The sequence below is a fragment of the Microplitis demolitor genome, chromosome 2 (assembly GCF_026212275.2).
Source record: "Microplitis demolitor isolate Queensland-Clemson2020A chromosome 2, iyMicDemo2.1a, whole genome shotgun sequence".
In the NCBI taxonomy this organism is placed as follows: domain Eukaryota; kingdom Metazoa; phylum Arthropoda; class Insecta; order Hymenoptera; family Braconidae; genus Microplitis; species Microplitis demolitor.
The window spans coordinates 16,037,517-16,109,605 of NC_068546.1; the positions used below are offsets into that span (position 1 = coordinate 16,037,517).

At 29.4% G+C, this 72,089-nt stretch overlaps 2 protein-coding genes and 1 long non-coding RNA gene across 4 annotated transcripts; 1 reads left to right on the forward strand and 2 right to left on the reverse strand.

The window, feature by feature from the left end:
- The first annotated feature begins 27,249 nt into the window (after nucleotides 1-27,249).
- On the forward strand, nucleotides 27,250-31,082 carry LOC103574245 (ATP-dependent DNA helicase PIF1-like). The gene has a single exon (XM_053742817.1). It carries the CDS (start codon nucleotides 27,802-27,804, stop codon nucleotides 29,131-29,133), a length of 1,332 nt encoding a protein of 443 aa, XP_053598792.1. The 5' UTR covers nucleotides 27,250-27,801; the 3' UTR covers nucleotides 29,134-31,082.
- A 1,068-nt stretch (nucleotides 31,083-32,150) lies between these two features.
- LOC103576026 (39S ribosomal protein L33, mitochondrial) lies at nucleotides 32,151-47,642 on the reverse strand. Its single transcript, XM_053742818.1, has 3 exons — nucleotides 47,385-47,642; nucleotides 32,481-32,584; nucleotides 32,151-32,405 (listed from the first exon to the last, which is right to left on the reverse strand). Exons 1-3 carry the CDS (start codon nucleotides 47,426-47,428, stop codon nucleotides 32,296-32,298), a joined length of 258 nt encoding a protein of 85 aa, XP_053598793.1. The 5' UTR covers nucleotides 47,429-47,642; the 3' UTR covers nucleotides 32,151-32,295.
- Nucleotides 47,643-57,736: 10,094 nt separating this feature from the next.
- LOC106693124 (uncharacterized) lies at nucleotides 57,737-63,362 on the reverse strand. Of its 2 annotated transcripts, none has more exons than XR_008404535.1 (4): nucleotides 63,223-63,362; nucleotides 63,077-63,123; nucleotides 62,698-62,943; nucleotides 57,737-58,434 (listed from the first exon to the last, which is right to left on the reverse strand). It is a non-coding gene; the product is annotated as an uncharacterized LOC106693124 (long non-coding RNA). The 2 variants fall into 2 exon arrangements; XR_008404534.1 differs by having other exon boundaries at nucleotides 62,698-62,951.
- Between the last annotated feature and the right edge of the window lie 8,727 nt (nucleotides 63,363-72,089).

Consider the following 72,089-nt stretch of genomic DNA (forward strand, 5'->3'; position numbering starts at 1 on the left):
ATTTTTTTATCTATTCAAATATTTTATTTAATCATAACTTAGCAGTTTATGGTTATATCCACGGATATATACTCAGAAATACGCGTAATCTTTTCAAATCTACGGGTCCCTGTGTAAGAAATTCCATAAAACTCAATAGATTCTCACTAATCCCCATAGAGATTTGATAAGAATGAATGAGTTCTATCAGAATCGCAATAGTCAAATATAGAGCTTCATATATACAGCTACAAGAATATATTGGATTTTCTAAGTAGGGTTCGTAACAACAATTAAATAGATATCATTAATGTTTCATTTCTGAATTAATAAATGGATTGATTAGTCACTATTATTTACAAATACGCCTATTTGTCAGCTGTTTATAATTAATTTTATTTTATTCCAGCTATTGCAATACTTATATATTCAATGTACCTTACATATTCTTTTGGATTTAAGTATACATATATATATAGTCTCTATCAATTTTTAATTTAATTTCTTCTTCCGTTTTTAAGTCACCCTGTTTAGAAAATTTCATAGAATCCAATAGATTCTCATAAATTCCTACAGAGATTTTATAAGAATGAATGAGTTCTATGAGAAGTGCTATAGTTAAGTATAGGGCCTTATACATACAGCTATAAGAACCTATCGGATTTTGTAATCAGGGCAAAGAATCTCAAGCTAAAATACGATTGTACATTATACCTATTGACCTGACATCTATAGATCAGTTACTGTAGCAGTTTTTATTCCGTACGTAGTGTCAATTTAACTTGCTATCTTCTTTCACCACTGTGAGGGCACATATTCGCCGACCCAACTTGTTAGTAACTTGGCGGCAACTTCATACTGTGAAACTGTTGGCTACAAGCTGCTCAGCAACTTGTCGACAATCTACTGCCGCAACCAGTCGCTAAGTTTCTGAGCAACTTGTAGGCAACAGTTACACGAGCTGAAAGTTGTCGATAAGTTTCTCGGAAAGTTGCCGTCAACGTATGAAATGCCAACTGTTGCAGCTTTGCGGCCAACTTGGCTATCAGGGTGACTAACCGTTTTTTTTTCGTATAAAGTTACCTTTAAATTGAAAAAACATTAACCGCAATTTTTTATTTTCAACTTTTGCTGTCAAATTGTCGGCACATCCAAGCAGCAAATTTCAAGTAATTTTAACATCAAATTACCGTCAATTTCAATCTAAAGTGGCGATTAGGGCTTTTTTTTGTTAGAACTACCCTACTAGCACAGTTTGTTTTAGCATAAGTTATCTTACCAAAGTTTTGTTGAATTTTTCGTCAAATTTCTGTCAACCTCGGATTTTTCCATTTTTTACAACAATTTGTATGCAACTTGCTATTGAATTTAACGTAAATTTACTGCTCAAATTAGAATGCAAATTCACTTCAAAAGATGACTAGAAAAAAAGTTGATTAGGGCCTAATAACCAGTTTAGCTTCAAATTAACGGTTACTTGATGTTGAAATTGTCTGAAATTTGCCGTCAATTTTACAGCAAAAGTTGAAAATAAAAATTTGCAGTTGATATTTGCTTAATTTAAAGGTAATTTTGTACGAAAAAAAAAAAAAATACGGTAATGTTCATTCTTGTTATTTCAGAAGGCAAGCAAATTTATGCCTAAAATTGTCTACAATTTGACGGTAAAAAAATACTTTAAAATTTCTTAAGTCAAATTAACAATAAATTGACATAAAATAAGCTTAAAAATTGACACCTTTTTTCTAGTCAACTTTTGAAATGAATTTGCATTTTAATTCGGACACTAAATTTACGTCAAATTCAGTAGTAAGTTGCATACAAATTGTCGTAAAAAATAGAAAAGTCTGAATATTTTTACAAGTCGCCCAATCATTTTCAACTTTAAGAGATAATCCTATTTTCCCACAGTTTATTCTTTATTAGCCAATAAGAGTACATCATAAATTAAAGATGCGGAATAACCGTCATTTTTATTTTCGGTCAGGATACAGTCATAAAACCGTCTTGAGACCATCACATAATTTTAAGAAAATTCTGTAATGCTGGGATGACCGTCACGTTTCAAACGGTCACAAATTTCGACATTTGCATCTATATAGACATTTTTAACAGAATTTTTTAATAAAGTATTTTTGGAAAATTGATACAGAATTTACGGTCACATTAAAAACCGTCATGAATTTGGCCATTTGCACGCATTTGTGATGAAAATTTTTAATTATAATTTATTGTCAAATAAAAACTATAAAAGAAATTGATTATTGTATTACTAAAATATACCGAGATATTTCAGTTTTAGCTAGTACAGGTAATCATTTTAAAGTCATTAAAAATAATTTTTTTATGTAGTATTTTAAAATTGTCTTTTAAAATAACTTTCTACCATTAAATGATGCAATAAATATGAAATAATGTGACATAAATCATATTATTATCATGAAAATCTCTTTATTTAACAGTTATTATTCCATCTTTATCTTTATGCTTTCATACAGCTTCATATTTAAGGTTAATAACGATATCTTTTTCCTAAATAAATAATATTTCGTATCTTTTAGAAAATATTTGTATTAATTTCAATTATTTAAACCATTGCATAAAATATATTTTAATTTAGCGTTTAAGCATAGACATTAGTATTTATATATTCACTAGATGGCAGCATTTTAGGTTGCATGGTCCATCATGTGACAAACAGTCATGTGACCGTCCGATGACCAAAAAAAATGTCAATGACCGGACCGCTCGCATCTCTTGTTGGTTCTATCATACACTCGGTGTTATTAATGCCTGGTCCCCGAGACTATGAATTCTTTACCAAGCAGGGTGCCAGGCATTAATGACAATGAGTGTACGTCAAGAAATTAAAACTCTTTCTTTACCGAAGGGTGAAAAAGTAACGTTCAACTCTTCAGAGGGATAAACAAGTCGTACAAAAGAGTTGAAAAATTTTTTTAACCAAGAAAAATTAGTTCTCGAAAAACCAAGAAAAAAAATACTTGGGCTGTGAATCAAATCACTTTAAACTAAGAAAAAAAAATATTGAAATCTAAAATCAAATTTTTTTAAACCAAGACAAAAAAGACATGAGTCGAAAACTAAATTATTTTAAGCCAAGAAGAAAAATACTTGAGTCAAAAATTAAATGATTTTAAGCCAAGAAAAAAATACTGAAATCAAAAATCTAAATACTTTAAACCAAGAAAAAAAATCGGTCTGTAGGTTGATACTGTGGGCCAGCCCCAAATCTTCCAGCCCATTTCGAGCTCCTTGAGCTCGAAAGATTGTTGAAGATACATTTTCGGCAGTGTGACAACTGTACTCCGAATTTCTCTGTTCTATGCCAACTTTACTCGAGATGGATATTTAGGTACACCAGTAGTTTTCCGAAACTCTACTCTATTCTTTCTCTATTCAAGGAGAACTCTACTCCATGTAAACTCTACTCCATTAAAATTGTACTCAATGACAACATTACTCAATGATACAACTGGTAACATACTGAACGTCGATAAGACAGAAGTACGTAGCCGTTAAGTTACCATATGGCGCTGAATGAATAAACCTAAAGTATTTAAAGATGAGATGAAAATTTGAAAATGTTATTTGAAATATATATTATATGTTAATTACAAATTTATGGTGTTAATTAATCTATTAGTAAAAAACAAAAAAAAATCTTTTATTTTAATGTGTTTAAAGTAAAGTTATGTCATTAAAATATATTTACGTTTTAAATAAAAAATAACTACCAAGTATGTTTATTTTTATGGTATAATTCATGTTTAATTATAAAAAATAAAGAAAATTAAAATAATTTATGAAAATAATAAAATGAAAATACTAATGAATATTGTATTAATAAAACAATTATAATTTTTTGTGTGATAGTTGAAAATTTTTTTATTAAAATATAAATTACATAAATATTTTATGTTAAATAATGGTATTAGGAAATATTAATAAATTAGTTCAATTGTTATATGAAATTATTGTTAAGTGAACTGTCAGAAAGTGCCTCCTACTTTATTTACTGTAAATATTAGTAATATCAATATTTTCTGTTAAACAATAGTCTTAATTAATACTAATCAACAAGTTACATTTATATATTTTATAGTATATGTAATTGTTGTTAAGGGTGTCGTCAGACAGTGCCTCCTATTTTATTTAAACATTCCATGATTTTCAACTGATAAGTAATGTACGATATTTTTTCTAAAATCTTTAACTTAATGAAATTGCAATGATGTTATTTTGTTTTTTTTTTGTTTTATTAATTAATAAAAATTAAATAACCTTATGACAGTTGAGTCATTGAATATTTTTGAAATGTAGAGGATACTGTCGAGAATGCCCTTAAATCTAAATTAAATTTTTTTTTTTTATAAAAATTATTTTAATCAGATTACTTATATATAAATATTATATATAATGATATATATAATGATTTTTTAATACACAGTAAAAATTATTGTGTTAAAATTAATACAATCCGTGTATTAGAAATGGTTCACACAATATTTGTGTTAAATCTCAACACGCAATTCGAGTATTACGAGAAGTCAATTCAATACTTTTTAAATGTCAGCATAGCGACCCAAAAATAATGTCAACTTTTACATTTTATTTTTGTACCATGGATATTCAGTAAATATTATCAGCATATTATTTTGAGATTATTAACAGTGACGACAATTATTATTGAAAAATCAACTATTTTTTGAATGTAAATAACTTTTTTTTATTAGAGTCAAATTTTAAACAAACCACGTATTATTTAATACTGGTAATAAATAGTAAATCAATTAATTTCTTTTAAAAAAAACAAAAACACATTTTCATTTGATGAAAAAATAATTTAAACATTAAATGAAATAATATGAAATTGTAAGAAAATATTCTTCATTATTCATTGGTATGATAAAAATTTCTGCTTTTAGTAAATGGTAAATTTAATATATTAATAATTACAATTTTTAAGTTTAATTGATATTTGTAAAATGTCGATTTCACTTTCATTTTTCTAATAATTTTCCGAGACTATCGATTGGATTTTTAACATAAACTTTGTGGTAATTTTAAAGAAACACTTAATAAATTTTGATGATTACAATTTTTGTATCTCGTAACACTTTTTAAGTGTTAAATAGTAGATAGATTTAAAATCTTTAGGTACACGGAGAGAAAATTATGGTAACTGTTCCTAGTACGTTTATGAAATCTCATCCCATACCGTTATGGCAATGATTACTTGGGATTATGGGATATAGACCCATACTCATAGGAATAGTTCCCACAAGTAAATAGTAACCGATCCTATAACCTTATTGTAATAGTTCGTAATAAGTGTGTATGGGAATAAGCCCTATATATTATGGTAAACATAACCATCATATTATGGTAATGGTTACCATACTATTATGGTAATCATTCCCATAATGTATGGAAATTATTACCATAATATTATGGTAACGATTACCATAATATTATGGGAATAGTTACCTTAATAGTATGGGAATGGTTACCATAATATCATGGAAATGGTTATCATAATAGTATGGGAATGGTTACCATAATATCATGGGAATGGTTACCATAATATCACGGTAATAATTCCCATAATATTTAGAAATTATAATAATTTTTTTTTTGTAAGAAGCGTTTTTTTTGTATATTACAAAATTTTAAGTATATAAAAAAAACGCTTATATAAACGCTTATATAAACGCTTTTATTGTAATATATATTACAAAAAAAAAAAATTTTTAATAATTCATAAATATTATGAGACTTATTACCATGATATTATGGTAATCGTTAATCTAATATTATAGTAATGATTACCTTAATATTATGGTAATGATTACCATAATGTATGAGAATTATTAACATAATATTATGGTAACCATTATCATAGTTACATGGTAACGATTACCATGATTCCATAGGAACTATTTCGATAACATATGGGAATTATACCCATAATTATAGGAATGATTACTATAATATACACGGGTGCCGTTCCTATAATCAACATTTGAAAAAAAACCGGTTACCATGCAGTATGGGAACCATTCCCATAATATATTGTAACTGTTACCATAATTTTCTCTCCGTGTAGGCAATGAAGGTGCTCATTCAACTCATTTAACACAGAACACTCTACACGGAAAAAAAATTATAGTAACTGTTCCTAGTACGTTTATGAAATATCATCCCATATCGTTATGGTAATGATTACTTGGGATTATGGGATATAGACCCATACTTTCTGGGAAGGTTTCCATAAATATGGTAACAATTTCTATCATTATGGTAACAGTTCCCATATCGCATGTGAAAGAATCATGGTAATGATTACCATACTCATAGGAATAGTTCCCATAAGCAAATAGGAACTAATCCTATAACCACATTGTAACGGTTCCTAAGCGTATATGGTAATGGTTACCATAATATTTAGAAATTATAATAATTTTTTTTTTTTGTAATAAGCGTTTTTTCTGTATATTTAATCTGTTTGTGAGACTATTTTACAATAAAATATTATTTTTGGGCAGATAAAAATTAATTTGTAAATAATAATAATAATAAATAACTTCATAATAATTTACACTGCAAAATTCTATAGAAAAAAAAATTATTATAATTTCTAAATATTATGGTAACCATTACCATAATATTATGGTAACCATTCCCATAATATTATGGTAACCATTCCCATAATATTATAGTAACCATTACCATAATATTATGGTAACCATTCCCATAATATTATGGTAACCATTCCCATAATATTATGGTAACGATTACCATAATATTATAGTAACCATTACTATAGGTACAAAGTAATGATTACCATGATTCCATAGGAACTATTCCGATACCATATGGGAATTATACCCATAATTATAGGAATGGTTACCATAATATATATGGGTGCTGTTCCTATAATCAACATTTCAAAAAAACCGGTTACCATGCAGTATGGGAACCATTTCCATAATATATTATAACTGTTACTATAATTTTCTCTTCGTGTAAGATAATGAAATGTGTTGATTTAACACAAAGTAACCAACACGAAAAATTTAACACGGACCGTTCTTAACACAAAAGACACAATTTTTTCTGTTCACCGTGTACATACATCTGCAATAATGTTTACTTTAAAGTTATAGTATCTATAAAAAGTTGATATACTTTAAAATTTTCACCAGCACAACTACAAAATATAATTACTGATATGGAAGTTCAGTTGGCACGTTTAGATGCTGGGATTGACCGACATCGCAATCGCCGTACAATCCAGCGCAATCAGGACATCTGTATTCATCATCTTCAATCTTCTTTAAGATCTGGAAGGTACAATATCCTTAAATTATAAAAACGCCCATAAACAAAAAAAAAGTTCTGAAAACCGCCTGACCCTGCGTGCCAGCCCCAAAACTTCCCACTGTTTTCGAGCTCAAGGAGCTCGACCAATTTTAATGAAATCAAAAAATTTTGCTTGTTACAGATATACATTGCGAGAATTTATATCTGCTGTCGTAAACCGCGAGCTACACGATTCATTATTGCTAATAATGGATAGTGACCAACGTAAAGTATAAATTTATTATTTTTGAACTTAAATTGAATAAGATAAAAGACCCAGTACCCGATCAGGGAACTAGTGCCCGATTTACTAAACATAGATATACAAATTCATGAAGTGATCGAGTACTAGTTCCCTGATTAGATCTAGACCCTGATTGGGTCTTTTACCTTATAAGTAAACTTATTTTTAATACTTACAATTTTTGTTCTCATAAGAACACGTGCTCTAAGATGTGGGTGATATACAAAATTTACACTTGGAGGATCCACTTCAGGTATCTCTGCGTTGATTTAAATGGCTCTTCTTCATTTCCTCATGCAAATGAAGAAAAAATGTCTATAAAAAAAAAAAAAAAAAAAAAAAAAATTAATTGCAATTTCATAGAGTTAAAGGTTTTAGAAAAAGTATCTTAAGGGTTGATATCAGCTGAAAGTCATTGAATGTTTAAAAAAAAGTAAGGGACACTGTCTGACAAAAACCTTAACAATAATTACATGCTTTAAAATACGTAATTTTACTTGGTAGCAGTATTTATTAAGACTATTGTTGAACAGAAAAAAAGCTTAAGAGATAACAACTGAAATCAAGAATGGGCTAAATAACAGCACCCACGTTAATAGGATTTGCCGTTATTGTTACTCTGATCAAGCACAGCAGCGTTCAATGAATGTGGACACAAGTGTGCATGTGTGAGAATTCCTACATCACACAGTTTGCGCATTAAAAAAAAAATATATGTTTTACCCTATCTAACAATTCCCATAAAATCCACTCAAATGCGACAAAAACCGCATAAAATCCTCTAGACTGTATTGGTTTCTATGCGGTTTTTGTCGCATTTGAGAGGGTTCTATGGGAATTTTTGGATAGGGTAACTCATATAATTATTTTTAACTCATCCTTGATTTCACAGAAAACAAAAAAATTATAAAAAAAAAAGTAAATTTTTTTTAAAAAAAACTTTCAAATTTTTTTAAAATAAACTGTAAGAGCATTGTCGACAGTATTCCGTACTTTTAAAAAATATTCAATCGTTACCATAATATTATGGTAATAATTTCCATACATTATGGGAATGATTACCATAATAGTATGGTAACCATTACCATAATATGATGGTTATGTTTACCATAATATATAGGGCTTATTCCCATACACACTTATTAGGAACTATTACAATAAGGTTATAGGATCGGTTACTATTTACTTGTGGGAACTATTCCTATGAGTATGGGTCTATATCCCATAATCCCAAGTAATCATTGCCATAACGGTATGGGATGAGATTTCATAAACGTACTAGGAACAGTTACCATAATTTTCTCTCCGTGTACTTAAAGATTTTAAATCTATCTACTATTTAACACTTAAAAAGTGTTACGAGATACAAAAATTGTAATCATCAAAATTTATTAAGTGTTTCTTTAAAATTACCACAAAGTTTATGTTAAAAATCCAATCGATAGTCTCGGAAAATTATTAGAAAAATGAAAGTGAAATCGACATTTTACAAATATCAATTAAACTTAAAAATTGTAATTATTAATATATTAAATTTACCATTTACTAAAAGCAGAAATTTTTATCATACCAATGAATAATGAAGAATATTTTCTTACAATTTCATATTATTTCATTTAATGTTTAAATTATTTTTTCATCAAATGAAAATGTGTTTTTGTTTTTTTTAAAAGAAATTAATTGATTTACTATTTATTACCAGTATTAAATAATACGTGGTTTGTTTAAAATTTGACTCTAATAAAAAAAAGTTATTTACATTCAAAAAATAGTTGATTTTTCAATAATAATTGTCGTCACTGTTAATAATCTCAAAATAATATGCTGATAATATTTACTGAATATCCATGGTACAAAAATAAAATGTAAAAGTTGACATTATTTTTGGGTCGCTATGCTGACATTTAAAAAGTATTGAATTGACTTCTCGTAATACTCGAATTGCGTGTTGAGATTTAACACAAATATTGTGTGAACCATTTCTAATACACGGATTGTATTAATTTTAACACAATAATTTTTACTGTGTATTAAAAAATCATTATATATATCATTATATATAATATTTATATATAAGTAATCTGATTAAAATAATTTTTATAAAAAAAAAAAATTTAATTTAGATTTAAGGGCATTCTCGACAGTATCCTCTACATTTCAAAAATATTCAATGACTCAACTGTCATAAGGTTATTTAATTTTTATTAATTAATAAAACAAAAAAAAAACAAAATAACATCATTGCAATTTCATTAAGTTAAAGATTTTAGAAAAAATATCGTACATTACTTATCAGTTGAAAATCATGGAATGTTTAAATAAAATAGGAGGCACTGTCTGACGACACCCTTAACAACAATTACATATACTATAAAATATATAAATGTAACTTGTTGATTAGTATTAATTAAGACTATTGTTTAACAGAAAATATTGATATTACTAATATTTATAGTAAATAAAGTAGGAGGCACTTTCTGACAGTTCACTTAACAATAATTTCATATAACAATTGAACTAATTTATTAATATTTCCTAATACCATTATTTAACATAAAATATTTATGTAATTTATATTTTAATAAAAAAATTTTCAACTATCACACAAAAAATTATAATTGTTTTATTAATACAATATTCATTAGTATTTTCATTTTATTATTTTCATAAATTATTTTAATTTTCTTTATTTTTTATAATTAAACATGAATTATACCATAAAAATAAACATACTTGGTAGTTATTTTTTATTTAAAACGTAAATATATTTTAATGACATAACTTTACTTTAAACACATTAAAATAAAAGATTTTTTTTTGTTTTTTACTAATAGATTAATTAACACCATAAACTTGTAATTAACATATAATATATATTTCAAATAACATTTTCAAATTTTCATCTCATCTTTAAATACTTTAGGTTTATTCATTCAGCGCCATATGGTAACTTAACGGCTACGTACTTCTGTCTTATCGACGTTCAGTATGTTACCAGTTGTATCATTGAGTAATGTTGTCATTGAGTACAGTTTTAATGGAGTAGAGTTTACATGGAGTAGAGTTCTCCTTGAATAGAGAAAGAATAGAGTAGAGTTTCGGAAAACTACTGGTGTACCTAAATATCCATCTCGAGTAAAGTTGGCATAGAACAGAGAAATTCGGAGTACAGTTGTCATACTGCGACATTTTCGAGATCTTCGAGCCCGAAAATACTTTTGTATGCCTTTGTTTTCGAAAGATAACGTTTTTTACCATTTGTTCTACAACAATATCTCTCGAACGAATAAACCGATTGAGACGTTTAAGGTGGCAATCGACGCGTTTTATTGAGTTCTACAACTGATCAGATTTTTAAATTTATTTATCGAGTCGTTTTTGAGAAATTTCCAAAATACTAAAAAAAATTTTTTTTTTCAATTCTTTCGTTAACGGTTTCTCTTGAACGAATGAACCGATTTCGATGGTTGAGGTGGCATTCGACGCGACTTACAAAGTGTTAGAGCTAATTAGATTTTGGAATCAATCCATCAAGCGAATTAAAAGTTATTCAAAACAAACATTTTTGAAAAAATTTTATTTTTGAAATATCTCCGAACGTACTCTACCGATTGAGCTAAAATTTTCAGTGTTTATAGTCAATAATAAGCCGCGTCGAATGACACCTCGATGATTAGAATCGGTTCATCCGTTTAAACGTTACAGAATATTTACATACGTACGTACGTACATACATACATACACACACTCGGACATCATCTTGAATTTAGTCAGAATAGCTTCCTAGAACCTCAAAACGTCGACATCTGTGGGAATTTCGATTTTCACAAATCGGGGTGAAATCAATAACTCCCCGAATTTTTTAAAATTTGCAATTTTCTTAGCGGGAAGTTAAAAATCTGGGCATCGGTTAGCCCTGCGGACCAGCTAGAACTTCCCGCTGTTTTCGAGCTCTCAGAGCTCGAAAATACCTTTGTTTCTCTTTTTTTATGAGCCTTTTATCTCAAAAGGGTTACGTTTTATGTTAAAGTTTGAAAATTTGGCATTTAAAATAATTAATGAATAAGCGTTTTTTATATATTCATTCACAAGTATGTTCAATAATTAACTCAAAAATAAGTATTTACGTGATAGGTTGTATCTGTATCGTATAAGTATATCCTGATACGAGCGAACATGGCGATTTTTAAGCAGTCACTTTCCATGGTTTACATAAAGAAGAACATATTAGTATTGAGTAATTTTTTCAATAAATTATAATGATATTCAATGAAACAGGCAGATTAAATTTTACATTTATTATTCCGTCGACGATATCTCTTGAACGGATTGTCTGATTGGGACATTCTTAGCAGCAATTGAATGCTTTTGACGAGTTTTAGAGCTGAGTGGATTTTGGAATTGATCGATTCGATAGTTTCCGAAATATTTACGAAAAACAAAAAAACGATTTTTTTTTCATTCTTTTATCGATATCTCTCGAACTAGTTACCGAATGAGGCGTTTAAGGTGGCAATCAGCGCGTTTTATTGAGGTCTAGAGCTGATAAAATTTTGTAAATGATTGGTTCAGTCATTATGACGATATTTGCAAAAAACCGTTTTCTACTATTTCTTTCGTCGACGATATCTTTCGAACGGATTATCTGATTAAGACGTTCTTGGCGAAAATCGAAAGATTTCATCGAGTTCTAAAGCTGATTAGATTTTGGAAGTGATCGATCCGACAGTTTTCAAAATATCAAAGAAAAAAACGAAAAAAGAAAAATTGTTTCTTTTCGTATTTCTTAAATATCTCAGAGTTTATTTGACTAAATGATCTAAAATTTTCTGAAAATCTAAGTTCAGGAGGAATCTTTCGAATGCCGCAAGAACTATTTAAATCGGTTTATTCATTAAAAAGATATGAGAGGTTTACATACACACGCATACACACACACACACACACACACACACACACACACACACACACACACACACACCGCTCTGAAAATGCTTGAATAACATCCTCGCACCTTCAAACGTCAACATATGATGAAAAACCGATTTTTGAAAATCGGGGTGAAACCAATAACTTCCCGAATTTTTTGAAAATCGTCGATTTTCTTAGCGGGAAGTTAAAAATACTGAAGATAAGTCTGAAATGCTTTTGAACAAATACAAAAGTTTCTCAAGCTGAATAATTTTATTCTTGAATCAAGAAAGTTATTTATTCAATAAAAAAAATTAGCTTCTAAATCCAAATTTTGTTGTTGTTTTAATTAAAAACAAAATGTGAGCTTGATTCAAGAAAAAAGTTGTGGAGAACGTCAATTCCTTAATTCAAGTTATCCTTTTTTTCTGTGTGCGCTTTAGCAATATAAGTGCCATGAGCAATTTTGTAGAGGGCAAAATTTTTTAAAAGATTGGTCCTATGCACATTTTTGTAAGATGAGCCGTTTCTTTACTGTTAACAAAAATAAAGTGAAAAATTGACTTTCAGAGCTGATACAATCGACATGGATCGAGTTAGATCAAAACTGTTTTATAAACTTTTAAAAAGCAACAATTACTCTACAAATAAAAACTGGTTTCAAAACGATAGTTCAAAACCGAGCTAAATTATAGTCATTTAAAAGAAAAGTTATTCGATTTACATGCTCTTTAACTGGGAAAACTTTGATACTCGAGAGGAAGTACTTAAAATCAAAATTAAGAGCTATAATTTTCAGGGAATTTTTTTTCTTGTGTCCGCTAAAAAAAATGTTCGTTTCAAAGGAAGCAACCTAATATATGTGCACAAACCCGACCCGAAGAACTGATGTCGCCAAAGCATATTTTAATTATTTTTACACAGAAAAAAAGGATATCTTGGCGTAAGAAATTTTTTCTTGCCGCAAGAATATTTTTTGCAATTTTGAATGAAAACGAAAAATTTCTTGGTTCAAGAACAAAATTTTCTTAAATTTAGTCATCTTGGCATAAGATTTTTTTTTATTCAACCGATATAATGTATGCTTTTTGAAGTAAGAAATATTTTCTTAAAGTGAGAAAAATAAATGTTTTGCCTCGATATATAATCAATTGTCCGAAAAGTAGAATATTCTTTCTTAAAGAATGATTTATTTTGAATCGAGATGATTTGTGACTCGAGTTAAGAATTAAAAGTACTCGACTCAATGGTAAGCAATATCTTGGCTTAAGGACCCCTGATTAAACAAAACGATTTGTGACGATTAAAAATGATTAAAAATCAAATCATCATTAATAGTCTCTAATCGTCATAATCGTCGTGGATTTTCAGATTTAATCGTCCCAAATCATCAAAAGACGATTTATTATTTTACGATTAAAAACGATTAATGACGATTAAAATTTCAAATCGTCATGAATCGTCTTTAATTTTCATTCGAAAAATTTAATCGTTTTTAATAATCAATTGACGATTTATGACGATTTAAAACGATTAAAACAGTTATAATCGTCACAAATCGTTTTGTTTAATCAGGGACGTTCATTCGCTACGCTAGAGTCAAATGAGTACTAAATTTGTATGAACTTTATTTAGCACTTGAAAAAATTTTCAATATGTATTAAAAATATCACAATGATTTATCAATTTTATTAATGTATATCAAATATTTTCCAAGTATTTATTTGCAAATATCAGTATTTGTTGTGTTGCGGCAAGTAAACGTAGACGTTTGAACCAACAGCAACTGCGTTCACGGCTCAACGCAAAAATTCTCTTGGGAAAGCTAACTGTACTATACTAAAGTAGCGGTAGTGTAGACTCTACATTGTACAGTGTGCTTACTGGACATGGATAAAGTGAACGATCGTTTAGGAAATGGTCGGGTAGAATATCTGGTAAAGCTCTCGCGTGATGTCGAATCGGTCTGGGTTCGTTTCCTACCATGAGCAAACAATTTATTTTTCTCAATTTGTTCATAAGCCATTTAATCGAGAGAGTTTATTCCTTATCTCTCTACTGCTCTATTATGATTTTCTGAATATACGCATACACTTTCCTGCTTGACAAAATTTAATATTTATATTAGGTTAGATTCACTGGAAAATATAGATCGATATATTTTTTTAAGTAGAGTCATTTATTTTCTTGAATCGAGACTACGTTTTTTCTAAGACTTTTATGTCTTCCGTTAAGTAAATATTTGCATGATTCAAGAAAAGTTATTTTATTAAGTTAAAATTATAATTTATTTAAATCAAAATTAGAATTTTCTCATTTCAATAGACCGCTGTCTCGAGTCGATAATGTACTTTTTCTCAAACTGAGAGTAAATGTTCTTGCGCCACGCAAAAAAAGTTCTTGATTTGAGATGTTGATATATATTGTGACAATTTACTATACTTACCAACCAAAACAGAAAGGTATGTTGTTTTGATAGTTTTTTTTTACTTGATTAAAAACAAAATAAATATGACTTAAAATAAATATTCTTTAACCAAGATTATTTAACTTGAATTAAAATTTAATTATTCTTGATACAATATTTTTATAATATTAGTCGAAGAAAATGTTCTCGGATTAAAAAAATCCAATTACTCAGCCCAAGAATGAAAAAATGAAGGCAAAAATTATCTTGGACCAAGTCAACCTTTTTTTCTGTGTAGAGGATTCTATTTATATAGGTGACCGAAGAACAGAAAGAAAGATTAATGTACGTCTCTTTCGTGAAGTGATTGTTTTAACTTTTGTTATACTATCATAAAAATAAATTAAAAAATACTTGGAATTTCCGTGCCATTATTCACAATCGATGTATCGATAGTTTTATCTTAAACAAATTGGACTATCGATTATTATCTAAAATTAATATCTATCGTAGAATATCAACATTTTTAATATTATCACCGATGTCCCTAAATATAGATATTGCTTATTGACTCGATATTTTCAAGTGGTAAATTTCAAAACAATTTTTATAAACACAGAAAAAAAAAATCTTCACTCGAGAAAATTTTTCTTCAACCAAGAAATTTTTTAGCGGGTGGAATGAAAACCGGAAATTTCTTGAACGAAGTGAAATAATTTCTTGAATTTTAAATCTCGAATTAAGAAAAAAAATCGGTCTGTCGGTTGACCCTTCGGGCCAGCCCCAAAACTTCCCGCTGTCTTCGACCTCAAAGAGCTCGAAAACATTAGTGTAGATATATTTTCAAGCTCTTCAAGCTCGAAAATGCTATCACATGCAATTGTTTTTTTATGATCTTTTCAAGCTCTAACAAGTTACCTGTTATGCTGAAGTTTGAAAATTTAAGAATCGAAAATCATCAATGAAGCGGTTTTTAAAATTTAGTTCCAGATTATGTTCAGTAAAATAAGTGTATTGAGGCAGAAATCAATGTCGGGGATCAAAATCAAGATTTAAGTAAGTTTTGACTCATGTAAGAAACAATAAAATATGAAATATCCGATAAAAATATTTAAAATTACGTTTTATCGATTTTTTTGTTGATAATATGATTTAAACTAAAAACCAAGTTCGATGACATTATATGATCAAAAGAAACCATAAAAAATATGAGTTGGTATGATATCAGGCACATTTTAGTACGTTATATTATGATTTATCCGGAAAAAATAACATAAAATATTATTTTTTTAATATTTCAACGCCGATATCTTTTGAACTAATCAATCGATTTTGATAGTTGACGTGGCAATCAGCGCGTTTTATTGAATTCTAGAGCTGATTAAAATTTGAAATCGATCGCGTCAGTCGTTTCGAAAATATTAAAAAAAAACCGTTTTTCACCATTTCTTTCTCCCGCGATAACTCTCGAACGAATTATCCGATTTTGATGTTTGAGGTGGCAATCGACGCGTTTTATTGAGTACTAGAGCTGATTAGATTTTAAAGTCGATAGTATGAGTCGTTTTTGAGAAATCAATAAAAAACTAAAAAAAAATTTTTTTTTTTTTTCGTAATTCGCAAATATTTTCGAGTCTATTCGATCAAATAATCTGAAATTTTCAGGAAAGTTGATGGCCAACAAGCTCTTTCGATTGCCACCTCAACCATCCAAATCGATTCATTAGTTCAAAAGTTACAAAGAGTTTACACACACACACACACACACACACACACACACACACACACACATACACACACTCGGACATCATTCTGAAAATAGTCAGAATAGCTTCCTAGGACCTCAAAACGTCGACATCTGATGAAAACTCGATTTTCGAAAATCGGGGTGAAAACAATAACTTCCCGAAATTTTCGAAAATCGTCAATTTTCTTAGCGGGAAGTTAAAAATCTTAAACCAATACATTTTTCATACTTGGTCCAGTAATAGAATTACTTGATTTAAAAACTTCCTTTTCTTATTATAATGAAAATTTTTCTTAACCTAAGTATGTTACTTACTTAAACCAAAAAATAAAAATATTTAGTTCAAGAAAGTTATACACTGAATTAAAGAACTATGATGTCTTGAAACAATAAACGGTACGAACTCGAACTATAAATAAACCGAGTTGGTTTAAAAAATTTTAACTCTTGGTTTGAGTATAGTGTACTTTCTCTAACCAATCACACGAAAACTCTCAAACCAAGATTACTAGAGTTCCAAGCCAAGAAAGTTTTCTCTTGGATTCACTCGTAGGTGCTCTCTCCTTTGCACCCCAAGGAATGAATACTCCCCACTCTCTCTCTTTCTCACACTAGCACAGCAAATGGATTTTGAGTCCTCATTTTTATTTTAAATAAAGTAAAAATTAAATAGCTAAATTATATTATTATAATAAATTAATTAATTAATGTAATTAAACAATATCGAATAATTTCTCAATTTTTTTTGTAACTAAATTTTTTTTTTTTAACTTTTTCATTTTAACATTGAAATTCATTTATGGACGGTTCATACGCTCTATTCAGTATTTCAGTAAAATGTCGGAACTAACATTTTTCTAAATTATTGGCGATAATATTTGTGATATTAATTCTGTATTTAGGAATTAAAAATGTGACTGACCATAAGGCCAGTGTGGTTCAGTATATGTGGGCAAAGTAAACGTAACTTGTCAAAGGCTGAGATGGCTTAGTTGATAAAGCTTTCGCGTGACGCCGAATTGATCTGGGCTCGATTCCTTCGTTAAGCGATGATTGTTTTTTCTCAATTTGTTTTAAGTGTTTAACTTATTGCGAAACTTGCCTATCCCTTATAAATGCTTCTGATAAAGTATTTATTTGCTCAATTAAAGAAATTAATTTCTTGGCTGAAAAAGGTTTTTCTGTTTGCGACAAAAAAAAATTTGTTGGCCCAAGAAAGTTTGTTCTTGGTTTAAAATTTATTTTTTTTTGTAGGTATAAAAACTTTTTCGTTTTAGCTCAAGACATTTTTTTTTTTGACTCAAAAACGTAACAATCTTTAGCCAAGAAAAAAATTTCTTGAATTGAAAAAAAAATCTTCTCGAAGTAAAAAAAAAAATTTTTTGGACCAAGAAAGTTTTTTCTTGGTTTAAAGAATTTATGTTTCAGACTAAGAAAATTATGTCTTCCGTGAAGGAAATTATTTCTTGATCCAAATAATTTTTTACTTCAGTAAAGTAAGAAATTATGGTTTGGTTCAAGAAAAATATTTCGAAGACATTATAACGGTGACCTTTGCTACTCCGTGTCCAGTAGCCACGAACCACAGTTACAAAATTTCCCGATTAAATAATTAATTATTAATAATAAATATAAATTTTAATTATGATGTTGCTGGTTCTGAACGCGGAAAATAGATCTCAGAGAGTAGGTCGACTCGTTTTGACCGGACACGCGGCTGAAATTAAACTTATTCTCTAAGACACTGGTGATGAAAGTAATTTTTAGGCTTAATTCAATTATTATATATATTCAATTTTATTTAACCAAATTCCCAAATATGTACAAAATTCCCCTTTATATAAGATTAAATTCTTTTCAAATTAATTGAGTGTCCAGCGATAATAAATTTATTTCGCGCGTAAATTTCACTGGACACACCAAGACTAAATTAACTATTAAATATTGTGATAATGTCGCGTTGAAGAGAGAGATATATAATTAATAAAATTTTATTATAATCTTATCTGGATTTTATTGAGTACGACGTACTGATGGTATCGGGCGTCGCTGCATGGTGGATCTTCAGCGTAGATTCTGGTCAGGTTCCTGGGCTGCTGACGGGCTGGACACTTGGCGAATCACTCAGACGAAAACTTCACAAAATTTGGTTTTGTGAACCAGTTTATAGAAATAATTATTCACAAGAATTAATTTAATTTTAAACAATGAACACTCTTAGACGTGGCGGTAGGTTCCAGCGCTTGAACTTGAATCAATGTTCAGTCGATCCTTGAACTTGAGTGTCGCTTGAATTTATCGCCTGCACTTGAATCGATTGCCTGCACTTGAATGTCGGACTAAATGACTAGATATCGTTAGGCCGACTCAAATAAATTGTTATGAGTCCTGGTGCTAGAGTGGGACCTCGCTAAGCGTCCTCAGTCCACTCTAGCTGATGGCCAGGGCCTAAGTCTTCGAGCAGGTGTTTGCTGGCCCTTTTATATCTTAATTTTGGAGGGGTGGAACTACCCCACTGTCGTCTAAGTTCGAATTCGATCTAGGTGGCCTCTAACATGGCCCTCAAGTGACTAAGGAAGTGTTAATTAATCTACAAATTATTCTAATAGATGGCCGTAGAATCAGTTAGACTTTGCGCTCGATTTTCAAATCGTAAAATCAAAACACACGTTTACAACATTTCATTTCTTGGTTCAAGATTTCCTTTATTCTGTGAAGCAAAATGATTTTTATCTGGCTCTCCAAAGATTGCAAATTATTAAAAACACATTATTATTTAATAATCTTACAAAATTTACGATTATCTAAATATGGATTTTTTCAGATTTTCGAAATTTCTGTTGAAATTTCGGGCAACGAATATCCGTCTTCGAAATCGCTTTAAAGAAAAAAAAAAAGAAATTTTAAGTTATCAAAAATTTATAGGTGAACTATTTAATTTTTGCACGACTCATGATGCGAAGCATCAGAGAGTGCTTTACGATCGAAAAATTTTTTTCGCCAATTTTCGGCAACTATTTCAATTATTATACCTTTGTTGATTCACGGAATTAAGATATGTTGCACACCATTTTGAAGATAATTTAATGGAGATTAATTCCATATTTTTCAAAAAATTATCTAGTTCAATAAAAACCGAAAAAACATCAAAATAGTTAAAAAAAATTTCCTGTCTGTTAAGTATGAATCCCCTATACACGATAACTTGCGAAAAAATCCTGTAATTGAATCAAATTTTTTTTTTTTTAATTCTTTGAAAGATTGGTAGATCCCCTATTGAAAATGGCTAGGTAACTCAGTGTCGTTTAATTACAATTAATAAAAGAATAAAAAGGCTGTATATCTATGAAAAGCTCATAATCTTTAACAAAATGAAAAAAAAAAATTTTCCGAGCTTCGTCCACATTTTCATTCCAAACAGTGCTCAAATCTTCAAAAAATAAAAAAATTGAAAAAAAAAAAAAAAAAAAATTTTTTTTTGAAAAATTTTTTTTTAAACAATTTTAAGAAATTCAAGAGACCAATGCCCAACCATTTTTAACACGTTTCCTTCGCTGTATTCCGTGGTTTCTTATATTTCTCAAAGTTGTTTAAAAAAAAAAATTTTCAAAAAAAATTTTTTAATTTTTTGAAAATTTGAGCACTGTTTGGAATGAAAATATGGACGAAGCTCGGAAAATTTTTTTTTTTCATTTTATTAAAGATTATGAGCTTTTCAGAGCAAAAAACGTGATCTTTTAATTTTTTCAAAAATTCGATCGAGTGAAACAAAAAAACGGCTGGTTGGATTAATCTGGCTCTTTGTAGGGTTTTCGTGGGCATATTGAACTGTCAAATGCACACTCAACATTATTGATTTCCACAATATTTTCGATTCAGCGCTTGATTTTCCAAAAAATCACCAAAAGCCCTTTTTTGCGTTTTCAAATTCATGTGACGAAAGGAAAAAATTTTTTTTTCGAGAAAACAATGGCTAATCATTCAAGAGAAGTTACTTAAGTTTTTGAAACCCACCATTCACTTTTTTTGCGATCATTGATTGCTGAGATATCGATAATCAAAGACAAAAGGATCCTTTTCCATTTGAAGACCGATATCTTGGCGACATGTGGACGTATCAAGGTCCATAGAAAATGAAATTAAAGCTGAATAATGAAGGTATCTGTTTCTTATAGTGGTTAAGCAAAGAAAAATTCTCCATGCCCGTAGACCAAAAGAAAAAAGTAAAAAAAATTTGAAAATTTTTTTGTCGCTGATTTTCCTACGATTACGCAAAACCGCTGACGCAAAAAATTTTTGAAGTTCTAATCCAAAAAATAGACACTCGGAGCTACAATTTTCTTTTTTTTTCTTCCTTGTACGACCATTTCTCTCGAAGTTACGGCCTGTTGAAAATCACCCAAAAATTCGGAATTTTTTTTTGATCCTTTAATTTTTTCCAGTAGTGCATTTCGAAAGTATAGTATTTCAAAAATATTCTGTTAAAATATGGTGATGATGTTCCCAGTATTTTATGTTCTAAAAGCTATTTAGAAGGCCGGCCGAATGAGTAATTTTTATTCTATTGTTCGGCGGAAAACATCTGCTTCGGTTTCTATACCTAAATTATAATGATGACAAACAAGTCAACATGTAACGAAAAACAAGAAAAACCGACCCGGGAAAAAATGATCAGACATGAACAGACATGAGTCTTCAGGCCTGATCAGACATGAAAAATGGCCATGCTTGACCAGGCCTGATCAGACATGTTCAGGTCTGATCAGGTATGTTCATGTCTGTTCATGCCCATCCGGGAAAAAAAATTATATATAAAAAATAGCCCTACATAATTATATATAATTATGTATAACTATATTATATTATATATAATTATTGCTATAAAAATAAAAAAAAAAAACAAAAAATTCGGGCGTGTGTAGGATTTGAGCCGTGGACTTTGCGCTCGAAAGTTTAACACGCTATCCACTGACCTAAGAGATTTGGTTGACAAGTAAGTTTCGTATGAACTTTAAGTAATAAAAATCTTATATGTGATAGATTCTTGGTCAACAAAATTTTATATCTATGAGCAGACATGAACAGCCATAAACAGACGTGAACAGGCATGATCAAGCCTGAGCGTATTTAACGCTTCAGATCTGAACAGGCATGAACATACATAAACAGCCATGAACAGACAAGAACCGGTATGATCAGGCCTGAGTGTATTTAACGCTTCAGACATGAACAGGTATGACCAGACATGACCAGGCATGAATAGGTATGATCAGGCCTGATCATGTCTGATTACAGGCCTGATCATACATGAACAGGCAAAATCAGGTCTAATTTCAGGCCTGATCATACATGAACTGGCATGATCAGGTCTGATCATTTTTTCCTGGGGAAGAAATGCACAAGAAAAAATATGATGCTGGAATAGCTGATTAATCGTAAGTATATTTTTTTGACTAAAACTTTGAACGCGTTTATCTCGAAACTACTTTTTTCTACCTGGCGTAGGGAAAAAAAACTATTCGGTCGAATGGTTTCAAATTTAAATATGTTATTTAATACACTAGCAGCTATCGCCGGAACGAGAGTAAAATTTTTGCGATGAATATTTCTATTTTTTAACATGCAAAATGTTAAGAAAAAAAAATGCAATTTTTGGACTACAAATTTCAACAAAGCGCTACTTCTTCAAAAAATTTTTTTTAACTTCCCGCTAAGAAAATCGACAATTATCAAAAATTTCAAGATTTTCGAAAATCGAGTTTTCATCAGATGTCGACGTTTTGAGGTTCTAGGAAGCTATTCTGACTATTTTCAGAATGATGTCCGAGTGTGTGTATGTGTGTGTGTGTGTGTGTGTGTGTGTGTGTGTGTGTGTGTGTGTGTGTGTGTGTGTGTGTGTGTGTGTGTGTGTAAACTCTTTGTAACTTTTGAACTAATGAATCGATTTGGATGGTTGAGGTGGCAATCGAAAGAGCTTGTTGGCCATCAACTTTCCTGAAAATTTCAGATTATTTGATCGAATAGACTCGAAAATATTTGCGAATTACGAAAAAAAAAAAAAATTTTTTTTTAGTTTTTTATTGATTTCTCAAAAACGACTCATACTATCGACTTCAAAATCTAATCAGCTCTAGTACTCAATAAAACGCGTCGATTGCCACCTCAAACATCAAAATCGGATAATTCGTTCGAGAGTTATCGCGGGAGAAAGAAATGGTGAAAAACGGTTTTTTTTTAATATTTTCGAAACGACTGACGCGATCGATTTCAAATTTTAATCAGCTCTAGAATTCAATAAAACGCGCTGATTGCCACGTCAACTATCAAAATCGATTGATTAGTTCAAAAGATATCGGCGTTGAAATATTAAAAAAATAACATTTTATGTTATTTTTTCCGGATAAATCATAATATAACGTACTAAAATGTGCCTGATATCATACCAACTCATATTTTTTATGGTTTCTTTTGATCATATAATGTCATCGAACTTGGTTTTTAGTTTAAATCATATTATCAACAAAAAAATCGATAAAACGTAATTTTAAATATTTTTATCGGATATTTCATATTTTATTGTTTCTTACATGAGTCAAAACTTACTTAAATCTTGATTTTGATCCCCGACATTGATTTCTGCCTCAATACACTTATTTTACTGAACATAATCTGGAACTAAATTTTAAAAACCGCTTCATTGATGATTTTCGATTCTTAAATTTTCAAACTTCAGCATAACAGGTAACTTGTTAGAGCTTGAAAAGATCATAAAAAAACAATTGCATGTGATAGCATTTTCGAGCTTGAAGAGCTTGAAAATATATCTACACTAATGTTTTCGAGCTCTTTGAGGTCGAAAACAGCGGGAAGTTTTGGGGCTGGCCCGCAGGGTCAACCGACGCCCAGATTTTTTTATTATTCTAGTTCCTGTGATAGATATATTTATACTGATTAAAAGTCCACTAAATTTATTTGTTTCAGACCCATAGAAGAGCTAAATTGTCCTGCGCCGCCCGGGTCCTTTTTTTTAAAGGAGCTAACTTCAACGCCATCTTTAAAATGTTAAAAATTATTTTTTTTTTGAGTTGCAACAATAAAATAATCCTTTGAAATTCCAAAAGGTTTGGTTCTTATTAAGATATAAAAAAAATGTTTTTAAAATTATGAAATTTTCAGCCTCTAGACCCCTGTTTAGAAAATCTCATAGAATCTAATAGATTCTCATAAATTCCCATAGAAATTTTATGAAAATGAATGAGTTCTATGAGAAGTGGTATAATTAAGTATAGGATCTTATACATACAGCTGTACGAATCTATCGGATTTTTTAAGCAGGGACCACCGGGTCCCCTTAAGGAGGTTCCAGTTTTAAGATATGAAACAGTATACATGTAAAGAACTACTTTATCTATGTATTCTCAAAATTTGAGTATGGTCCGCCGTCTAGTTTTTTAGAGAAAAAGATTTAAAAATGACTTTTTGAAGTTCTTATACACAAGCTCTTATAAGGCGGACAAGCTTCTGTCATTCGATTTTCATCATTATTAACCTCCAAAGTTCAAGAAATAAAAAACCACATGCCATAATCTTGAATATTTTTAGAATATGATAAGATTTTAATAATATAGTGTTACCGATGTAGTTATTTAAATAATTGAAGTTAAACTTTATTTTAACATATTATTGAGAGTTTTAAAAACGGCAGAGGCAGCCAGTCGGTTCTCGTGTGGCTCGGGCGAGCACCCAAGTTAAGCAGCATCGAGCAGGATTGCTACTTGACTGGGTGACCGTTTAGCCATGTGTCACGATTGCAGATCGTGATGGGCGTAGGTACGATATTCGTATAAAATATAGTGAATAAAAGGGTACTTACATTGATCAAGGACCGATTCTATGACCTGGGCTCACGTGACCAAATGCTCAGTTTATTCTATTTTATAATTAATTCGCACCCACACAATATTGTTGAAGACAATATTGATAAAACCCAAAACGATTTCCAATTTAATATGTGACTGATCTAATTTCACAATCAAACGTCGAGCGGTAAACGAAAGATTGTGTACCCCCTACTGTGAACTATCGGTCTGAGCGGCTAGACAGGTAGATAAACAAGGGATAAAGGAAGGTGGGTTGCCGAAAAGCCTCGTGAATCTAGTATCTCGTTGTTAAAGTAAAATTGTCTGATAAATAATGTTTTTCAAATGTTTTATGTTAACGAGTATTTATTTATTAAATGACTCAATATTCTCAAAATACAAAAGGGTTACAAATGGCAATATTTAGAATAGTAAATATAAAAGTAAATGTTTCATGCATATGGGTTACAAATATTTCGGAATATATAAAAATAAAAATACCAAACAATGGTTACAATATTTAAAAATTTGCCCTAAACAGGTTTTGGTGAGGTGTCAGGACTGTCAGCAGTTACACAGGACACTTATTCATAATGCGTTCTCGCGGTCAATTAATGTGATTCTAATTTATCGAATTATTTATTTATTTATATCAATTTCAATGTTTATGCGTTTTAAATCTCTGTAGGATAAATTAAAATGAAGGTATTCGCGCTTCTCGCGGTAAAATAATTTCAATGTATTCAAATTCTTCGTGTCTTCATGGTTATATAAAATATAAATTTATAAAATCTTCGCGTATTTTTGCGGCAAAAATATTCCAAAATGTTATTCAAATTCTTCGCTTTTTCGCGGCAAAATGTTAATCAAAATCTTCGCATTTATCGCGGTAAAATAATCTTTGATTTTTCACGTTCTTGTGGTATATTTCAATATAAAAATAGTAAAAATGAATGAAATTAAATGGGTTAAAATAAGATGAAGATAATCAACGCTACCGGTGCTTCCGATTGATATTAGTTCACGACACAACGATCAAGGTCCGGTTCGTATGCCCAGCTACCGTTGACCGAATGGTGAAATTAATATCACGTCAATTATTCTCCTGCGACTAGTAGCAAATGATATACCGATCATTCGAGTGCTTACGACGATCAAGGTCCGGTTCGTACGCCCAGCTACCGTTAACCGAATGCTCAATCGAGATATCAATCCTCTAGCCACGAACACCGTCAAGTGTCCGGAGTTCAGTAAGGTTCAGAGTTTGATTCCCAAAAGAACTGATGAGCTAAAGTCCATGGTCTTTTTATATGATCCTCACATATGAAAAGTGGTGGTAACCAGTTTCCCATAAGAGGACGCGGACTCGCTCGAAAGTTCTAGGCCCATGCACACGTGTGATCCCCGGGAAACAGATTTTGAATATTAAGTAGGCTGGCGCTACTCTGTCGCTGAGCATGCCCGTGTAGGAAACCATAAATTTGGAGGTTTCCATTAGCTTTCTCTAATTTCCAGGAATCACATGCAGGTGCGCATGAGTTGGGTGGTCTATAATTTTAAGATGAAAAATCAAAGACTACCGCTTCTATGCTTAGATTAGTTAAATGGGAACGGATACATAAATTTTAAAAGTACGTTAAGTAAAAATGATGAAATTTCCAGAAAGAGAAATATCTAATACGCGTGGTCCATTAGTACAATACGACTTAATTGTAAAGCGTTGACAACGCTCAAGTAGGTATATTTGTCCGGTACGACTTCTGGCGTCAGTAAGTCGGCGTCATAAAAAAAAAAAAGGTCTAAGTGCATGAGGTTTTTGGGTTCTCACGTATTGGGTGGACCGTTATGCGATCTACACTACTGATGTTCACTCTGTTAATTATTATATATATATAAAAAAAAACAGGACTGAAGGTCTATTCGGAACGCATCGTTTTGTGTTGCCGCCTGTGTCTCACTGTTTCTGACTATGTCACCATAGTTCTTGAGAAAAATAGTTTTCTCATGTACTTTTTCTTCTCAAGAGAGAAAAATATATATATACAAAAAAAAAATTCTTTTATATTTTTACGACTTGTAAGGATACGAGTTGAACGTATCAGCCGTGACACATGTGTTGAGCTCAAACGGAGGTCTCTGACCGTTAGGCGCGGGATGAAGATCAAGTGGTCGGTAAAATGGGAATTTTATCGATCACTAGAGCCTCATCCAAACCGAACTGTACTGGCAATGGTTTTCTCTGTGATTTCCCTTGCCCCAATACTCCCACAGCCAAGGTGGGGGGTAGGGTATCACCGTAATGGTACAGTACAGTATAAGCACAAGTCGGGCCACAGCCGCACAATGAAAGCAGAAAAGAGGAAGCAGTTGTGATATTAAGGCAAAAAGTGTAAAAGGCCGTACATGCGGCTATACACTGGAACAATAAAAAAAAAAAATATTATTGGGAGTTTGGAAACGGCGCGGAAGCAGCTGAGAGGAAAAACAAAGATAGAAATACATTAATAAGAGACGAGACTAGAAATAAATTTTTCCCGCTTTAATTTGAATATCGATGTTTAAGAAGTGAGAACGCGCTGTTGCCAAATCTTTTTATTAAATCATATGAGTCAAAAATAGCCAAGTCATTTCATTACTTTCTTAAATTAAATAAGTAATAACTATTCATTTATGAATTCGTTAAGTTATTATAAATTAAAATAATGAATTTTTATAACTATTAGGAGAATTTAGCAAACAAAAAAATTCAAACACTACTTTGACTCACTAGTTTCGGTCGAACCTCCTTAAATGTATGTGTGGATTTTATTTCTTTGTTTTTAACATATATATTTAATATTCTTATTTCAAACTTTTTTCTCATGTAATTAAAAAAAGTTGTTAATATTTTATGAATTTTGTATGAAGCAATATTTTCATTTATTTTTATTAACTTCAACATAACAACATCTAATATATAAAATTCTCGTGTCACAGTTTTCGTTCCCATACTCCTCCGAAACGGCTTGACCGATTCTCATGAAATTTTGTGAGCGTATTGAATAGGTCTGAGAATCGGCCAACATCTATTTTTCATCCCCCTAAATGTTAGGGGTAGTCCACCCCTGATTTTTTTTTTTTTTATTTTTTAGACAAAATTTTTAGTTTCTATTTTTTTATGATACAACATACAAAAATACATACAATCCTTAATTTTTACCCTTCAACTATCAACCCTCATTTTTTATTAGCCATTTTAGTAATTTAATCATTTTTTATCTCCGGTCGCATTATGCTCGCAGTTTCAGCTGGACAAGGTGGGTTCTTCTTTTTGGATGCACCGGGTGGAACTGGCAAAACATTCGTTATTTCGCTAATTCTTGCTGAAATACGATCAAATAATGGCATCGCATTGGTCGTTGCATCATCGGGCATTGCAGCAACTTTATTGGATGGAGGTAGAACAGCTCATTCAGTATTTAAGCTGCCACTAAATATTCAGAATAACCCTGACGCAGTATGCAACATTAAGAAACAATCGTCCATGGCCACTGTGCTGAAACGGTGTAAAATTATTATTTGGGATGAATGTACTATGGCACACAAATATTCACTTGAGGCGTTGAACAGGACATTGAAAGATATTAAAAACAGTGACAAACTATTTGGCGGAACTCTGTTGGTCCTTTCAGGTGATTTCAGACAAACACTTCCAGTCATTCCACGTTCAACATACGCTGATGAGATCAACGCTTGCTTAAAATCATCTCCATTGTGGCGTAATGTTGAAAAATTACAGCTAAAAATAAATATGCGCGTTCAAATGCTTCAAGATCCATCCGCTGAAACATTTTCAAAACAACTCTTAGATATCGGTGATGGAAAAGTTGCTATAGATGAAACTGGATACGTAAAATTACCGACCGATTTCTGCACAATCGCTGATTCGCAAGATACTCTCATTGAACAAATATTTCCCGATGTACACACACGGTACATAAATCATGAGTGGCTTGCAGAAAGAGTGATTTTAGCGGCAAAAAATGTAGACGTTGACAATTTAAATCTGAAGATACAAATGTTGTTGCCAGGGAACTTGGTATCATATAAATCTATTGATACAGTTTGCGACGACAGCGAAGCAGTAAATTTTCCCACAGAGTTTTTGAACTCACTGGATTTGCCAGGCATGCCACCGCATAATTTACAATTAAAGGTTGGATCTCCAATTATCTTGCTTCGTAATTTGAACCCGCCTCGGCTGTGCAACGGTACGCGATTAGTCATTCAAAAATTAATGAAAAATGTGATCGAAGCCAGAATTTTAAATGGCAAGTTCAGAGGTGAAAATGTACTCATACCACGGATTCCTATTATACCTACAGATGTGCCAATTCAATTCAAACGTATTCAGTTTCCGATTAGATTGGCATTTGCAATGACTATCAACAAATCCCAAGGTCAAACGATGTCTGTTTGTGGATTAGATTTGAGAACACCATGTTTTTCACACGGACAATTATACGTGGCATGCTCTCGAGTGGGTAAACCATCCAGTTTGTTTGTGTTAGCTAGAGATGGACTAACAAAAAATATTGTTCACGCTATAGCATTAAGAGATTGATATTGTTTAATAGTGTTACTGTCGTAATTGTTTAATTAATGGTATATAATTTTAAGGAATCAATTATAATAACTTAAAAATAATGTTTGCCTTTTGTTATTTTTATATTACCTCATCGTTCACAGCGCTCCATGCTTATTTCACGCATATACCACATTCTTACATATATACAATATACATATTCTAACATACATACATACATACTTACAATAAGTAAGCTATTTTTTGTCTACACAAGAAATGACTAGGAAATTATTTATTTGGCAAAACAACGTTTGCCGGGTCAGCTAGTATATTTATAAAAATATATTTTTAATAGTTAATTATTATATAATTTTCGTCGTTTCTCTGCCGCCTTCCAACGCTCTTAAATTGACCTTCTCAGATAGAGATTGCATGAAGTACATTTATTGAGAAAAAACTTTTTTTTTTCAACTAAAACAATCTTTTTTTCTTTACATTGAGAAAAATTATCAATGGAAACATTGATATTATATTATGGAGGGTAGAGATACCTCTACCCTCCATATATCATATATTGATGCCACAGGGTTGCAAATTTTTCAATTAAAAAAATTACAATTATTACTACTAAAAAAATGAATAATTGAAATTATTTTGCCCTCGCGGTTTTAGAAATACCGAAATAATACCGGAATTGTACGGTATAAATATGGTATTACTCGAGTTATTTTGGCCAGTTTTTTTGCCGTATTATTGCCAAAAATTTACGAAATAAATTCAGAATATTTACGGCAATAAATCAGAAAAAATACGGTATTTTCACAGCATTAAAACCGTAATTATACAACATATTTATAGTATATTATCGGCATTTCTGCAGCATCTAACCGTTCTACCCAGAAAAAAATTTATATATAATCGTATAAAATTTTATGTAGTTATATCTAATTTTATATAATTATATATAACCTTATAAAATTATATGCAATAACTGTCATGAAAAAAAAAAAAAAAAGAAAAAAACCGTCTACTCGTGGACTCGATCCCGAGACCTAATAATTCAAATTCTGATCTGGTAGCCATTATGCCAAATCACTTACTTGAAAGATGTTACTAATTGTATTCAGATGGATACAAACAAACTTTAAAGAATTGAAAACATCAATTTTCACAGATAGTTATTTTCACTTACATTTTTTTGTTTGAGTAAGAATTGTGTGAACCAATAAAATAAAATAAAAAATATTACATTTTGCACATTTGCGATGATGTTAAATGCAGAAGCGAACAAAAAATAAAATCATATTTTTTACAATTTTCTATTTCATCAGCATAAATCTGGCAAAATTGCAGGATACTGACAGTATTATTATCACAAAAACAACGATTTCATTATTGTAACATTATCGTATAATAGTTTTTATACAGCATTTTATTGGTAAAAGTTCGGCATTTTTAGTTTTTTTACAGCATTTTTTTGGTAAAAGTTCGGTATTGTTATAGTTTTTTTACAGCATTTTTTCGGTAAAAGTTCGGCATTTTTATAGTAATATTACTGTAGTAATCTGGTAACTCTACATCATAAGTACAGAAAGTATATGGCATAACTACAGGAAAAAAACTGGCCAATATAACCATATTAATACCAAATTATTGCGGTAAATTTACGGCATGTGCATAAATGCCGAAAATATACGGCATTTTTACGGCATTCTCAAAACCGCGAGGGTGGTTATTAATTTTTTTTTTAATTGGGAAATAAAAGTCATTTTTATTTTGATTTAAAAATAGTTGATGTGATTGCATTTATTATCTAAAATTGTTAATTGAAACGATTTAGATAATTATCAAGAAAATAAATAATTCGAATGATTTGAATTATTCGTTGTTTATTAAATAGATAATTATTAGTATTTTGATATTTAAAAAAAAATAAATGGATTAATGATACTTTTTCCATTTTTCATTTTCCAAAAAATGAAAAATAGTAAAAATATAATTAATTTATTTTTAAAAAAATGGATAGAGAAAAAAAATTTAATTAATCCATTACTCAAAAAATGGGTAATGGAAAAAATTGAATTAATTCATTTTTGAAAAAATGGAAAATTTAAGTTATTTCAATTTGTAATTAAACAAAAATGACTAATATATCTTATTGTAATTATTGAATTTAAACAAAAATGGATAATTACTACTTTGTAAAACACTTAATTGTGAAAAAATTAATAATCAAATTAATTTTAAGTTAACCTATTACTTTAATTAATCAATTACATCGAAAATGCATTTCTTGCAAACCTGTGATGCCACAATAAAATATGTATATAGGATTTACTATAGTACCATCAAAATAGGTACTTGTCAAATGACAGAGGATTTTTTATGTCTTAATTGGTTTTTAGTTCAGAATAAAAGTTCTGGAAAAAAAATAAAAAACAAAAAACAAATCATATTGCTTACTAGTAACACTACAAACGACTGGGCAATATCTCGTGGCTTTCCCCCAAGGAATTATCCTCTTTATCTAGGCTACTTTATTTCTTGGTTGAAACATACAAATGTTTTTGCGTTAAGTGACTGTTACTTCAAAATTTGATTTTTTGTAAAGAAGAAAATGTAATATTGCTACAAAAAAGTAACAAATGTTGCTTCAAAAAAATATTTCCCGTATTAAGAAATAAAAACTCTTGGAACAAGTAACTCTTTTCTGATTCAAGTGTAAAGATACGTTGATTTGAAAAAACAAAATTTCGATTCAAGATTTAAATTTCATGATAATCATTAACTGGGTGCAAGAAAATTTTTATTTTTCTAGCTGATCAAAAAATTTGTTTGAACCAAAAATATTTTTCTTGATTCTAGTTTACTGTTTTTTCTGTACAGTATTGTGAGCCATGCATAGAATAGTTTTAACACAGATAGATTCCTTATGACATTATTATCCTTTATATTATACTGGTACAGAAATCTACTACATGGAGTTATCTCAGCATAGACTAGTGATTTGGGGCGCTTATAAGCAAGTATAAAATGAATACATGGCTAGATACTTAATTTTAATACTTATTAATAATCCAAATATTTATTGTTTGAAACTTATTTGTTATAAATTATGGTTTGAATCATTTTAAAAATAATTAAGTATGTTATTAATTATAATAAAGCGTTCAAAATATGAGTACTATGAAATTAAAATTAAGATTCCCAATAATGCTTCTTACGGACAGGATATGGTTTTGATTTGTCTTTCAATCTATATATATTGCAAAGTTTTTTTTTTTCTCTGTACATCACTTCTTGCTGAACTAAAATTAAAATAAATATGAGTTTTTCACACAAATTATTACAGAAATAAATTTTAATTAATAAATAAAAGTTACCATAGGGATCGAAGAACATGAATTCCAATTTATCGGCAAGTCTTTCACGAATTCTATTGATCTTATGTCCACTTACTAAACTTTCCACCGTCATTAAAACATGTCTAAACAATCATAATATATTTGTTAATGAAACTTTCTATCTATCAACAACATTTTTCTTATCCTAATAGATTAAGAAAATATTATCAATTATAATAAAATGTTAATGAGTATGAAAGTATACCCGGGAAAAAATGATCAGACATATCCGGGAAAAAAAATTATATATAAAAAATAGCCCTACATAATTATATATAATTATGTATAACTATATTATATTATATATAATTATTGCTATAAAAATAAAAAAAAAAAAAAAAAAAAAAATTCGGGCGTGTGTAGGATTTGAGCCGTGGACTTTGCGCTCGAAAGTTTAACACGCTATCCACTGACCTAAGAGATTTGGTTGACAAGTAAGTTTCGTATGAACTTTAAGCAATAAAAATCTTATATGTGATAGATTCTTGGTCAACAAAATTTTATATCTATGAGCAGACATGAACAGCCATAAACAGACGTGAACAGGCATGATCAAGCCTGAGCGTATTTAACGCTTCAGATCTGAACAGGCATGAACATACATGAACAGCCATGAACAGACAAGAACCGGTATGATCAGGCCTGAGTGTATTTAACGCTTCAGACATGAACAGGTATGACCAGGCATGAACAGGTATGATCAGGCCTGAGTGTATTTAACGCTTCAGACATAAACAGGTATGACCAGGCATGAACAGGTATGATCAGGCCTGATCATGTCTGATTACAGGCCTGATCATACATGAACAGGCAAAATCAGGTCTAATTTTAGGCCTAATCATACATGAACAGGCATGATCAGGTCTGATCATTTCTTCCTGATATCAGATGAAATAATTCATAAATTTTAAACAAATAAATTAACTAATTAACTTACAAAAAATGCGCATGCTGATTTTTCATTTATCTAAATAAGTATATTTTAATTTTTAGTCTGCTTCAATTTTATTTATTAATTCCAAAATTTTAAAAACTGCCTATTGCCAGTTACCCTGACTAAAGAAAATCATTGACTCAATAATTAATTTATATCTAGTTAGTATTAGAACTGAATTCATTTCAATCATTTCGAATTGTTTTAAACCATTTTTTTTTTTTTTTAATCATACTCGTACAAAATCCTATAATTAAAAAACAAGGCCATTTGGCAGTCGAAATGGAAGGAAGATTTCTTATTCAATCAATCAAATCAGTTAGTTTCGTACATGAATATCTCGTGATACATGTTAGTGTGTATCATGGTGTGAAATAAGGCTCGTTTTCAATGAGTGAGGGTAAAAAAGAATAACGGCTCACTTTTTCGGAGAATTTCCAATAGTTAATGTGACAAAACATGGTATAGATTAGGCTGTTTAAAAAAAAAACAACTATTTTTTTTTTCTTCATTATATCGAAAATATTGTTGAAAATGACGAAAAAAAAATATTGTGAAAGTTTGAGCTCTTAATATTAATATTAACAACTGCCGCATCGCAATTTTCTATTTCCCGTTTAAATAACATGGGAAAATTTATTTTTTAAGCTTTGGGATTTTGTAGCTCATGGTGGGACCAATAGTTTGAAATGTTCAAAACATGTCCTTATGGGAAATTTGACGCTCTACAAATAATTTTTCGATATTTTTATTTTTTCCAAAGTTATTCAAAGTTAAAGTTAGATTGATGATAAATTTTTACATTTTTTAAATTTTTTGACGCAACTATCAAATTTATGGAAAAATTTATTTGGACATTTTTTGTAGAGCATTTTATTTCCTATAACTTATCTAAGAGAAAATTTTCGATATTTCTCACAAGTCGTAAGTTATTTGCAATTAACTGAAAATTTTCTTAAATAATCTAAATTTTGTTGCTTAAAATCAATTATATTATTCGAATTATTAGAATTTAAGTCAAAAATTGGTTTTCATTATAATTTAATGAATTTCAATTGTTAAATTAAAAGATTTTTCATGATACCAGTATCAAAACTTAAAGTTTCACTGTCTTTACCGCCCGTCGAATCAAGTTAATTTCAAGCCGATGCTGCAAACAACTGCTAGCGAATTCATAATTCAAAAATACCTCTATACAGCGGGCAGAAACATGCGTGTTTCATCCCTTGGGAAAAAACACAATAGTTTCTGCCCGGTGTCAGTTATTTATAATGTTCATTTGCAGCCTTATTACTCTCATTTGTTTACTTGTCACTTCAGTTTATTCATTTCGTTTTGTAACTGCCAGTTTTAATCAACCAAATAAAATTACTAAAAAATGAGTGAAAATAATATTTTTGTCTTATTTACTATTTAATAAGTGACTGTAAAACACATTTCTCATTCTCTATCAGTTCTCCACATCATCGGTTTGAAATTAACTTGTTTCTTACTGGCTGCAAACACTGAATCTTGAAGTTTCGACGAAGGTAATCATGAAAAATATAGTGTGTAACTCAGAATAAAATACGATTTCAGACTAGGGTGAGGTTGGCTGCCCGAGCCGCAGGCAAGGGCTGACATCACCCGCAGTCTGAAATCGTCTTGTTTCATCCCTTGTCACACAATATACTATTTATTACAGTTGGAAAATTTTTTTTCTATATTTACTTATAACTAGCAATTAAGTTGAGAATAATTCCTTACAATTATACGCTATTCACAGTAACTAAATGCTTAACAGTGCGAAGATATTACACGCCGAGAATTTTACAGTATTTTTTACATCAAAAATTTATAGAAAAATTACTATAGCAAATTAACATGAGGACAGTATGGAATTACTGAACAAATTACGATCACGTAGAAAATTTTAAAATACATCGAACAGAATTTACAAGGTACATTGTAATTTTGACAAAGCAACAGATTAATTATAAGACAGATTAATATTAAGAGCTCAAACTTTTACAGTATTTTTTTTTTTGTCATTTCCAACATTATTTTCGATATAATGAAGAAAAAAAATAATTGTTTTTTTTTAAATAGTCTAATATATATATATATATATATATATATATATATATATATATATATATATATATATATATATATATATATATATATATGTCGGAGATGAAAGAATAAAATGGGGTTTTCCAATGAGACGGGAAATTCCCAACAGTCGAGACTAGTTTTTATAGTAACAATTAAATAATAAAATTTAAGTTCTAGTTGTTTACAACTTAAGCAGATTATGTTTATTGCGGAAGGCTTAGGCTCGCTGTGACATCTGTTCACCAAACGCAGCCACGGTCACAGGATGGGTATAGTAAGTCACAGAGGACAAGATAGTAAATTAATATAAGACGGTTGTCCTCCTTTAAGTAAGGGAGCCCACGAGGCTAAATGGGGATTTACTCGAGCGTCGTAGAGACCTATTGAGATGCAAAGCTTAGATGATAAGAAGAAAAAAATGTTATATGATATATACCTTTAAATCGGTGGGGGAAGCGGCTATAGATTTTTAAATATGTAAAAAAAAACTGTTGCATGGACATCCTCGAGCGCATCAGATATTGATAGCATCAATGCCCTACGTATTTTCAATAATGTACGTATGTTAATCTGATCGTTTGCATGATGCGGGTGGTTGTATTTACGGGTTGAAAATGAAAAAAAAAAATTTAATCGAGCGCGTCAGATTTTCGAAGGGAGTGTTAAGTACACCAAAAAAAAGCTCTCATTCACTAATCTGACGATTTCGATGGGACGCAAACTCGCGGCCATTTTCATAATGTGCAAAAAAAAAAATCGCCATTTTGAAATACTCAAGCGCGTCAGATTAAGATATATATGGTTCATCTTTATGTTCTAAACGTATTGTCTCATAATCTGACGATTATCTAGAGGGATTCGCCTGATCTGACAAAAAAAATTAGAAAAACGGTTCACTTTAAAGGCCATCCCTGCAACTTCCCGCTAATTCCATTCCTGGGCGCTTACATTGTACTTATGACATTTTTGAGCTCAAAATATAATTTATGTGATATTTTGAGCTCGCTAAGTTCAAAGAAATAATATTTCTGTGCATTTGAGCTCTCCCAGCTCGAAGGACTGATAGAAGTTTCATAGAACACTATTTTTGGAATTTTCAAACCGCAATAACTTTTGAATGGATCAACCAATTTTCACGCGGTTGGCACCATTCAACACAGTTTTATCACCCTCATTAGTAATTTTGCAATTTTAATTGATCGAATTAAAAATTTCGGAGTAATCCCGAAAAAACACTTTTTCGGGTTTCTTTCGTTCCCGATATCTCTCGAACGAATCAACCGATTTTGACCAGCTTGGTGGCGATCGACGTGGTTTTTCAAGCTCAAAGGCGGATTAGTTTTTGAATTTAATCGATAAAGCCGGTTAAAAGTTATTCCAAAAAAACCACTTTCAAAAAAATTTTTGAAACACGTTGTAAACAGTATGCCACGAACGAGTCTTTATGATCAGCTGTGATGGCGTCATGGCAACAGAAACCAGAGTGGGGACGGAGTGAGAGAGTAATAGATAGAGAAAGAGTGAGGGAGGAATAGAAATCCGTAGAAGGAAATGTAGGCATCACGCAGCTGCACGCATTTAACTTTATCGACGAATTTTTGTTATTTCGGCTTGCGGAAATCGTCAGATTATATATTTTTCATTATTCTTGAATTATTTCCTTCAAAATAAAAAAAAATTTAGCTACGCTCGAGAATGTCGAGATGACGTTTTTTTTTTACAACTTAGTTGCCCTCCCCTTTTTTTTACGTCACTCTCAAATTGTCAGATTAGTGGAATATACACTTTTTAGGATGTAATTAACTCACCCGACCTTAATCTGACGCGCTCGAGAATTTCTGATGGTCAATTTTTTTTTACTAATCTGATCCTGTATCCTTCACGGGCGGCCTTATATATGGGCCTCATGTTTTGTGGAGGTACTTAACCGGGTACAAGGTATCCCCCTGTATATTAATCTTGGGCTCCCCTACTATTTAAATATTTTGAGAAAAAGGTTTTTAACGAAGAGTACAAAGTTTTAGGACTAGTTGAGTTAGTTCTGATCGAGCATTCGTTGTGCGAGTAGAAGTTATCCTGCTGACCGTGGATTCGTTCTCGAGCCTAGTTTACCGTAGTACTCGTATATTGTCAAATCAGAGTTTATTAATGATATTATCGGGCGATTGTATATTACGGCTAATATCATTTATTATTGTTATTTTAGTTTAATCAATTTTACGTGTAACAACTATTGAGCTAGTTACTATTCTGTGTGTATCAACATTTGTGAGATATTATCTTTATTATACTGATTGTCTAGTTATTATTATGTGTGAACAATACTACTTTAATATTAAATCGTTGTTTCATGTAATCAGGAGACACGGTCGTGTCTTGCGCCAAGTACACGTTCAAACACATATGTATATTTGAGTTATCATTTTTAAATTTCTAAATTTTTGCTTGCGCCGTTTTTGATAATTTCAATAAATTTAAAAATGTCTAATTTTTGATGAATTGTGTATATTTTCATCAATATATATTTTAGTATGTATGTATATTTTCGTGTCTTAGCACAAGAGTATACACAATAAATTGTAAACATTTTCATTAATATGTATTTTAAAATATATGCATAATTAATTTGTTCTTAGCATTTGTTAAGCAGACTTTATTAAGGACCAGTTTTTTCAAACTGGGTTCGTTTTAATCCGAGTTTGAATTAAAGTGCTGGTATTCATAATATATATATATAGACATACCAGTAATAATAATTTAAACCCGGATTAATAATCAACTCGATTTGAAAAACTGATCCGAAATGTAATATCAGTAACTCGGTCTATACATATAATCACGTTTAGTCAAGGGTAATTTCTCAATACGAAATTTTATTAATACGTGATTAGATTATTATTGCTCGTACATTCATATGAAAATATACAAGTATACTAGCAATAATTAAGTTGCAGATTAAGAATCTCGGATTAAAAAGCTGGCCTTAAAAAATTGGCATTTAGCCTATAAGAATAAGCAAGCACTGTCTTTGATTTAAACTAGGCGCTATCTAGCGAACAATTGAGGCAGTGCTTAAAATTGTTCGCCACTTATAATTATAAAATTGACATCGCATACACCTACAATCGGGGACATTAATTCGAGTCGGTTTCTGAGTTTCGAGATTTATTGATAACCTTAAATTTGGCGGTTTCAAATAATAAAAGAATATCATTAATCTTTCATTGAGCATAAAAATGATTGAATTTAAAATTATTTTTTGAGATAAGTAAAATTTACTTTGCTCGAGAAACCAACTCGAATTAATGTCCCCGATTGTATTTATATATATATATATTAGGGTGTTTCAGAAAAAAAAATTTTTTTTCTTATGGTCTCAAAAGTTAGTCTTAGGTATAAAAAAAATCCTCTCAATTCTACTAAGAGCTCAACGAATACTTATTTTCCCATTCAAATTGCATGTAAAAAAATTTTTTTCCTGTTTTTTAAAAATAAAAGTATTAAAAAATTTTTTTTTCGAAAATCGAAGCACAGAGTTCTGTAGGAAATTAATTTCTCTACAAAAAAAGCTTCTGATTGTTTTCTCCGGAGAACTTACAGAAAAAAAGTTATAAAGCTTTAAACTATATTAAATAGTAAACTTCATGTTTCCATTAAACTAAACAGTTTTTTAATAGAAATTTAGGTTTTTTCTTCTGAACTAATGTTATCTGTCAATTTTTTTTTTTTGAACACATGGGAAAAATTTTCCGTACTTTCAGAACAGAACTTTTTTTTTTAAATTAAAAATACAGAAAGAAAAAAATTTTTAATTCTTAAAAAAAATATTTTTCTTTCGAAATTATTACGAAAAATAAGTAAAATTTCAGAAATCTTTTTAAAACACCTTACTGATTATACATGGCATATAGATTCACCATATAGACTTGTACACGTAATAAAATCCGGAAATTATCTTTACGTTAAGTTTTTCAATTCACTATTGTATCAAGCTTCATAACTTTTTTTCTGTTAGTTGTACGACGAAAACACTAAGAGGCTTTTTTGTAGAGAATTTAATTTGCTACAAGACCACGTACTTTGATTTTCAAAAAAAAAAAATTTTTACACGTAATTCAAATGAGAAAATTAATATTGATTGAGCTCTTAGCAGGATTGAGCTTTCAGGCTACTCTTTTGGGAGGATTTTTTTAATACCTAAGACTTACTTTTAAGACCATAAGACTTAAAAAAAAAAAGAAATGTTTATTTTTAAACACCCTAATATATATATATATATATATATATATATATATATATATATAATGCCTTTACAAAAAGATTTGAAATCACACCAAAAACAGCACAGCTGTAATAGATTGCGCCAAGTACACGTTCAAATTGCAATAATATATTTACTCTTTACAGAAATATTTGAAATCACTAAATAATGCCAAGTTAAGATGTAACATTCTACAATAAAACAGTTGATAGATCGGTTCAATTGATATAGATGTACTTAATATTAAAAAGAAATTGGTAAAAAAGACGGAAATCATTAAATTATCAAGTATTTGAAAGTTTTTTTAATTAAAAAAGAAAAAAAATTTTTTTAGAAAATATACAAATGAAAAAAAAAAAAATTATTCGAACGTACTTGGTGTGCGTTAACGCAAAAAACTTGTTATGTCATAATTTGTAAATGTTTTACAATGAGATGATATACTTATTTCGCTTTAATAACGCACACCAAATACGTTCAACTAATTTTTTTTTTCATTTGTATATTTTCTAAAAAAGTTTCTTTTCTTTTTTAATTAAAAAATTTCAAATACTTGATATTTTAATGATTTCCGTCTTTTTTACCGATTTCTTTTTTGTATTAAGTATATCTATATCAATTGAACCGATCTATCAACTGTTTTATTGCAGAATGTTAAATCTTAACTTGGCATTATTCAGTGATTTCAAATGTTTTTGTAAAATAGAAAATATATTATTGCAATTTGAATGTGTACTTGGCGCAATCTATTACAACTGTGCTGTTTTTGGTGTGATTATTATTTGTTTATATTTTAAATAAAATGACAGGACAAAATAATTCCGATACTCTGGGTAGTGAGCAGTGCTGCCAGAACGTGCGATATTTTTACCCCCTTCTGCCATTACACTCAATGCTATTTCACCTCAGGAGGGGGTAAATATATCGCACGTTCTGGCAGCATTGGTAGTGAGCCTATACCTCCTGTTCATCCGACATATATATATATATATATTTATATATATGTATATTTATGTGATAGAACGGACTTTTGAGGACACGATTGCGTCTACAATTCTTATCCGATCTCAATGAAACTTTCTAGACTTATTGTATGTGTAATTATCACGGTTAAGTTCGAAGATGAGCTGAATTGGTCGATTAGTTTAAAAGTTATGGCTGTTTGAAATTTTAACGATTTTTCGAAAATGTCAGTTTTTAATTACTTTTAAAGTCCATATAACTTTACAACTAAAACTCATAGACAATTTCCGTAAAAATTATCTGCAAGCTCGTTTAATAATCTTTGATTTATTACCTTAAACTTTCCCTGATTAAAAATACTCATTGAGAGGGATTGAAAATTTTTTCAATCCCAACAGAGGTTTTGAAAAGTATTGAATGGGATTGAAATTTCGATCATTTGAATACTGTGTAATTCTTAAAATGGAATTCAAAAGTATTGAAAAGAATTCAATCTCTTATCATTTCAATACCTTTTAATTCCAAAGTGGAATTCGAAAGTATTGAAGGGGATTCAATTTTTTATCGTTTGAATACCTTTTAATTCTAGAGTGGAATTCAAATATATTCATCAGGATTAATTCTTGTATATTTTGAATACTCTTTAATTCTCACCCTGATTGAAAATACTCACTGAAAAGGATTGAAAAAGATGAGAATTTAATACTTCTGAATACTTTCTATACCACCAGATTTTCATCTGGGCATAAAATTAATACTTTTCAATTCTATTGAATCCAAAAATATGAGAATTTCTGAACTTCCGAGGAATTGAAAAAGATTCAAAAGAATTAATATTTTTAATCTTTCTGAATACTTTTCAATACCAAAATAATATCACATTTCGGGTCATATGTGCGATTGAAAAGAATTCAAACGAATTGAAATTTTTGAATCTTTTTGAATCCTCAATACCAAAATAGTTCGATATTTCGAATTCAGTGTAGGATTGAGAAGAATTCAAATGAATTGAAATTTTTTAATCTTTTTCAATCCTTCTCAATACCTAAATAATTCCATATTGCAAAATATTGAAATGATGAAAAATTGAATTTCTTTCAATACTTTTGAATTCCATTTTAAGAATTACAAATATATATACTACTGCACTACATGTAATGTAACCGTAAGCACTCAGATACCAATGAATAAAAGTATGCGATTCGAAGTAAAGTGTCAACAATGTCAAAAGAAGTACCAAGCAACCAAAAAAGATGGAAACTTTTTTGTCACCCTAGACTTAAAGTCGCAATTACAACATATTCTGTCAAATCAATATCTTCAGAGTGAAATCGACAACAATATTGATAAAAACTTCGATGCGAATGTAGGTAATGGAATAAACGATGTATATGACAGTGAACGATATCGAAATGATGAATTTATTAAATCAAAAAAAAGAATTGGTGAAAAAGTATTAACGTTAAATGTAAATCTCGATGGAGCACCATTATTTAAAAGCGGGAAAAATAGTTTTTGGCCAATTCAATGTATAATTAATGAGATTCCACAAGTGATACGTCATAAATTTATGCTTTTGGCTGGATTATGGTACACATCAACTGAACCTAAACCACAGTTTATGAACCTTTACCTAAGCACATTCATCAAATAAATGCAAAATTTAACAAAAAAAGGTTTGAAAGTAGTAAATATTGATGATACGTTAACAACTTACTTTGTAAAAATTTTCTGTTTTCCTGTTGATTCTGTGGCACGACCTGTTTTGCAAAACCGATTGCAATTTAATGGGTTTCATGGTTGCAGTTGGTGTTACCAACGAGGGATATACAGCTCCAGAAGCATGAAATATCCAGTAACACCGAAAATTCCGCAACAACGAGACCATCATAATTACCTCAAAGACGTCGAAAAGCATAAGAAAGATATCCAAAAAATCCCTAAAACTAAAAAAAATGAGAAATATACAGTTAATGATATAAAGGGACCTAGTATTTTTTCGTCACTTCCAAATTTCGATTGCATCTAGGGTTTTCCTCATGACTACATGCATGCAGTGTTATTAGGAGTAACTCGTCAGCTTTGGAACAGATGGAGTAAAAATTTTCTGACAGCAGACCAAAAGAAATTGATAATTGCACGTCTAACTAATATACACCCAACTAATGAAATTCATCGAACTCCACAAATGCTGTTAAAGAAGAGAACGTGGAAAGCGACGGAGTGGCGTTCTTGGCTATTATTCTACAGCATCCCAGTTTTAAGTGGAATACTGCGAGAAGATTTGTTAGATTCATACAAACTATTGGTAAAAAGTATTTATAAACTCCTTTCAGTGAATTTATGTGAGGATCAACTTTTGACTTGTGAAATAGATCTTTTGAACTTCGTATGTGACTGTCAAAAATTTTATCAAGTTTCTTTTATTACTTTTAATATCCATTCTTTACTTCATATAGTCGAAAGTGTACGTAAAAATGGTCCATCGTGGGCAACGTCTGCTTATGCATTTGAAAATTATATATATAATTTGAAACAGAAAGTATCTGGTCCTAATGGAGTTCTCAACCAGATGGCTAATCGTACGCTTCGCTATAACAACTTCCAGCGAATGATTTATGATGAGACTAACACTTCCTGTCGACAATTTTATAACAAAATAATAGATAAAAGACAAAACAAGGCATGTAACTTTGTAAAAAGTAAAGACGGCGCATTAATGATGGATATTGTAAATCAGTCATCGACAGGGTCTATTTCATATTACAGTCGTTGTTTAATTAACAGTAAAATGTATCACAGTAAAACGTATAATCAAGCTAAGAAGACGAATAATTCATTTATGAAATTGATGGATGGTAGAATGGCCCAAATCATGCGATTTTTGATGAAAGATAACTCTGCTTTCGTAGAAGCTTGCATTCTGGATGTTGAAATGATGGAACAATGTAATCATTTGTGGAAAATTATGGACCGTGGAAGAGAAACGATAATATTGCCAGTAACTATGATTAAAACCAAAATGATTTATATGTCAATAAAAGCATTGATAAGTAATGAAAGAAATCAGAACTACTTAACACAACATCCAAATGACTTTGAAGTTCAGTAGTGCAGTACTGAAATTGGAGATGTAACTTTGTAAATAATTTTAATTTTAATTTTGTAAACAATAGTTCTAAAAATGTAACTTCATCTCAAAATAACGTCATTTTGATTAAATTTTATGTAAACCCAGAAAAATTTGTAAGAATATGACAATAAAATTGAGTTTTTTATAAGAATCCATATTTCTTTTACCTAAAAGAATTATTCGATAAGGTAATTCGCTATTAAGCTAATTTATAAAGATTTCTATTCGATATCAAGAAATTGAAATTTCACACTTCTTACACAAAAAAAATTCTTATAATCATAATTGAAATAAAATTTATGAAGGGCATTATAACAATTATATAGTTCTAATTACTTAGATTTTTATTCGTGCAAGGTAATTATAATTTTCTTTATAACGAAAAAACTGTGAAACATTGAAAGCGGAATTGATTTGAATATTTTTTAATTCTTTGCTGGTTCCTGAATTTAATATTATTTTGTTGAAAGAACATTAGAAAGATTCAAAAATTTCAATTCATTTAAATTCTTCTCAATCCTACACTGGATTCGAAATATCGAATTATTTTGGTATTGAGGAATCAAAAAGATTCAAAAATTTCAATTCATTTGAATTCTTCTCAATCCTACACTCGATTCGAAATATCGAACTATTTTGGTATTGAGAAGGATTGAAAAAGATTCAAAAATTTCAATTCATTTGAATTCTTTTCAATCCTACACGTGCCCCGAAATGTGATATATTATTTTGGTATTGAGAAGTATTCAGAAAGATTAAAAATATCAATTCTTTTGAATCTTTTTCAATTCCTCGCAAGTTTAGAAATTCTCATATTATTTTTGGATTGGAAAGGATTAATTTTATGTCCAAATGAAAATGTTGGGGTATAGAAAGTGTTCAAAAGTATTCAATTCTCATCTTTTTCAATCCTTTTCAATGAGTAGTTTTAATCAGGGTTATGTTTTGACTATTTCTTCCAATAATTTTATAGCCTTGAAAATTTAAATGGAATCAAAAAATGTTGAAAATATGGTTTTCATACCACATAACTTATGCGTTTCCTATTATAATACAATTTTGTCACGTGTATGTTATTGCGAACAAAATATCCTGTAAATTCCACAGCCATATTATATTTTAAAATTATTTCTCTTATTATTTATGATGTTTTGATCGTACCTGTACGTCCTATAATTATAATTGCTCTTGCTATTGTAACAGCAATTGCAATTTTGATCTCATAACAATTAAATTTTCAATACTTTATTTATGTTAAGGTTAGTTTGGTACATTACCTTTAAAATGTTATGTCAAATCAACTATCTGAAGTTCTCTATTAAAAATAATCGTTGTCCTTTTTTACCCTCACTCTTAGAAAATGAGTTTGATTTCATGTCATAACTATACACTAACATATATCACAAGATATGTATGAATGAAACTAACTTTTTATATCGATTAATTGAAAAATCTATCTTTCATTTCGGCTGCCGAATGGACTTTTTTTCGGTTTATATTTTTTTTTCCAATTAAAAAAAAAAATTTTCTTTTTAACTAGCCTTATTTCTCATAACACCATGCTTAAAATTTTTTAAAGTGCTCAGAGAACTTTTAAATTTGAAAAAAAATATGAACAATAAATTTGAATGGTAATCATCGCTATAACTTGAATTTTCTTCGAAAAATTAAATTAACAAATAAAAGGACCTTCTGAATGATTTTTTCTGAAAACTACATTCAAAAAAGAAGAAAATGAAAAAAAAAAGTTTTCGTTTGGTCCATTTTTGGACAAGAAAGCTCGAAATAGAAGAAATTTTTTTATATCATCGGAGCAAAATTTTGAGTTAGCTTGTGAAACTTTTCTGTTAACTTAAAGCTTAAATATCTCTTAAACGGTTGAGTTTATCAAAAAATCAAAAAGACCTTTTTTATTGAGCGGTACATTTCCAACGAAAACTTGTTAGAAGCTTATGTAAATATACGTTTGTTGAAGAGTTATAGAATTTTAATTGAAAAACATAATTTTTTAAATCTATCAACTTTGAGCTTCGATATCACTTAAATGCTTGGATTTACGAAAAAAGTGTAAGACACCTTTTAGAAAGAGCGATAAATTTCTTACAAGAAAGTTCATTGCGCTTAATTTTATGTCTAGGTGTTAGAGTTATAAAATTTCAAACAAAAACGCAAAATTTCTTAAACAAATCAAACTTTGACCTTCAATACCTCTTAAACAGTTGGACTCACGAAAAAAACATATGAGACCATTTCTAAACAGCCGAAAATTTCCTACTCTATTATGTATTAGTCATTGCTGTGCACTTATTTTTAAGCGAGTAATAAAATTTTTCTCATTGTACTAAAATGAGAATGTATCATTACTTAGGCAGGGTTAAACGGCATTAGAATAAACTTTTTTATTTTTTTTTATCACTTTTGGATCACAAATAAATGATTTACATCATGGCCAAGTAAAAAAATCTAATTTGGTAACCCTGATTAAACAAAACGATTTGTGACGATTAAAACTGTTTTAAACGTTTTGAATCGTCATGAATCGTTAATTGATGATTAAAAACGATTACATTTTTCGAATGAAGATTAAAGATGATTCATGACGATTTTAAATTTTAATCGTCATTAATCGTTTTTAATTGTAAAATAATAAATCGTCTTTTGATGGTTTGGGACGATTAAATCTGAAAATCCATGACGATTATGACGATTTAATTTTTAATCGTTTTTTATTGTTACATATCGTTTTGTTTAATCAGGGAAATAACGGACACCCTATTATATATATATATATATATATATGTGAATTCTTTAATAAATAGTATTATCCAATTCTACGCAACCAATTATGATAGGTTATGACAAAATTCCTTGAAGAATCGGCCATGAGGACAAATACAATTCCTAGATTTCTTAAAACATCTACTTATCAATAATTAATGAACCAAGGTAAAATATTCATCACCTAATCACTTTTGATTGGAGCGAGATTAGCTCACTTAATATAAATTTGTATATAAAATGAAAAAGTATTATTTTTTTGTTTTTTATAATTATTTATGATAAGTTTATTGATTTGATGAATAATTCAGAAAATATATTACTTTATTTAATTCCCGCAAATTCGAAATATTGATTGAACATATATGTAACTATAACACTTATTAAAGAATTTAACCAATACTAACCTAACAAACGTTAAAGTAAACACTGGCCGGTTGAGTACGGCATTGAAAACGGTAACTCAAATTAAATTTATGATTAACTATGAGATTCGTTGATACGTCATATTTTAATATGTTTAGGTTCACTATCAATTCTTTATCAATGATAATTTTTTTTTTAAAAAAGTTACAAGAACGCAATAATTAGTTAGAGTGAGCTACTAATAATGCTGATCGGGGTTAGGGGTTTTTACTTTATGTTCCAAACAATTCAAGTCCAAAAAAATCTAATCTCGACGAATACTTAATTTATTATTTTCAGAAATCAACTTACTTGCTTTTGGCTTTTTTAGCAAATAATAAACCTGTGAGAAACATAGTGTAAATTATTTACCGAAATTATATAACAGTTTCTAACAATATTTACTAACGTTGTTTGTTTCGAATCCCATTAATTTTATATTTCGATGGTTATTTAAGAGCTCGAGAAAAATGTATTATACACCCAACGGAGTATATAAAAAAGAAAGAGTAATCTGAAAGTAAACAAATCCCGGGGCCCGGATAGGATCGTCAGGATTGCTCAACCGGCTCTACACAATTAGCATCGATTTTTTATAATAAAATTACTCAATTTATATTAACCCTAATAGCACGGTCTGCTTTAGTAGAAGTTTCGTTGAATTTTTCGTCAAATTTCCGTCAACTTCGGAATTTTCCATTTTTTACAACAGTTTGTATGCAACTTGCAATTGAATTTGACGTAAATTGACTGCCCAAATTAGAATACAAATCCACTTCAAAAGTTGAATAGAAAAAAGTTGTTAATTTTTGAGGCAAATTTGATGTCAATTTGTTGTTAATTTGACTTAAAAAATTATTAAGTATTTTTTTACCATCAAATCGTAGACAATTTGATGTTTAAATTTGCTTACATTCTGAATTGGTAAGAATGAACATGAACGATTTTTTTTTTCGTAAAAAGTTACCTTTAAATTGAGCAAAAATTAAAACCGCAAATTTTTATTTTCAACTTTTGCTGTTAAATTGATGGCAAATTCGAGCAGCAAATTTCGGGTAATTCAACATCAAATTACCATCAATTTCAAGCTAAAGTGGCAATTAGGGTTATTGTATTGATAATTTAAATGAACTGGCAATCACCAACAAACGATTTTCTAATGATTTAAATAAAAAAATTGAAAAAATATCAAGATAGAGGGGTTAAGGGCCAGTTTTTCAAACCGAGTTTATTTTTATCCGGGTTTTAATTATAATTGCTAATATATCTATACATTAATAATATATGCATTATATTTAATATAGTGGAAACCTAAAACATGCAAACCTTCTCAATAAGACAATTTATAGATAAATTGAGAAAAATATAGATAGCCCGAACTGGGAATCGAACCCAGACCATGTCGGTATCGCGCCGAGTGCTCTACCAGTTGAGCTATCCGGCACTATACTATATTCCGTTCAATTTCATCTATAACTTATTGAGCCACACCGTCCATCGTACGGTATTAACACCAATTTAATATAGTGGGAACCAAAGCATTGACAAATTAGTACAGCAACTATTACATTTTTTAATTATTTCAAAATGATTTTATGTCTATAATGACATTTGAATAGAAGTTTAAAATAACCTGTACTGTGTACACAGATACTTCTGTACACTCAAAAATTGTTTTAATTACCAAATAAGCATTTTTGAGTATACAAGATTGTATTTGTCATGAACTATCTTTATCAGATATAATTTTATAAAAACATCATTTATAGTGATGCCATAACCTACATTAATCACACCTTAAGATTATTATTGTTATCCAAATAATCAAGGTGCTCATGCAAAAATTTGGTATTATTTTACCGTGAAATGTCTGTCGTAAATTGGAGGTAAACGAATTCAAGTTTGAGCTGTCGAGCTGACTATCTTTGAAATTGATAGCAAATAAACGTCAACTTTATTCAGTTTTCTAACTACAACATGAGCATAACACACGGTGTAAATTAACAGAAAGTTAACTGAAAATTTTGATCTTCAACTCTTGCTAGCAATTTGCTGCCCAATTTTAACCGCATTTTGGTCAAGTTGAATTTTTAAATTGACATTAATATGCAATAAACATGGTTACCAGGTTTTTGCAAACAATCCTTATTTAGCCTCTCATTATTAACTATTTCAATTTATTTTAGGACGAGACTATTCGCACCCAGGCGTGTATGCAGCGTATAAAATTTTGGGAAGTTATTCCCTGATAGCCAAGTTGGTGAGAAACTGATGAGAAACTTGCAGCCGCAACTGGAACCAAGTTGACCGCCAACAGTTGGTACCTCCAATAGTTGATGGACATTTTCTGAGAAAGTTGGTGGCAAAAAATGTAAATCCAAAAAGTTGACGATCACTTCCTGAGAAAGTTGGTGGCAAAAGTTGCTTGCAAAAGTTGGCAATCATAAGTTGACGGTAAATTTCTTTTCAATTTCCTCAGAAACTTGCATTCCAGTTGCGGCTCCATACTGGCACCAACTTTCTGAGAAAGTTGGCGGTAACTTGTAGCCAAAAGTTGCAAAATCTAAAGTTGTCGACAACTTGTCGTCAAGTTGGTCAGAAACTAATGAATGACCAACTTTTTCACGATCAACTCGTGTTATCAGGGATTGTTTTTACCCCGATTCGCGAAAATTGGAATTCCAACAGATGTCGACATTTTGAGATTCTAGGAAACTATTCTGACTAGATTCAAGATGATGTCCGAGTGTATGTATGTATGTACGTACGTACGTATGTAAATATTCTGTAACTTTTGAACGGATAAACTGATTTTAATCGTCAGGGTGTCATTCGACGCGGCTTGTTAAATATTATGAGCACTGAAAATTTGAGTTAAATCGGTATGGTACGTTTGGAGATATTTCAAAAATAAAATTTTTTCAAAAATGTTTTTTTTGAATAACTTTTAATTTGCTCGATGGATTGATTCCAAAATCTAATCAGCTCTAAAACTTTCTAAGCCGCCTCGAATGCCACCTCAACCATCAAAATCGGTTCATTCGTTCAAGAGAAACCGTTAACGAAAGAATTAAAAAAAAATTGTTTTTTTTTTAGTTTTTTTGAAATTTCTCAAAAACGTCTTGATAAATCAATTTTAAATTTGATTAGCTCTAGAACTCAATAAAACGCGTCGATTGCCACCTCAACCGTCTCAATCGGTGAATTCGTTCGAGAGATATCGTTGTAGAAAAAATGGTAAACGTTATTTTTCGAAATGAAAGGTATACAAAAGTATTTTCGAGCTCGAAGAACTCAAAAATGTATTCTCAACAATGATTTCGAACTCAAGGAGCTCGAAAGCAGCGGGAAGTTTTAGGGCTGGCCCGCAGAGTCAACTGACAACAATTTTTTTTATTTATTACAGTGCTTCCGTCTAAACTTATGATTCCAAACTTATCTATGTGGTCTCATGATATTTATCGATGTTCAAGTCAAATTAGAATGTATTTTGATTTCACAATACTGTGAATTGTGATACTTAAGTAATAAATAAATATCCATAAAAATCAATATTCGTTTTATTTACTCAAAAATGAACCTATTGAGGAAAAAAAATAAAATTATGCAAAGAATAAATTATATAAGGCTATAAAAATTATAACAAAAAAAAAAAAATCGTTTTTTGAGATATCTAATTTTTACAGTAGATATCAAAACTGAAAATAATCTAATTTATACAAATGAATGGAAAATTTGCTGTGAAATTCAACATATATAAATATACACGCACAGGAAATCTTCACATACACAACCAAAAATTTGCAGACATAAAATCTTCACAAGTAAAGACAATATATATGCACTCACGTTGAATGTAGAGACGTACGCTGAAAAGCATGATAAATTAGATTTTCACTTATATTTTCCATTAATTAATAACTAATTTACTAACTATTCAGATTGATGCTGTATATTAAGTTTATTCACAATATCAATATAGATTATTTTATATAAATTTCATAACGACAAGTACAATTAAAAGTTCATATTTTGTTTGATTGGATATTCATTTTTTTTTTTTTGTAATAAATCTTAAATTTAAATGTTCCCGGGCATCTGGAAGGAGATCCCACTGCGTCACAAGTATTAATGCGCATGCGCGACATAGCTACACTGGTAATGAGATGTTAATTAATTAAAATTGATAATAAAAGGCGATAAGACGTTAATTATGATCGAACAAACGAAGATTATGAAAGAACAAACGAAAATGAATATTAATTGATTGATAACAGGAAGAATTGAAATAACGATAAGTTAAGGGGGGCTAAGTTGAGGTTGAAGATTTAATTATTCAATTATAAATAAACAATAAACGAACAAACAACAACAATCGACGGACAATAACGAACAAACGATTGGAGCATTGAAAAATTAAAAAAGTGTGAAAATCAATATTGATGGGGGCCAGCTTCGGCAAGCCCTTGAAAATTCCCGCTTCAATAAAAAAATCTACCATGATATAATCACCACCAGAAAAAAACACCACCAAGTTGCATTTATGAATAAAACTCTACCATTGGAAATCTCTACCCTCAACTTTAGAATATATATTTTACAGATAATAAATTTATTTTTAAGCAATGGGGAATTATTTTGGAAGATTTAGGAATATGACTCTATTATTTAGGACTTATTAATTAATGAGCAATTAGCATTTAGGATTTTTAAACTACAATAATTTCTAACTTTCTTCCCAAATAGTTTACTATTAGCTAACGAAAAACTCGTGTTAATTACATTTTCTAACATGCGCACTAAACGCTCAAACAATATTAAATAATAACCCATTAATTAGATAGTGCTGAATAATAAAATTATATTCCTAAATCTTCCCAAATGATTCCTCATTAATTAAAATTGAAATTATTATAAAATATGCATTGTAAAGTTGGTGGTAGGGATTTCAAACTGTTAGAGTTTATTCATAAATGCAACTTTAATTGGTAGTGTTTTTTTCTGGTAGCGATTTTATCATGGTAAATATTTTCATTGGTAGAGATTTTGAGATGGTAGATTTTTTTATTGGAGTGGGATTTTTCGGGGTAGGTATGATGCGACTGACTTAAATTGGGTAGAGTTTTATTTTTGGTACCCTGATAGCCACCCTGACTATAAATTAACTACAAGCTACTGTCGTGTAATGTCCTGGAAGGTTACTAGGATCGGAGCTAACGCCACCTCCTGGACAGTAGGCAGTTCGTTGTCACGCGGGGCCAATTTTGAATTTGAAAACAGTAGATAAATTTATTGTTTCCTACGATGATGATGATTATGATTATTATTTAATGAAATAATTAAGTTATGGATAAGGATAGATGTAATTGATAAATAACTTTTATCTGAAGACTGAGTTTTATTATAAAGTATGGATAAAACGGAGAGAAGTCAAGTTACATTAGAAGGCAGAGAGATGTCTGACCACCACTCCCCAACTTCTCCCCACTATTCCCATGTTCACACTCATGCTCATGCAATATATGTATATATATATATATACATTAGTTCTTTATCAAATAGACTTATACATTTATACTTTCTACTAATACAAATTTGCGATATAAGCTTATACATTTACGTTCTTTACTTTAACCACTCTACGTCTTCTTATTAGTTATATTATTTATATTTTATTTTCCTGTACTTGGATACAATCTTCCAGTTAGATGTTCTAGACTATCAGAGGTGTGTTCTTCTATAATTATTCTATATTTAGTTATTCGTTACAATTGACATTATCATTTATCGTGAAACATCATTATAATTATTCTAATGCTACATTTCAATATTTCTATTAATTCATTTATTATACGAATCACTCTTTGTTTAATATAGAACTATATATTAACAATGATAGTTAAGTTTTTGTGATATGGATTTCATTTATAAATAACATTTATTTATTATATATTTCCTTTTCTTATTTGTTTATAGAGTATGCATTTGGTTATAACCATATTTACTGTTAACTGTAGAACAAGGGCCTATTCATGATTTTTATGCGTGTGTTTTGTTTAGGCTTCAAGTATCGGGTGACAGGAAACGTTTCAAGACCTCTCAAACTGTATTCATATTTCTCTGAATATAAAATAAAGATTCGCTTATCTTTTGTTCAATTTTTATAATCTAGATATATAATTTAATAAGTATGTGCCACGACGATTTATTATCTAAATTATTGACCAAATGTTGATAAAACGCAATAAGTATTAATATATAAATTTCAAATGGAGTTTAAATGCGCGCCTATTTATGTATCTCAAGTTCACTAATCAATTAACAGGTGGAGGCGCCTGATGCACCTGAGGACATAACAGCCGTATTTTTTTTAAAGGTAACTTAAAGAAAAGTGTTGGAGAGCAAGCAGTTACCTTTAAGTTGACAGTAAATTATCTGCAACTTTCTATTCAATTTGATTACAAGTATTAACGTCAGAAAATGACTTTAAGTTGATTGAAAGTTTCACTTCAAATTGACGGCAAGTTTTTCTGGCAAGTTACATTCAAGCTGCTGCCGTATTCTGAAGCTAACTTAAAGGAAAGTATTATCCAGCCAAGCTTACCAGATACTTTCTTGTTAAGTTAGCTTTAAAGGAAAGGTAAGCTAACTTAAAGGAAAGTATTATTCAGCCAAGCTTACCAGATACTTTCTTGTTAAGTTAGCCGTAAATGTTTCACTGCGACACTTGTAGAGCAATCTCTGGCTATCAGGGTAGGGTCGTTTATGGCTGAGTCGTATACAATCAGCGCCATGTATTGATACCGTACCCTGATAGCCAAGTTGGTGAGAAACTGATGAGAAACTTGCAGCCGCAACTGGAACCAAGTTGACCGCCAACAGTTGGTACCTCCAATAGTTGATGGACATTTTCTAAGAAAGTTGGTGGCAAAAAATGTAAATCCAAAAAGTTGACGATCACTTCCTGAGAAAGTTGGTGGCAAAAGTTGCTTGCAAAAGTTGGCAATCATAAGTTGACGGTAAATTTCTTTTCAATTTCCTCAGAAACTTGCATTCCAGTTGCGGCTCCATACTGGCACCAACTTTCTGAGAAAGTTGGCGGTAACTTGTAGCCAAAAGTTGCAAAAGCTGAAGTTGTCGATAACTTGTCGTCAAGTTGGTCGGAAACTAATGAATGACCAACTTTTTCACGATCAACTCGTGTTATCAGGGTACCTGGTTACAAGCGTACTTTTTACTTTTCTACTTTTAGTATTCTACCAACATACATGTCTCTTAAATATATTTCTATGCGAAAATATCAATATTAAATATATTTATGTTGCAAAATAATTCTATGTAAAATTATCTCTGTGTAAATTTATTCTATTAAATATAAACGTATGCTACAATAATTCATGTCCAAAATATCTCGATACTATATATCTCTATGAAAATTAAGTCTCTAGAAAATTTACTATAATATGATAGAATTAGGTGTTAACATATTTATATTATAAAATTTCTCCATAACTATACAATTCTTCTTCATATTTCTCTATTCTGCATATCTCTATGACAAAATAACTCTATGAAAAAATTTTTCTATTTTAAAAATTTTCTATGTTGACCAAAGTCAGTTTCAACATTTCTCTATTGGAAAAAATAAACTAAGTTTTACGAATGATTTTGTATCTTACCACCAGTAATCGCGTGGCGCTACCATTAAGTTCCATTAACAATACGATAATAATATTGAAAACAACAACGACTAGAAATGAAGTCAACGAGTACTACAATGGTTGTACAGGGCCGGCAAAATATCAAAGGTTTTTTTTGCATTTATTTAGGTAATTAATTAAATTTGAATCCTGACTTTGTCAGTCTTTTATTATAATTGAATATAATACAAATAAAATATTTATTCATTACGTCATTTTCTAGTCATTGTTGTTTTCAATATTGTTATCGTATTGTTGATGGAATTTAATGGTAGCGCCACGCGATTACTGGTGGTAAGACACAAAATCATTCGTAAAACTTACCCTGATAACACGGATGTTATGTCCTCAACAGCCTCAGGTGCCTTCACCTGTTAATTAATTAGTAAACTTGAGATATATAAGAAGCGCGCATTTAAATTCCATTTGAAATTATATTTTAATTTCTTACAACACTTATTGCGTCTTAACAATATGGAGTAAATAAATTAAATCACAAATCGTCGTGGCACATACTCATTAAATTATATATTTTTATTATAAGAAAGTTAAATAAATAGATGGATAAACTTTATTTTATATTTAGAGAAACATAAATACAGTTTGAGTGGTCTTGGAACGTTTTCTGCATAAAAATCATGAATAGGCCCTTGTTCTATAGTTAACAGTAAATATGGTTATAAACAAATACATACTCTATAAGCAAACAAGAAAAGGAAATATATAATAAATAAATCTTATTTATAAATGAAAACCATATCACAGGAACTTAACTATTATTGTTAATATATATATTTTTATATTAAATAAAGAGTGATTCATATAATAAATGAATTAATAGAAATATTGAAATATAGCATTAGAATAATTATAATGATGTTTCACGATAAATGATAATGTCAATTGTAACGAATAACTAAATATAGAATAATTATAGAACACACCTCTGATAGTCTAGAATATTTAACCGAATGATTGTATCCAAGTACGGGAAAATAGAATATAAATAATATAAGTAATAAGAAGATATAGAATGGATAAAGTAAAGAACGTAAATGTATAAGCTTATATCTCAAATTCCTATTAGTAGAAAGTATAAATGTATAAGTATAATATTTAGTAAAGAACATAGATATATAAGTATTTATACATATAAGCATGAGTGTGAACATGAGAGTAGTGGGGAGAAGTTCGAGAGTGGAGGTCCGAGATCTCTCTGCCGTCTGATGTAACTTTACTTCTCTCCGAGAACTCTTTACGAATACAACTGTTATTACTGATCAAGTTTTATCCATACTTTATAATAAAATTCAGTCTTCAGATAAAAGTTATTTTATCAATTACATTTATCCTTAATCATAGTTTAATTATTTCATTAAATAACAATCATAATCATCATCATCTTAGTAAACAATAAATTTATCCACTGTTTTCAAATTCAAAATTTGGTCCCGCGTGACAACGAACTGCCCACTGTCCAGGAGGTGGCGTCAGCTCCGATCCTAGTAACCTCCCAGGACATAACACGGATCCGTGACGATTTGCACAAAACTAGATTTAATGTCCCTAGATCGAGGTTGCTATACCAATGTTTCCAACCTACGAAATAGTAAAATAGTAAGAGAGACTACATTACAAGAAAAATAATACTGAGTGTTTTCATGAAGTGTCAAAAAGTTAGAAATCTGAAATATTTGTTATCATATGTTGAAATAAAATAGAGTTTTTATAACAATGTTACATTTTTTTTATAGATGGCGAGTAAATCTGTAAAATTGAATAAATAACAAAATACAAATATTTTCGTGGTTAAGTCTGATAATTATATGTATATTCAATATACGTGAATTAAATATATTGTACATTGATATAGTGGTAAATAAAGAAAAAAAATATTTACTGAATGTTTAATTCAATTGCTATTCATTTATTATATAATTTAAGTGGGTAATTTCAATAATATTAAATAATGAAATAACAATAACATAATTATTTTGTAGTTGTTAAAGTGAAAAGTTTTTTATTAAAAAAATGACAAATAACTTCTAAACTAATACAATAAAAAATGTATTATAAATAAATAATGTCAAAGTCAGTTGATGAGAAATTTGTTACGAGTTAATTTTTTGTTGTAGTTGTATTGACGAGTAATTTTAATTGATACATACATTTTGTAGTTATCCTAATAAATAAAACATTATATATATATAAATTGTTTATATGCCATAAAAGTGAACATAACTGTTTAAATAACTAATAATAGTATTATTATTTTTTTTTTTAAATTTATTCAAAAGAAGTATCAATTGATACTTAATGTAGTAGTATTTATAGTGGAAATTATAATCAAAGTAAATAACTTCAATGTTGGTAAAAAATAACATTATCGATAAGTTATGTATTTTAACGTCTTTGGAATAAAAAATGAAACCTTTATTGACATAAATTTCTTTAAATCGTAAAATATGTACATATATATGTATATATAAATTATAACTAAATAATTGCATTATTTATACAGTCGTAAATATATTTTACTTTAATATATACATTGAGTTTGTGACTAATATTATGCATTTCTCAAAAATAAACAATTTGGTGATAGTTATAACGCGATATTTAATGCAACGAGCAAAATTATTGGAAATAATGTTTTAAGCAATATACATTATAATGCAATATACTTTAATGGCATTTGAAAATTTTGTAAACACCAATGGGGCAATGAAAATTTTCATATTTATTAAAAAAGGTAAAAAATTATGAAATCCATAAAAAAACGATTGTTTATTAAAATAAAAAAATGATACATCATTTATTTTATCAACCATTTTTATTTTAAATTTTAAGTAAATATTTACAAATGTTGTAATATTTTAATCGAATTTTCGTACATGTTTCACTCAAATGTTTTGTTAACTTCTTAAATTTGATTGAATTTCAAATTTTAATCTTACGGTAAATAATAATTTAAGCTAATAATATTTTTAATTCTTTTAATTTTAATTTTTGTTTCTTTAATTATTCAAAGATATTTTTTCTTTACTTCTTAAACGAGTTCAACACCAAGTGTACTGTTTAATTTAAAACGGGTATTGAAATTTTTTTTTTTTTTTTTTTTTTTAATATGTATTCAAAAACATCTTTTCGAGCTCCAAAACCGTATGAAATTTTTAAGTTGGTTTGTACGGTTAACGGTTCATCGATTTTTTTCTTTTTTTTTTTTTTTCAAGATGAATAAGTGTATTTTTATTCAGAAAATTTTTTTCTTTCAAATCTAAAGTTTTCATCAGAGCCACTCGAGAAATGCATGTTTTTGACGGTCTAATAGTTTTTTGAGTTCGAAGAGCCGAAAAATTTTCAAGTAATTATGTTTTCGAGCTCAAGGAGCTCAAAAACAGTGGGAAGTTTTGGGGCTGGTCTACAGGGTTTACCGGTACACAGATTTTTTTTTCTCTTTTCTTCACATTTACTGAGTAACCGACGTAAAAATTTAAGAAAAGTCCAAAACAAATCATTTTTTTATTTTGATGATGATTATTTTTTTTAAGAAACAAAACTCGTTCCTTCAATTCTTTTGCAAAACTTTAATTAATCACCCCGAAAAAAACGGTTCGATACATCAATTGAAAAATTTACAGGGTTATTGGGGGTACATCAAGCTAAAAAAAGAAATTAGAAACATTAGTCTTTTCATTGATATTTACAAAATAACGTTTGATTTACGGAAAAACTCAAAAAAGGTATTTTTTTTTCTATTTACTTCTAATGAGTGTTAAAAATAAATAAAAAAAATTTTTTTGTAAAAAATGATGAAAGGCTCTTGTAAGAAATTTATTCTAGTTTTTAACGCCGATCTTCAATTTACTGTGCGATCATTAGTACCTGAAATATTGACTATCAAAACAAAAAGGATCATTTTTCGTTTGACGGCTGATATCTTAGGGACAAGTTGTTGTACGAATCTCTAAAAAAATACAGATTGCAGCAAAATAAATTCGCTAACTGGCTCATGCATTGTTTTATCTGGAAATATTTTTCCACGGCCCATAGACTCTTTGGAAAAAAAAAATTTTAAATACTTTTGTTTCGCGATATTTCTTATGTTTGCGCAATAGCTATAGCTCTTAAAAATTATTTATAAAAATGCACCAAAATAAGAGATTTTAAGCTACAAAATGTTATTTTTTCAATTTTAATACGATCATTTTTCACGGAGTTACAGCTTTGCAAGAATGATTAAAAAATTTTAATAATTTTTTGGTTTCTTTAATTTTTGGCATGAGTATATTTAAAAGGGAAAATGTATTTTGGGTCCTGGTAAAATAAAGATATTTGTTTACATTTTTCAATATCAATGAATTTCTCGAATTAATTGAAGTATTCATTAGAGTATTGTTTTATTTTGTGGAAATATTTCAGGTCGTGTATGACGGTTACAGGATAAGTTTATCTTATTAAATTCTCATTTTTTTTTTTTTTTTTTTTTTTCCTCCCAAATTATCAATCACTTAGTGATGATAGATTGTACTTGGCTGACACGGGCCAATTTAATATAAGGAGAATCTATAATAGAAAAAAATTTATAAAATATTTTTATTTTGATATTGAATTTTTATTTTGTCAACTATCAATCAAACTTAAATCCCTATTATTTAAAAAATGTTCAAAAAATTTCATACATTCATATATATCTTGTGATATACATTATTGTATAGTAATGACATAAAATTAGGCTCGTTTTCGAAGAGTGAGAGTAAAAAAAGAGAACGACTAATTTTTTATAGAGAACTTCAGATAGTTGATTTGACTAAACATTATATAGGTAATGTACCAAACTAACTTTCACATAAGCAAAGTATAGAAAATTTAATTAGTATGAGATTATAATTGTAATTACTATTACGATGACAAGATCAGATATAATTATCAGACGTACAGGTACGTACGAACCATTAAAAGTAATAAAATAAATACTTTTTAAATACATAATAGTTGTGAAATTTACAGGTTATTTTATGCACAATAAAATACAACTGACGAAACTAAATTATAATGGGACATGTATAAGTTATGTGAAATGAAAACCATATTTTCAACATTTTTTGATTTCATTAGAATTTTCAAGGCTATTAAATTATTGAAAGAAATGGTCAAAACATAAAGCTAAAGGTCATAAATTGAAGCATATCAAACAAGCTTTAAGATAATTTTTACTGGAATCGTTTATCAGTTTTAGTTTTAATGTTATATGAACTTAAATAGTGAATAACAATTGATTTTTCCAAACAACCATAATTTCAAAACTAATCAATCGATTCAGCCCATCTTCGAATCTGATCAAGATAAGCGCTTATAGAATAATTGTAGAAAATTTCATTAAGCTCCGATAAGAACTGTAGGTGCTATCGTAATGATATGAGCAGTGATAATCATCGGGATTAGAGGTACGTGACTGTTCATAACGATTGAGGTGTGCAAAAATTAGTTGAAAATAAAAAAACATTAACTATGGTGATAAAGTAACAGTTTATAATGCTCATGAAATATGATAATAAACATATCGCATAGCACCCAAGAAACCAGAGTATAAGCTCATAAATTATAATATTCTTTGCACTAATGCACAGAAAAAAATAATCGGTAGCAGCTACGCATTATTCCGGTAACAGTGACCGAAACAATCCGTAGCCGCTACCAATGCTTTCGATAGCAGTTACCAATTTTTTTAACGTCCCGCGATAGAGATCAACAAATATGAAATTTTTCGCTGGAATGAACAAGAAATCCTGATATTTTGGAAAATGTTCATGTTTGGAATAAATAGTATGCATTTACAGACGATTCCTACCACGGACAAACCGTGCAAATATAAAACTCCAACAAATTTCATTTTTGACCGCCATATAAACTAGTAGATTACTGATGTCAATTTGGTAGTTTTTTTTCGAAATCTGTTCAGATTCTATTAAATTGTGAAATTTACGTCAATATGTGTGTTGTTCGTCAATTGGCTGTTGTTATTTGTCGATAGAGATCAATGAACATAAAATTTTTCGCTAGAATGAACAAGAAATCCTGATATTTTGAAAAATGGTCATGTTTGGAATAAAAAGTATGCATTTATAGACGATTTTTACCACGAACAAACCGTGCAAATATAAAACTCCAACAAATTTCGTTTTTGACCGCCAAATAAACTGGTAGATTACTGATGTCAATTTGGTATTTTTTTCTTGGAATCTGTTCGGATTCTATTAAATTGTGAAATTTACGTCAATACGTGTGTTGTTCGTCAATTTGCTGTTGTTATTTATCGATAGAGATCAATAAACATGAAATTTTTCGCTGGAATGAACAAAAAATCCTGATATTTTGAAAAATGTTCATGTTTGGAATAAAAAGTATGCATTTATAGACGATTCCTACCACGAACAAACTGTGCAAATATAAAACTCCAACAAATTATATTTTTGACCGCCAAAAAAATTGTTAGACTACTGACGTCAATTTGATAGTTTTTTGTTAGAGTATCTGCGGGTTCCATCATTTGTAAATTTCAGTTCAATATATGTGTTGTTTATAAATTTGCCGTTGTTATTTTTCAATATACATTAATAACCACGGAATGGTCAACTTGAATGACTGAGAAATCCTATTATTTTGATACATATTCAAATATAATAAATAAATTATATAGTTTTACAGGATTTGCATGACGGACAATCTCTGCAAAGCTTTATTTCTGTCGTTGATTATTTTTGAATGCTAAGTGGTGTACGAATTGTTTACAGCTAATTTGAAAGTGTTAGAACGGACTTTGGTTTGTTTCAGCCTGAAGGAGGATTTATAGTCTATTGATATTCTATTAACGCATTTACAGTTATTATTTTTCATTAATATATTTAATTTTCACTGCACAAAAACGTTGTAGAATTTTTAAAAATATTGATATTTAATAAGATTATTATATACCTTGAAACTATTTTCATTACGAAGAAACTGTGCTAAGGAGTAAACTTTTAGCAGATAATTTTGAATCAATGGACTACATATACGGTTTTGTTTTCTTATTTAACTTTAATCAGAATTTCTAGATTTTTCACTAGCTTTTTTAGAATTCGCAGCTATTGCTAATCGATATATATCATTAATCATAAAATTCTCACTTCATAGAACCAAATTCACCGTATCATGGACATTGCATTCCAATACAGATATATACCTTCAAACGGTTTTCATTTCAAACAATTTGTGAAAATCTTTAATTTGCGCCGAGAACATTTCTATACCCCAACTCAGAAAATAACTTTTGCCAAGCAATTCTACAGTAACGGGGTAAACTTGTCTTTTCGTTTCGATTCGAATCAACTCAAGTTTTCCAGCCTACTTTTAGGCTGCTACTGAATTAACAATTTTTATGTTTCGATATAGATTATTATACAGTAAGTTTATATGGTTAGAAGAAAAAAAATTTCAATAACTTTTACTCTATCATTTTATCCCAGACAAAATATAATGTATTTTTAAAGTATTCTCTACACCTACACACGATTTTAATTTCAAATGTGGCTAGATGAAAAATGAAATATATGTAATACAAAACAAAATCAAATTTACGACAAATTTCTCCTTTAAATATTCGCATCCAATTTACCATCTCATATTCCGAACATACATTCCAGTAAAATTGAATTTTTAACTTAACAATGATTAGCAGTCAAACTAACCATTAAAATGAGAACTATTTGAAATGAATTTTTCTATTAAAGTATTTTATGTATGGATAAGTGTAACTATTGCAGACTTCCAAAATCTTCTAAATTTCCAACAAATCAATTAATGAAAATAATGGAATTGGAGACAATGATTTTACAAGTCATACATTTATTTAAAGATGCATTTTTTAATATTACTATACTTACATTTTATTCATTCATCTCAAAATAAATAAATTCCGTATCATTAGCTACATCCACATTCACTTGTATTGTCATTTTTTAAATATAAATTTTTGCATAGAAATAGAGGATATATAATTTGCATAATTAATCGCATTAACCTTAAACATGTTTTTGTTAGTTTAAATTAGCCAAGAAAGTCATTTCACTGTTTTTATTATAGCAGCTATATTTTAATTAACAAAATGATATTGTTCATCATCATGACATCTGAAAAACTTTATTATTTTTCATTTGTCAAGATAACTACAAAATTTATTATTAATTGAAATTATATTCATTGATGTTTCTACCATCAAATACTTAAAAAAAATCATGCAATTCATTTAATTTATCTACTTACCTTCACATTATTTATCAATTTTAAAACTAAATTTTCCACATTAACGCCTACAAAATTGTTAAATTATAATTATCTTACTATTCAAGATTTATTAACTTGACTACTTATATTTAAAAAGGTAACCATTAAGTCATTATGTTAATTACTTAGAGAAAATTTGTTTTTTTATTAACACATCATTAACAATGTCTTCTCAACATATTTATTATTTATTTAATCAAATTTGACCATCAAATCGTTTTGTTTTCAAATGAAAAACAGAAAAGAGTTACAATATACCTTAACACATCAAAATCTAAATAATTTTGTAAATTAGTCAATTTCAAGGATTAGTTGCCATCTCTCAGAAAAACGTGACATTAATATAAACCCTCTACTTTATCTTAACATTATTCGGTAACAAGAATTATAGTTAGTAATATTTTTTATCTATAACATGTAAACACTGGATGGCAGCACTTGTATTATTATATGACGTCTAGGTCTCCCTTCTTAGTCCCTACTTGTACTACATGCCTACGACTACCAGCTACCAACACTAGTCTAGTTTTGTGCAAATCGTCACGGATCCAAACTTCCTGATAGTACGAGTTGCTCGTCAAAAATTTGGTATTCATTAGTTTGCGACCAATTTGACGCAAAGTTGTCAATAACTCTAGCTTTTTCAACTTTTGGCTACAAGTTATCACCAACTTTCTGATAAAGTTGACGTCAGGGAAGAGCCGCAATTGGAGAGCAGGTTTCTGAGAAAATTGAAGGCAACTTTCAGTCAACTATGGATTGCCAACTACTGCTACCAACTTTCTCACAAAGTGACCGTCAACTTATTGGATTTCCAACTTTTGCAACCAACTTACTCAGAAAGTGTCTATCAACTTTGGAAGCATCAACTTTTGCGGCCAACTTGGTGTCTAGTTGCGACTGTTAGTTGGACGCCAATTTCTCGCCGACTTAGCTATCAGGGCTTATACGGAAAAAAACAGTCAGTAATGTTGATTTTTACCATTTCAGAAGATAAGCAAATTTATGCACAAAATTGTCTATAATTTGTGGGTAAAAATATACATAACAATTTTCCAAGTTAAATTAACGATAAATTGACATAAAATTTGCCTCAAAAATTAACAACTTTTTTCTATTCAACTTTTGAAGTGGATTTGTATTCTAATTTGGGCAGTCAATTTACGTCAAATTCAATTGCAAGTTGCATACAAATTATTGTAAAAAATGGAAAAGTCCGAAGTTGACGAAAATTTGACGAAAAATTCAACGTAACTTTTGTACAGTAAACTTTTGCTCACGCAAACTATGTTATTAGGGAAGTCCCTACGATAAATTTAAATGATCACGCTTGATCCCGATAACTAGAGTTTCAGCGCAATTTTTGAGCTGAAACTTTTGTCGTCTCAGTGACGTACGGTACACATAAAGAATTTCAATGCCAACTTTTGAGCTCACTTTGACATCAAATTTCACATAAATTTGACGTAAGTTTAAAACTGCTATTTGACGTCTGTGAGACATCAAAATTTGAGACGCAACAAATGACGTCAACCAATGACATCAACAAGACCTCAATCAGAGAGATATTTTTTACTTTTTGATTGTTGAATTTACTTTGTTGAAAAGTTGCTAGATGTCACGAGCTGACTTTTCTTCAATTTGTATCAAACGGTAAAATCGAATTTAAACAATTTAGGTCGATTTGAGCTACTTCTGCAGTCAAATTTTGCTACTCAATTTTTGATGTCTCGAGTTCGTCAAATAGGGGCTTTAATCTGATGTCAAATTTACTCGCAATTTGACTGTTGTTTGAGCTTGATTGGCTATCAGAGCAAAACTTGCTAAGTAATATCCCTGATAGCCAGAGTTTCTGATCAGAAAGTTAGTGTATGGAAATGCCAACTTTTGCGGCCGACTTGGTGACAGGTTGCGGCAGTAGGTTGTCGTCAAGTTGCGGCCAACTTGGCTATCCGGGATTTTGTATTAAGAGTGTGGTGTGAGGCTATCAGGGTAACTTGCAGTTATAATGGCTATCAGCCCTGATAGCCAGAGATTGCTCTACAAGTGTGTAGTGAATCATTTACGGCTAACTTAACGAGGAAGTTTCTGGTAGGCTTGGCTGGATAATACTTTCCTTTAAGTTGGCTTCAGAATACGGCAGCAGCTTGAATGTAACTTGCCAGAAAAACTTGCTGTCAATTTGAAGTGAAACTTTCAATCAACTTAACGTCATTTTCTGACGTTAATACTTGTAATCAAATTGAATAGAAAGTTGCAGACAATTTACTGTCAACTTAAAGGTAACTGCTTGCTCTCCAACACTTTTCTTTAAGTTACCTTTAAAAAAATACGGCAGTAGCTTGTAGTTAATTTATGGTTAGGGTGGCTATCAGAGAGGGCTCCTATGTATTCATCTGACGAATGGATACTGACCGTCGCAAACAGCCTGTAACAAGTTATGTTTTCTGCTAAAGTTTGAAAATTTCAGAATCGAAAATCATTAATAAAGAAGCAGTTTTTTAATTTTTATTCCCTTTTATTATGTTCTATGAAATAAAAGTATTGACCTTGATTAAACAACTGAATTCGATCGAATTAAACAGAATTAAATTTTTAATTCTATTTAATTCAGATAAATTCTGTTAATTCGGTACCTAACTTAAAAATGAATTCTGTCTAATTCGGCAGGAAAACCAGAATTTGTCCAAATTAAAACGAATTTAAATAATACGATTCGGTTTAATTCTGATTAATTCGAAAATAATTCTCCAATTTCTGGTTCTGAATCCGAATTAAACTGAATTAAAACGAATTTGAAGATTTTAAATCGGTTTTATTCGGTTTAATTCAAATTCAAATTTTCAATTCAATTGAATTCTGTTTTGCAGAATTCGACAGAATATAACAGAATCAAAATTTTGAATTCAGTTGTTTAATCCGGGGAAGCAGAAATCAATGTCACTGATCAAAATCAAGATTTAAATGGGTTCTGACTTAGGTCAGAGCAATAATATATGAAATATCCGAGAATAATATTAAAAACTATGTTTTTTCAATTTTTAGCGGATATGATTTAAACTAAAGAACAAGTTAGATGACATTATATGCACGGAGAAAAAAAGATAGTAAATTTTACTAAAAAATATGAGAATAATTACTAAATTTGGGCAGTAATCTTGAAACGCTTATGATTGATATGAAAAATTAATAAACAGATAAGCATATTTTACAAGTCGTTGAGTAATTTCTCATATACTGACTATGGGAAATCTCCTATGTTGCATATTAATTTTTAGTTACCCGAGAAAAAATGTTTATACGTAATCATACATAATTATATATTACTATATATGATCATATATAATTATATATAATCTCGTATATAAATTCATATAGAATTATATATAATTATATATGATTATATATAATACTGTTCCGAGAAAATTTGTTTATATATAATCATATATAATTATATATGATTATATGTAATGCAATATTTAAACGGAGAGTGCCATATGTAGATCCATATATAATTATATGTGATTGTATATAATACTATTCCGATAAATTTTTTTCATATAGAATCATATATAATTATATGTAATCTTGTACATATATCCATATATAATTGTATACAATCATTAGGGTGTTTAAAAAAAAAGAATTTTGTTTTTCATAGTATTCAAAAATTGAAAGTGCCCAGTTTTTCAATCGGTTGAATTTCATATAATTTTGTGAAATAATTTAATGTTTCCCAAAATTTTACATAAATTTTTTTTAAATTTCACATCACAACAGAAAATTAAAAAATTTGAAGAAATTTAATAAAATTTTATATAATTATCATCGAAGCCGACAAATATTGTTTTTATAAAATTTCATATAAGTTCATGGAGTTTTTTTAAATTGTGTGAAAATCCATTACGAAAACTTATGAACTGTCTTTACCAGCATTTCACTCTAAATACATCAATTAAGCACATAACTTGAACTCTCGTGATGTGGACCAGTGATCAACGTTCAGGACTACCAGCCAAAAGGAGCCGTGTTCGAACACAGCAGACGTCCAGGATTTGTTCATCATTTACTGCTATCAATTCTTGTTTCTGAATTTGTAATGCGTTCGCGCGGTAATAACCAAATCAAAAAATCGGTATTTAATTTTTTTATTTATTTTTTTAAATATTTTTTAATTATGTATAACTTGATTATATATAATCATATATGAAAAATGGCCAAATATAATTATATATAATTTTATATGATTATATATAAAAATTTTTTCTCGGGTATATTTAGTAAATTTTACTATTCCTGTTTAGTAAATTTTACTACATTAGAATAGAAAAAATTAAATTAAATTTTTATTAGCTCTCAACTTTTTATTATTATTGCTATCATTTTGATTATTATTGTTATTTATGTCATCTGTATTGGTGTTGGTGTCGATTTTTGTTTTTTAAAAAATCACTTGTTTCAACCGAGATTCGAACCCTGATCTCCCGTGCGCGAGTCCTTTCCTATGTCTGACGTCCCGATGTCTCATTTGGACAAAAGTTTCAGAACTCGTAATACATATTTGTATATTCTATCCCCACCAACTTTTAATTTCATCTATACAGAGTAGAATTTACTATACAGATAGTGAAAAAATATAATCGTGCTAGCAAAAAATACATTGCGTATAGTAATTTTTAATATTTTGTATAATAACAAAAGCTATATTGTGTTAGAAAATTTACTTTCTTAAATTTGTATTTATTAATAGTACTTATAGTAAAATTCACTATACAAATAGTAAAAAATAGAATCGTCTTAGCAAAAAATACATTACGCATAGTAATTTTTAATATATTATTATGTAATTATTACTAACTAGTAAATTTTACTAAACGTTTAGTAATAATTACAATACAGAATATATTTTTTCATATCTGTTAGTAAATTTTACTATCTCGGAAAAAAATGATCGGACATGAACAGGCATGAGTCTTCAGGCCTGCTCATACATGAAAAATAGCCATGCCTGATCAGGCATGTTCAGGTCTGATCAGGTATGTTCATGCCCAATTGGGAAAAAAAAATTATATATAAAAAATGGCCCTGTATAATTATATATAATTATGTATAACTATATTATATTATACATAATTATTGCTATAAAAATAAAAAAAAAAATAAAAAATTCGGGCGTGTGCAGGATTTGAACTATGGACCTTGCGCTCGAAAGTTTAACACTCTACCTACTGACCTAAGAGATTTAGTTGAAAAGTAAGTTTCGTATGAACTTTAAGTAATAAAAATCTTATATGTGATAGATTCTTGGTCAACAAAATTTTATATCTATGAGCAGACATGAACATCCATGAACATACATGAACAGCCATGAACAGGAATGGACAGGTATGATCAGGCCTGATCATGTCTGATTTCAGGCCTGATCATACATGAACAGGCATGATCAGGCCTGATCATTTTTTCCCGGGATAGTAGTGTAATTTTTACTATACTTTGTTCTCTGTGTGATGATTGAAAGAGACTCTGAAGAAGAAGAGTAGGTATGATTCTAAACACATTTTAGTACATTACATTTTTACTTATCCGGAAAAAATAACATAAAATGATATTTTTTAAACTTTTCAACGCCGATATCTTTTGAACTAATCAACCGATTTTGATGTTTGCGGTGGCAATTGGCGTGTTTTATTGAATTTTAGAGCTGATTAAAATTTGAAATCGAATGTGAAATTATGGAAAATAAGGATTCATTTAAATCCTTGCTTCGATCACTTACGTCAATTTTTGCCTAAATATACATTTTTTTTTATTTAACATAGTTGTGAAAAAATATATAAAAAACGCTCATTCATTAATTATTTTCGATTCTAAAATTTATCTCTCTAACAAAAAACGTCATAATATATATATATATATATATATCCTACTTAAGTTACTGTAACTATTATATATTATTTGCGTAAGTAGTTATAAAATAATTTTAATATTCATTATTATTTTACCCTTATTAAAGAAGCGATTTAAAACGATTCGCAATGTTAAATGCCTATAAGAAGGGCGATTCAAAAGCCTGGTTAAAAATACTGATTGAAAAGATTTGAAAAGCGGTCACTTCATGCAAACTGTATATGTATTTATACAAAAGAAAGAATTGAAATTATTGAAAAGAATTCGAATTTAATCATTTTTAATTCTTTTCAATCAATATTTTTTAACAGGGAAGTATTCAAAGTATTCAAAAGCGTCGAGGAGTATTTAAAATTTTTTTTTCTAATCGTTTTAAATCGTTTCTTTTAATAAGGGTAAAGTCTTAGTAACTTAAAAAATTTCGTTATGTTCAATAAAAAATCTCAGTTGATTTAACGATTAGGTTTTAGTTCTTTCAATGGCTTTTTTGAATTTAATATAATTATTTTTAGTCAGTTACTTTAACAATAAAATAGTTGAATTAACTACAAAATAGTTACTGCAACTAAATTTAATTGTTACATTAACTAAAACTGATTTGTTATCGTAACTAAGAAAAATATTTGTCTTTGTATTTCACTATTTTTTTGAAGTTGCAGTTACTGATTTTTTCTCTGAGTGTAAGAAAATCGTAAATTATTAAACATTCGGGAAGCTATTGTTTTCAGCCCGATTTTCGATAATCGAGGTATCAGATGTTGACGTTTTGAGGTCATAGGAAGCTATTCTGACAATTTTTAGAATGATTTCCGAGTACCGGTATGTGTGTTAGCGTGCGTGTGGGCCTGTATGTGTGGGTGTGTGTGTGCGTGTGTGTAAATCTTTTATTACTCTTGAATTAATTATGAATTTGAATGTCGATCAACATAAAAATCTAATCAGCTGCAAAGCTCGGTGAAACGCGTCGATTACCACCTTAATCTGCTAATTCGTTCGAGAGATATCGTCGGAGAAAGAAATGGTAAAAACGGTTTTTTACGAATATCTTTGAAACGACTGAATAAAACATTTCCGAAATTGAATCAGCTCTACCCTGGTCAAAAATAAAACTTGGTTTAGACTTGGTCGTGCTCATCGCACCCTGTAAATGTGATATAGCTTTTTTAGAAAAATAATAATGTAAGAAGTTCAGTTTATATTAGCTGCTCGGACTTTACTGAACTGTCGCTGTTGTATTTCATAAAAAGTTTTCTTTTGTATTTATTTATAATTAAATTATTTTGCATTAAAATTTAATAGCCAAGTCTTCATTATCTTGAGAATATGACATGAAATTAAAGTATGTAAGTATAAATCATACAGCAGTTAAGTAAATTTGGATTCATATCGTAAATAAAGAGGGAGAATTCTGGGCGTGGCCACAAGGGGTAACATCAAATCTCTTTTCGGAGGTGAGATCACACACGGCTTATGCGCAACTGGTGAAAACCAACAAATATTAAAACGCAGGCGCAGCATTCCAACGTAGTTTCAGAAAGTAAATTATCTCTTACACGCTGACGAATTGGTTCAAAAACGTTTTATTTTTTTTTTTTGTTCGTGGTACTATACTTTACACTTTATCCTATTTCTATTTAAAAATATAATCGATATAATCTCAAATTGCTGAGCTGAGTTTTATAGTGATCCTATTCATTGCGTCAGAACTCAAAAAGACCTTCACATAAGTAATCGGAGAGGTATAGGATTTTTTACCCTCGAAATTCTTTTCTATTGTCTCTTTCATTATTTCTTTTTTTACTTTTTTCTATTGTTATTGCTGTGGTATTATCTTGAAGTTAAACATTGTTCACTTACGAAATAAAGTATTAACTTAATTACTTTAGAAAAATGGATTTTAATAAATAATAAAATATAAACTATTCTTCTTGCATAACTCGAAATCTATATGACCAATTATATCCCTTTAGATACGAATATTCTATTAGTTAATGCATAAACTTGGGCAATCGATTGCTTAAACAATTGAAAAAAAATAGTCTGGGTATCACTTTTTTTATTTTTGATGTTCTGAGCCATTTCAATTTTAAAATCCAAAATTATGTCTATAAAATTTTTGTAGATTGATAGTTTTCTAGTTACAAATTTTTTAAATTTTAAAAATCGATTCGATAATGAAAATGAGGGATAATTTTCGAGTAAATAAAAATTATTCTAGTATAATTTTTTATCCAATTAGATAGTTAGAAACGATTTCTCGAAAATTTTGCGTTTAAGTAAATAATTTTTCTTTTATTTCATTTCTTAAAAAAGTTATGGTTATGCACTAGAATTCCGGCACATAGCGTATTTGTATCCGATTGGCTTATTTTTAATTAAATGATTTGTAATTAATAAAATGTAACGAATTAATTTTTGGAAGACAGTAGAACTTTAAGTAGAACTAGAAGAAAGACATTAGGGCAACTAGTAGAAAACTAAAAAATGCCACCTGGCATCCAGAATGGAAGGTAGATTTTTCGAAAATTCTCAGCACCTCCCTGACTTTTCGGTAGCTCGTACATAGTTTAAAACAAAGGTGGCCCTGCTTGTACTTTTTTTATTAAGGTTGAAGACAATTTTTGAAGGCCCGTTTTTCAATCCGAGATTTTTAATCCGCGATTTAAAGATTGTTAGTTTTCTTATATATTTATATAAATAAATCTACAAGCAATCATAATAAATAATGAATGAAATACTTTAAAGATATAAAATAATTGTGAAATTTATAGATTATTTTGTTTACAAAACAATATAACTGACGGTATTGAATTATAATAGAAAGTGCATAAGTTATCAAGAATGAAAACCATATTTTTAAAATTTTTTGATTCCTATCAAACTTTCAAGGCTATCAAATTGTTGGTAGAAATTGTCAAAATGTCAAGTTCAAGGTCAAAAACCAAAGCGTATTAAGCCAGCTTTGAGATACTTTTTTCGAAAATTATCTAGGACTATTAGTTTTAAAGTTATATGAACTTTAACAGTGAATAACAACTGATTTTTTGAAAAATTGTAAAAATTTTTAACAACCATACCTTAACCG

What these genes read in the sequence shown, in the direction of transcription:
- LOC103574245 (XM_053742817.1), top strand. Translation starts at nt 27,802, where the DNA reads ATGCTCGCAGTTTCAGCTGGACAAGGTGGGTTCTTCTTTTTGGATGCA.
- LOC103576026 (XM_053742818.1), bottom strand. Translation starts at nt 47,428, where the DNA reads ATGTTTCTCACAGGTTTATTATTTGCTAAAAAAGCCAAAAGCAA. An exon ending in GCTAAAAAAGCCAAAAGCAA is followed by an intron (nt 32,585 to 47,384) that starts GTAAGTTGATTT and finishes ATGATTGTTTAG; the next exon opens with ACATGTTTTAATGACGGTGG. An exon ending in CATGTTCTTCGATCCCTATG is followed by an intron (nt 32,406 to 32,480) that starts GTAACTTTTATT and finishes TTTTAATTTTAG; the next exon opens with TTCAGCAAGAAGTGATGTAC.